This window comes from Glycine max, chromosome 4 (assembly GCF_000004515.6).
Source record: "Glycine max cultivar Williams 82 chromosome 4, Glycine_max_v4.0, whole genome shotgun sequence".
Classification (NCBI taxonomy): Eukaryota; Viridiplantae; Streptophyta; class Magnoliopsida; order Fabales; family Fabaceae; genus Glycine; species Glycine max.
The window spans coordinates 12554185-12626273 of NC_016091.4; the positions used below are offsets into that span (position 1 = coordinate 12554185).

Here is a 72089-nt window from a genome sequence, read left to right on the forward strand (position 1 = left end):
ATTGTTGGATATAGTGTTGCAACTTGTGTTGTTGTCAAACAACCTTTGTTCTCAAAGCCGCTGGCCTCCTAGTACTCTTCTATTTGCGCTCTTTGTCTACCATAAGGAATTAGGGTTGCACTTGTTCTTGGACTTTCACGGCTGATGACACTTAGCATTTATAAGAGAAATTGGTGGGTCTTAGGGTTTCAAGGGAATTGGGCCAATTTTTTTTTTCTTTTTTAAATTTGATTTGTTAGGCCTTAATTAGAGTCCAATTTAGTTTTTTTAAAATGCAAAATATTACATATAATATAATAAATAAAGAAGAAGAGTAATAATGAATATAATAGTATTATAAATGTAATTAACTAACAAAAAAATAAAACATAACAAAGAATATATTAATATGATATAAAAAAATAAAGAAAAATAGAAATAAAAGTTATATATTATATATAAGTATTTTAGGTAGGAAAATGTTGGATCTTATGATCCAAATCACATCCCCACCACCACCTCTTGATCCTAGGTAAGATCTTGATTTCAACAACCATGGTAGCAACAAATACCAAATTGAAGGATAAAATGTAAAAGGTTTAATTGAGTAACACTATAGACACTAGATCTAAAAGAACTCTCCATGTAAAATCAAGGTTGTAGTCCAGATGCATCAAGATCCAACTTTTCTTCGCACAAGAGCAAGGTTGTAGCAAAGATGAGTTGACAAAGACACATTGGGGTTAAGTGAGATCCAACCAATGGCTCTAGGTATTGTCTTTATGTGGCAGAAAAAAGGTCAAGGCAAGAGGGAGAAAAGAGCATCATCTTCAAAAAAAGAGATCCAATCATCTCAAAATTGCTTTATCAATTTTGAATCCTCAAAGAATAAACATTATTATATAGAGCAAACAACTCTTACAATCTCATGGACAAAGTGGGTTTAGAACGTACTGCTATAATATTAGGGGCAAAATGATTTTAGAATGTAAAAAACAATGAGTAATATCATATGCTAAGTTGGACATTGGTTACAACCATGGGTGATAGATATGATCAACTCATACAATAAAATTATAAGATAAATTGTTTTTGTTCGAGGAGGGTTCATATAACATACTAATTGTGAAGTCATTCAACTTAATCTTATAACTTTGTCAATAGACATTCTCTAATATTTTTGAAGAATCCAATATATTGTTCAATAAAGTATTTTACTTATTGACGTTAAATAGATAGTTTTTTTTAAAAAATTGCTATAAAAGCATAGAAATATAAAGTAAATAACAGGATCCTAGGATAATTTTGGATAAAAGAGAAAATTGAAATTTTCATTTGAGGATATTTTGTTATTAGAGTTTTTGTTTTCAAGAAAAATTATATCTTTTCCATTATTTCTTATTTTCTTTTAGAATTAAATTATTTTTATTGATAAATAAAATTTAACATTTCTTTCCTTTTCCTCTTGATGTCTTCACCAAAAGATACCTCACATACTTATTTTTAGATTATTAACAAATATTTTATTTATTCACATTAACTAGTCAATAAATTATTTAAAAGTTTGCTATGAATGAATAGGAACAAAAGGAAAATTATAAGATCCTAGTAATAATTTTGGATAAGAAAGGAAGGAATTGAGATTTTTTATAAAAATTATCATATCACTTTTCGATTTTTCTTGTTTGTTTGTAGAAGAAAATATATTTTGCATTTATAAAAAAATTAACCGCTCCTTTCTTTTCCTCCTAATTTTTTCATGAATAGATACAGAAACATTTTGTTTTTAGATTGTTATAAAATTATTCATTTATTGATATTAACCGTTAAACTTTTCTTATGAAGTTTACTACATGTAAAAGCATAGGAATGAAATAAAGTAATTTGTACAATCCTAGTGATAAATTTAGATAAAAAGGAAAGGTGAAATTTTAATTCAAAGTAAATATTCTATTAATTAACATATATTTTTACAATATTAGATAACTTTTCTCTTATTCCTTATTCTCTCTTAGCAAATAATTTTTTTGGTTGTTAACTAAAATTTTGAACTGTCTTTCATTTTCCTCCTAGATTCTTCATGAAAAGATAGGTCAATTTTTTTTTTTGTATTGTTATAAAATTATTTATTCATTCACATTAATTAGTTAAAAAATTTAAAAGGTTTCTATGAAAGCATAGGAATAAAAAGTAAATAATAAAATCCCAGTGATAATTATAGATAAAATATAAAGGAAGATAAAATAAATATTTTATTATGATTTCTTTCTAAATAAACATATTATATAGCTTTCCCTTTATTTCTTATTTTCTTTAATAAAATATTTTTTTATTTGTAAATAGAAATTTAACATCTATTTTCTCTTCTTCCTAATTTATTCATGATACCTTAAAATTTTTGTTTTTAGATTGTTATAAAATGTTTTTTTTTTCACATTTATTAGTTAAAAAATAATTTGAAAGTTTTTTTTTATTGAAGCATAAGAATAGAAAGTAAATAATCAGATCCTAATACGATAATTTAAGATAAAAAAATAAAGGAATGTAAAATTTTCATTTAAAGTAAATATTCTATTATTTCAGTTTTCAGAATTTCAACGCACAAAATTAAGAAAAAATAAATTATTGCTTTGGAAATAATAGTACCTTTTGAGTTCTCAAAACATGCACTTAATCCGACTAGCACAATTTAGAGTAACTTTGAGATATAAATTATGGTAATAGAATTGTTTTTTGAAAACCAATGTGCAGCATCATATCCGGTGCTTAGTGAAGCAGTACTACTGATTTCTCAAGGCAAAGCCAAACTCATGAGAATGCTTGCTAATAACAAAGTGGAAGGAAATTAAATGCTTCACATGCTAATAAGTCACAGTATCAGATATATAAGGCTGTAATGAGGCAATGAAAAGAGAATAAGAAGAAATACAGTTTTCCTTTCCTTACCTTTTCTCTCTTAGGAGGCCCCTAGTCCTCCAACTCTAGGAATCTGTTTCTGAATCGTAACAATTAATATAGCTTTCATGAATAGCCCAAGTACAGAACCGCCAAAGCAAAGTTGCTTACACATTGCTACTGTTTCTATTATTCCAGAAAATCAGTTAGTCATAGTGTGAGAAGTGTTGGTAATAGTCAATGTGTTTTTCTTTTGGGAATGATGCAGATAGACTAGCTAGCATTTATAGGCTCAGGGAAGCCACGTTAATTACAGTCATGGACCAGATATACTAGTACTATTTAATTTAACAGTCTTAATTAACAAGTTAGATTTCCTTACACTACACTACTTTCTTTTTATATGACAAAATAGTTTAAAATATGCATTCAAACATTCTGTTTTTACCAAATAAGTCAAATGCAAAAGTGAGATGAGGATTAATTTTGACATGTAAATATCGTTTTTGAGAATTTAAGTAACATAGGAGTATACACCCAAAAAATTAAGTAACTTAGGATCGAGTATTGATATGAATCATTAATGGTTGAAAACAAGCACTCGTGGCTATTTAGTAAAGGAATCTTACTGCTTAGAGAGCACTGAAATTTTGAAAGATAAACTATTTAACTAGCTCCAAAATCTCATAAATTCTAATAGTAGCATTTTGAGTTTGCCTAATTATAATAGGCAAAATAAGTGGGCACCGTTTTGTACTGTGAACATGGAAAAAAAGAGTCATAACAAGTTTACTTAGGCTTATAGGGATATTCATATTCTGCGTCACACCAATTCACCCAAGAATGTTGGGAGAACAAAATTAAGAGCACACCCAAAGGAAAATAGACTGTTAAATTACCACCTAATTTTCTTGTTTTTGTTTTTTAAGTTTGGCTGCGTGGGGATCTCTTTGTTGTTTGCCTAAAATTGAAAGGTGTTATACCCAATATTTAATTTTCATATGTCCTAATGTAGTCGTTAATGAAAAAATGATATAGAATATAGTGCTTGTTTACAATGATGAATATAATTTTTTTATTTTTTTTATTAATTAAAAAATTTATTTGATCGTGCGATAAATAAGCTTTTTTAATAATTTTTTAATATTTTTTACAATATTACTTGAAATAACATTTTCAAAAATATTAGTTTTTATTTTTTAATATTTTTTATTTTTATCCTCATTATATTTATTCAATTTTAAAAAAAATAAATCATCATAAATTTATTATTTTTCTATCATTTTATATTTTTAAACTACTTTAATAATTATTTTTTATCAAATATTTATAATTTAACAAATTAGTTTTTCTTTATATGATTAGTAGTTCATAAATAACGAATGAGTTAATTGCATTAACTCATGGGTAGATATGGCTAACATATTTTTGTAATTAGTCTCCTGGAGCACGTCACCTTCACCCATAATTATCTTCATTGGTCTTTTTAATTTTGAAATGCTTAAATGGCGGACATGTATTATATTTAATTTGCAAAATGTTAAGATAGACAAAATTTTGGTGAGATATGAAGGAATTAATAAAACAAGATTGTTTGTTTGTTAATATACGAAAGAAATTAAGTGATTAACAGAGTTGCTAATACAATACAAGTTGCACCATAGTTTGGCACAACTATAGCTTATGTTTAATTTTGCGGCGGGGTCAAGGAAATTCAGTAAATTTTCATGAAGCTATTTTGTATGTCTTTCTACTGTTTTAATAATATCAAGAATTGATTATACTTCTCAAAATTAAGGTAATACCATAAAAAATATTTATTTATTATTTTCCTTTCATCATAAAATAGTAATTGATTATTTCTTATTATAAATCTAATCCAAACCCACTGCTTATCATATGTACTACATGATAGGATGGTAATGATCAACCCTAATAATAAAACCCTATCTTATGATATGTAGAAAAAGATAATAAAGTAAATTTAATAAATATTTTGGAATAAAAATGAAATAAAATATAAGAAGCTGAAAGTTAAAATATTATATTTTACAAAAATAAACTTATTTACCAAAGGTTATTAATGGGATCAAACATACTTTTTTAACTAATAAAAAAACTAAAAAATAACTTAAAATACTTGTTAAACATATTAAAGAAAGAAACTCATAAAAAATACTCATAGTAGTTGCATAAACTTTACCCTTTAATCTCTATACTTAAAAATCATATCATTTAGTTTTATTATAAACTAGTCTTGTTTGGTTAGCGTTTTTTAGTTGTTCATGGACACCAACGTGATAAAGCTGTTTAACAGGGAAATAGAAATTAACACTAAAGCATTAATCTAGTTGTTCATGGATAATTAACAAGAAAATAAAAATATTGTTCGTTGCACCAGCAACATAGCAAAAAAAAAAAAATTGTTTGCTGCACCAGCAACATATTAACAGCAAAATGATAAAGACAGCCTATTCACTGTCATCATCTTCCTAATCTTCCTGCCTCCTGATTATGATATCCCAAATTTTTTCATAATACCTATAATAAATAGAGATTTCATCTCCATCATCAAAATCCATTTCTTGAAGAAAATCATACCAATGTCGCACGGTTGTAAATGAATGTGATATCAATAACTGTGAATTAAGGAAGTACGAAGTAGATGAAGAGTTTTTGTTCGAATTTGAAGCCTAAGACCGTTGGTATTGTAGGGCAGTAACTGTCTAAATTTATCTTGGGCCAAGATATGAGCATTGGGCCAACTTCTAGAATTGATTGTTAACATTTCATTTTTTATGTATTGTAGAGGGGGTATGAACGATTTATTTAAAGGTGATTATGTCATCTTGCATAACTGCATTTTTTAAATGTGGTTTTTTTGTGTAAAATAAGAATGATGTTGGTTTGAAGGAATGCAGTATATGCAGCATGATGTGCTACATTTGGACGATTGGCATGAACGATTTTTTAAAAATATTGTTTCAAGCATAATTATCATATAAGCAGTAACATATGAACGCTAGATATTTCATCATTGAACTTCAGCAATTAAAATTTCTATATTTTGCAGAGAAATAAAGCAAATTTGTTCATGTAAATGTCAAAGCAAATGTTAAGCTGTGATAAACTGCTAAATAATATAATATTAAGTAAATGAAATTATAAATGGAAGATATTAATGTGGTGATTAAGATTGCATACCTGGCAATGTTAAATTTAACATTGTAATATATGATATCATCTTTGGCTGTATGTTAGAATGTATATAAGTAAGATAATAGTTTGGAATTATTGCCAATAGATAGTACAATTTCTTGTTTGAAAATTTAGAGTTACCTTGTAAGATTTTTGAAAACCTCTTTGAAGACTACATTAGTAGTAGAAGTCATATTTTTTTGGTCTTTATCATGAATAATAACTTTTAATCCTTGCCTTGAATTGACCCTCGATAATGCAACGTATAATTGTCCATGGCTAAAAACTGGTTTTGGCAAATAAAGTCCAACCATAGAAAGTGATTGGCCCTGACACTTGTTAATCGTCATTGCATAAGATAGCATGATTGGAAACTGTCTTCTTAAAAGCTTGAAAGGCCATGGTGATTGTGAAGGTGACATTGACATTCTTGGGATGTAAACATTATCACCAACATTTTTGCCAAAAATGATTTCAGCTGCAATGACATGTTTGGCTAGTCTAGTAACTATTAATCTAGTACCATTACAGAGTCCTTGCGTTTGGTCTAAGTTTCTTAGCAACATTATAGGACTACCGATTTTTAGCTTGATACGATATTTGGCAGACCAGATGTGTTTAGTGAATTGAGAAAGTCAGTTGTGATTGATTGAAAATGCCAACTGTCAATGGTTTCTGACTTCTCTATATAATCAGAGCTTAAGTATTCCTTTTGTTCACCTATTAAATTTATTTGAGGTACCATACAAAGTTAAATAGAGAATAAATACTGAGTAGACCTTAGTTTTTGTAAATTTCATATGTGCATAAATACCTGGAATCAAGGAGAGTATATAATCATTGACCTCTTCAACTGTTTCATTGGTGAAAGCTAATATTGCTCTAGATTTGAAGAAATCAGGATTACTGTGATGTTGATATAGATCTAGAATTGTTGATTTGACTATAGCATCAATGGGGTCATTATATTCAGTAATAAGTAGGTACTCAGGAATTTCAATAGTAGCATATCCATCATTTTGATTCCCAATAACTTCATCTCCAATATCTAGAATCCACTTTGCAAATTTATTAGTTTCTTGATCATCAATTAATTGGGCATTGCCTTGTAAACACATGTTTTTGGTGAGTGTTAAGACTTCACAGGAAGGCCACATATATAATGAATTGATTGTTGCATTTATAATGTCTGAACGACTTCCTCTTGGAATGACTGGTAGAATTTTTCGGAAATCTCCACCAAATACAATAACTTTGCCTCCAAAAATTTAATTGGGATTTTTTTTCTTTAATAATGTCTCTTAAAGTTTGATCAAGTGCTTCAAAGCAAAATTTGTGTGCCATGGGTGCTTCATCCCAAATTATCAGATTTGTCTGATTTAACAATTCTACTAGCTGACTTCCTTGAAATATATTGCATATAGAGTCTTCAAAAATTGGCACAGGTATCTTAAATTTGGAATGAGCAGTCCTGCCTCATGGCAATAACAAAGAAGCTGTGCCACTAGAAGCAACCATAATCACAATTTGATTTTTTGCCCTCAGTGAACTTGCTAATGTTCTCCATATGTATGTTTTTCCTGTACCTCCATATCCATATAGAAAAAACATGCCACCTTCATTGTTATTGACAACTTCCATAATTTTGTGATAAATTTTTTTTTTGTTCGTCTAGAATAAAAAATAAGTTGAGATTTGATAGAAATGAAGAATTAGCGGATGTAAAATTAGAAAATACAGATGGAATTTAACTTTGTTAAATGCAATTTAAAATATACGAATTGGTAGATTACCTGTCATCGATAGAAAAAGATTTTCGAATTCTAATCTAGCCTCATCATTGTTGTAATTAAGTTCAGACAATATCAAGCTATTCTCTAGACATGATGCAGGATTTCCACCCTCAGGATATGGCATTGTAGGATAGTCTCTGAGTTATTTTTGGTTTGGATGCATAAGTTTTTCAATTTCCAATAATGTTAAATTTTTAAGTTGCTCATCATCAATGTGTAATTCTAACAAATGATAAAGGAGATAGTTAAACAATGCATATCTGTGATGTTATTCAATATAGAAAGTTACAAACTGATTAAAACTAACTTGTGTTCAAAGTTAATTTTTTTATAATGATATGCAATGTCTTCAGCTAACCAATTCCATGTCTGATTCCAGAGTTCTTCAGGTTTAGTAAGGACACCTGATAATAGTATTAACACAAATAATTTCCTCAAATAATTAGTTGTACCCTGGTCCTTAGCTTCTTTGATTGCTTCCACAAATTCTCTATCATCTTGCAAAAAACCCATTGCAAAGCATGTTTCTCTATATGTAGGGTATAGAACATTTTCAACTGTTCTAATATCTTCAAATGAAGTAGCTCCTTTACATGCAGTAAGCATCATTCTTAGATAAAACAATTCACCAGTGGTTGGTGGAACCCATATTAACCTGCCAATTGTATTGCCTTTCTTTCTAAGGTTCCATGATCTAGCCTTTTGGTTGTAGACAAATTTGGAAACAAATTGTGAATAAGTGAGATTTCTACCCTCTGAAAAACATTTGTTGCTATTCATCCAGGCTAAGAATTTTGATTCTAAAATACTTGGCTTTGACAGGATATCATCTATATCATCATCATCTTCATAAAAAACATTGTGTTGTCCTGGAATATGAAAATGTAATCTCTCCACATCAGGCTTTCTAGCATGTATTGGAAAACAAAAAATTCTCCAAGTAGATTCACATGGAGAAATATATCTGACAAAAAAAATCATAATTAAAAGAATTAATTAAAGAAATATTCAGTAACTTAAGTATACATGTTGAATTAATATTACCTGCAATCCACATATTCTTTAATCTCATCATTTTGACTGATAGCATTCTCAAGTGTACCATTATCATCATGAATAACAACAGCAGTGACTCTGTCATAACCTTTGTTTATATATTTAAATAGATATTTAATGGAAGTATTTTGATTACACCATTCAACATTTATATGTGCTTGGTATTTCCTCAGCAATTTTGCATTGTAAGGTACTATATATATATTATCAATAATAACTCCATTCTTTGAAATGGTATGGTCATCATTTCTTCTACGATAGATTGGATAGCCATTTGAATCTAAAACAGTTTGAGGGTGAAACATTTTTGGGTAAAAACAACTACACTTGCCTTCTTTCATACATGGAGACTTAGGTTGGAGAATTCCACATGGTCCATGTATCATATGATTTTGGACTAATGTATAAAGTTTAGGGTCATTTTCATGCGAAGGAATTTCTGCTGATATTATGTGGTCAATGTCATCTGAAGATGGATATTTATTATCTGGATGTAAGAATAGCAATAAATGCACATGAGGAAGTCCTCTTTTTTTGAAATTCAATTGTGTGCATATCTGCAATTGTTAGCTAATTGTATTAATAGTGGAACATTAATATAGAAATTCTGTATAATTGTATTATATCAAGGAAAAATTAAAAAGAATAAACAAATGTGTAACTTTATAAAGCATATTAATGGCAAACTCACATGCGACAACTTTTCCAAGCAAGTGTTTTTTTGTTAAGTCAAAAAGCATCTGCTCATACTTCAATATGAAAACACGTGAGATAAGATCCGGTTTATCTGTTGGTTTTAGATTCAAAGGTGCAAACACACTTCGGATTTTAGGCCAATTTGGGTTACAGGTTAAAGTAATAAAAAGATTTGGAAAATCCACATGGCTGCATATTGCCATACCATCAAAATAAAGTTGGTCCATATAGCGTGGACTGCCAACAAAGGTTGACGGCAAAATCACTCTTTTTCCTTTAGAAGAGCCTTTACTGCTTCCAGCATCTAATGATGTTTGTAAACTGCAATACTTGTCAACTCTAAGTTTTTTTTATTGTTCCTAATGTAGCTAAGTCTTTCAGACTCAACCATCGTGTATGCTTCAACAATGAATTGTTGGAATATTTTTCTAGAATGCAACAAAGTTTGTGCTTCCTTTGATCTGGACTGTAGTCTATAAGCAAATCATTCTCTCAGCGTTAGACGATTTCTCTTCCTTTTTCTGCTGCTAGGTGTACAACGGTGAAGTATATCAGGTCTATATCCATATTCACCATAAGGGAAGAGTAAAGGGTATTGGAGTCCTAGATAGCTAGAGTGTAATTCATGGATTCTTTGTAATTCTCCATTTTGAGGTTTAACAATAATATTCCTTCTTGAGTCTAGATCAAAATCACAAACAATTAGAGCAGCAACTTCAGAAACATTTAGGAGATTGTATGTACGACCATCTTTCTCACGTGTAGCTATCAATCTCAATTTTACATTATCGACTTGAGTATTTGCCAATCTATCCCTGGCCATTCTAAAATTTTTTGCATGAACATTGTACTCATCCAGCATTTGACTTAAAGTTGAAACAATCTCTGGTTGAATTCCAACATGTTGACTGCAAAAAACAATATAAAAACAGATCCATTGGTGTGACAAAAAATGTTTTTGCAATTGGAATACTTCATATTTGATAATAAAAGAAACAAAAGAAGTACTACCTCATTGTATTAACTCTATTTTCAATTTCATTCTGCGTATCAAAGATATACAATTGTGAAAATTTTGGTTGCTTTCCAGGCATTGGTAATAAGCTGCCTATTCGATGGCATGGTTGACCCTGAATTCTAATTGTAGGAGGTCCTCTACTTTCATTAATTGATTTGTCTAGCTTAATACCAGCAGACGTAAAGGCAAATATCATGTTGTATGTCCGTATGTTACACTGATAATTTTTACTATCACTCGCTTTACCATCAAACAGAAGTCGTTCAAGATATTTTGGTGGACTTTGTAATAATGGAAGCTCAACTTTCCCATCTCCACAACATAAGCTGAATTTTTGACTTGTTGTATTTCTACCTTTTGAAATTCTTTCATCATACCACATTTTTGCATTGCAATTTGTACATTGCATGGCCTGATCACCCAAGTCAGAATAGCCTGAAATTGTCTAATGAGATAGTGGAATTTAATTTAAAGGATATCTGTTGATATCCTTAACGTTATATCAAAGCTACAATTATAACCTTCAGTATCGATTGCAGCTTCATTAGTATTGGATTCACAATTTTCATCGTCAGAGACAGAATTAGAATCAGATGTTGTGACAATTTACGTTAGATATCATAGATATAATTAAAATTTGGGCAAAAAAGTGAGTAAGGATTTTCTATCATCATACCTTGTGGAGATTCAGAATTCATATCTTCTAATAAATTAGTTGTCATGACTTAAAAAATAGAGACAAATTAAGTCAAGTTGAACAGATTAATGTATTTATAAAAGAAAACATCTTATTTATAATTTCTCATCATGACATTGTATATCTTTTAGAGTGGAATCTATACTTGTCTCATGTGATCTGTCAGGCGAAGCCTTTTTTTTTTGCAAGATACCTTTTCTATACATTTTGGCTTTACCTGAGGTACATGCATTTGCATGTGCATTCTTTTGCATGTTTGCGGTTGATATCAATGAAGCTCTTTGGTATATCAATTCACCACAACAAAGATTTGAAATACACAGAGACCAAATTATAGATCAAAGTAATTCCAAATGTTCAATTCTGTAATAAAAACAAAATTAAACATGCAAGTTGAATTTAAGTAGTTTCGAAAATCAGTCATGGATGAATGATCAGACTGAGCTGTAAAGATATATTATATATAGAGGAGTAAGTTCTGGATATAGAATCCACTATGTGATTGATCTGCATTTTTAGAGGTAAAAAATTTAGAACGCAATTTACAACAAAGGATGGAATATTTTGTAAATTAATAAACAAATGTTAATTGACATCAACCAAGAGATGCCAAATATAAAATGCCGGTTTGGGGGATTAAATGTGATTTGACATTTTTATATAATGGATTTCATAATTAATAAGCAGATTTATCTTGGCATCCAAAATTACAGCTGAAGATTCATACGTAAATTTTAATAAACAAATCTTAATTGACATAAAGCAAGAGATGCCAAATATCAAATCTGTGTTTGCTAGATTAAATGTGATTAGACATTTTGACAGTTATCATTATAATAAAAAAAAATCGAGCATCAAATTGAAATCACAACACAAAACTATAACTAAAGATGCAGGGTAGAGAAAACTTTGATATTGAATGCTGTCCAATCTCTCTTTAATTGATCAATGTGTCATATTTGCAATTCTCATCTCTAATAGAATCGAAATAATACTTGCCTTGAATCTGACCTCACTTAGCACTGATTATACTAAATTTCCAAATTAGCTGTGCAATACCAATCCTTGCCTTGAATCTGTCCTCACTTAGCACTGATTATACTAAATTTCCAAATTAGTTGTGCAATAACAATTTCGTATTTTACTGATTCTAATGACTTACCAATAATATTTGACTAGTCAAAAAACTGAGTTTTTAATTAGTAAATGTCAACTTATATTTTAGTTCATGTGCAATTCCCTCCAAAAAAACCTTAATTCGTGAGTTAGCTGGACTTGGCAACATTTATCAGCATTCTTGTATTGAACCGAAATAATCCTTGCATTCAGTCTATCTTTATCAATTATCTTAACTCGTTAACATTCATAAGCTAACTTGAATTGATTACATACATTAAGATTTTGACAACAACAATGCACAGATTGGAATTGCATCACAAGGTTAACAAATAGAGTAATGCAAAGTCCCAAAAAACTACTGTTTCATTTAATGAAAGAGGGGAAAACCAGTTTTGTGTACAACTACAAAATCAATTTAACAAAAATTAATGTTCCAACAACGTCCTCCATGCAAAGCGTTCAAAAACCACAAAAATTGCGACGGGGCAAATATTACAATTTGACCATATGGTCATAAAAAAACATCCAAGGCAACATTTCAACAACATAATTCATTCAGGCTGAGAATGCTTGGCTAATTTGTTCGAGGAAACTTCAGCAGGTGAGATCTCAAAGTTTTTTCGCTCATTATCCAACTCATCAGAAGATACGCGCTTAGTTGGTGTCAATGGAATCCTGAGAAGAGGGTCATGATCCCCGGTAACAGACACAGATTGCTGCATAAAATATTAATTGACCGGTAAGCTAAATTCTGTTGACATCATCCAAAAATGCACCAGCAAAAACACACAACGATAACCCCAACTTACAAATTCAAACTCTGTAGGCTCACTTAAGGCAAGCATCGACCGATCATGATCAGTTGTAATAGACAGAGATTGCTGCATCAAATATTGATTGATGAGTCAGCTAAATTTTATTGCCATCATTGCAACATACACCAAGAAAAATAGAGAAAGACAATGTTAGCTCACAGATTCAAGCACTGTAGGATCGGTCGACTCAAGTATTGAATTCTCGATCTTGCAACATGGCTAGATGATATATCAATTGACAGTTAAAAAACAAATGGAATATATGCATACACTCATAATAACTAAAATAGATTTGACAAAATACAACCTCATTATCGGGAATGTTGGACATTTTAGTGTAATTGATCTCTTTATTATGTTAAAATAAGAGTGCACCCTTGTTTTAATGTAATAACGAGATGTTCGGTTTAGGCAAATTTTAGAAGTTACATGGAAGTTACTAAAACTTTCATCAATGGTTGGAAGTTACATGGAAGTTACTAAAACTTCCATCAACGGCAGTTTTTAAAAAAGAAAAAACTTCCATCAACCGCCAAAAACCACCTGTTCTTTGATCATAAATAATCATTCTGGTTCAGAAAGCATAACGGGTGACAAAACATACAAGACCAAAACAAAACTCTTGAATTATAATCTTCTGATTTTATCCGATTGAACAATTTTGGTTGAACCCCGAAATTTGATTCAATCTGAAAGTGTTATACACGACTTCAGATTTATCCAGTATTATCTCGATTTTCAAATTAACCAACAGGGAATCATATCTAGTACAACATTGATCAAGTCTAATTCATCTGAATATTTAAGAACAACAGAATTCCTGAACCTTGCTTGCACCTTCACTTTGAATGCAAGGAAACAACCCAATAGCCTATCTAGTGCTTGAGGATAGGCATTTAAATCAACACCCCCATCCTTGCGTAGAAAAAGAAGAATCAAAATCGATAGCAAGGTAACAAATGCTCAGTGTAAATTAAACAAACATTGCATGAAAATACAATAACATACTTCTATTTTGAGCCTGTTGACTTCATCCGCTGACTGACCAATTAATTGTGCACATTCACGATCCCAGATAAAAAAATTTGGTTTGTTCACCCTTGTGAGTAACCATCAACTCAACCCGATACCTGCCAATATAGATACCAGCATAAGAAAAAGTACTTGATGAACCTCATACTAATTAAACAGTGAATCAATCACCTCAGTACAGGTTGATCATTCTCTTTGCCACACGGACATGTGAACGACACAGTTTGCATGTCAGCTTTTTTATAACATTGACCACAAGCCGGATAGCACCATGAATAGTTGTCCATCACTATGGTTGTAATCTTGGCGACAGTAACACAAACAAACTCCTGTTTGAAGAAACTGACATTAGATTTTCTACAAAGAAAAGCTACAAATGAATACGAACATCACCTCTAAACTGACATTAATCTCAGAGATATTTTTTACTTCAGTCTTTGACAGAAACGCATCTTTTGATGATAATTGAGATGAGCCTGAAACCTGTGAACTCCCTTGTCCAATAGGCACCAAAATTGCTCTAACCTCGATCCCTAAATCTAAAAGACTAAAACAATACAACAAATGCAAAAACCCAGCAAACATTACTTATATTTTTTACAATTTGAAAATACAATCACATAAGCACCACATTGCCAAAATACCTCTCTCTAAATTCTTGAATTTCCAGCACGAGGTCATTGATCATGAGTTTGGACGCCTTGAAAGAATTACTGACCGATGCCGGATATGATCCTACAGATTAGACCAAAAAAAAAATATAATCTAGCAATCATGGAAATTGAGAAATCTAACATTACACTGACCCTGTGCTTCCTTAATCCTAGCATGAGTCAAGAGAATAACGATCGGCCTTTCATCTTCAATATCATTCAAATAAGACAAAAACTGTAAGCAGTAATTTTCCCAGAGTGTACAGGATAGTACCTGGCCACTATCAGAAGGAAACAACAATTAATGTATCAGTATATCAGCAACTAATCATCATCAGTTACAAACAACAATCATACACACTCAAATTAAATTGTCAAAGATAACCTCAAATCCTTTAAATTCAAAACAACCCTCGTATTTTTGGATGACACATATCGGAATACCACTTCATCAACCACGCCAATAACATCTAAAACAACCACAAGGTTAATGTATCTTACTTAAAAAGGCATAAGCAAGCCAATTAAAATCAATCCACAAATTGTAATCAACAATCTTACCAACCAAGAGTCCAATTTTAAAATCACCAGCAATGACACTGGAAAAAGAAACAAATCTGAATTTCCTAAAAGGTAACTGTTCCATATCACATTGCGTAACAACAATAACTTCAGTAAAACATAATTTATATTCATGATCACAAACTCTGAATTTCCCATCATTCTTGATAACTTTAAAATTATGCATCACATAAGTAAAATTCTCTTTCAAATCAGCCATGCGAGACTTCAGCTGATCCTGCTTGCAAGCAAAATGGATTTCATCTCCCTACAATATAGAAAGGATATAAATACTTCATTGAATGACCAATAATATAATAACATAATTTATAATCCCAAAAAACCGCCAAAAACATACATCAGAATCAACAACTTCCATTTCGGCTTGTTCAGTCTTTCTGGGAATCCCAATGAACCAAAGATCAGTGATCCTTACAGAAAGCTTAAGAGCTTCCCTTGATCCATCTATCAATTTTATTTTATCAGCAACATGTGCCATAACTTTATAATCAGAAACCCTGAACAACAACTCCAAGAAAAATAGAACATCAGTTAAAAACCAAGCATATAGTCAAACGGGCACAAAAATAAACTACCACCTCAACCACTGCAAACCAAAGCTAACAGCCTGTCACCAACAAAACAAAGAAGAAAATTCATAAAACACACAAAAGACCACAATAAACTCCATATAAATTAGTAAAAATAAACATATGGACAAAACATCTGCACATGTGACTAAACAGAATTAACATATAAAAATCCATTAACATCAAAATTAACAAACCATACAAAAACAATCATCCTCAACTCAAACCTCAACTTTTCTCAGCCAAACCCAAACTTGGGTACAAAAGTATAATTTCCATTTGCCACACTCAAAACTAACAGCCAAACTGTAAAACAAACTACTCAATCAAAGAATCCACAACATGAATATCACCTTAGGTTCTCTAGATCAAACTCAACAAAACTAAACTGCAAAACAAAATTGGCAATTAAAAAAAACTGCAAAATCACAGCCATGCACAATACAAAAATTAGATAAAGACATTCAACAAAAAAAAATTACCTCTTGTTCTCACAACCAACCAAACACTAGAGCCAAACCAAACTGGGAAACAAAAAGGAAAATCACAACCATGCACAACATAAAAGTTAGAAAACAAATGACGAAACAAACAAACAGTTTTCCTCATAAACTTGAAAATTAAACAAACTGTAAAGCAAACCTGTCAAGCAAAGAATGTACAACATGAACAATTACCTTGGCTTCTCCCAATCAACCTTAGCAAAACTAAACTGCAAAACAAACTTCTCAACCAAAGGAAAAATGTAAAATCACAGCCATGCACAATAGAAAAATTAGACGAACACATTCAACAAAAAAAACATTACCTTTTGTTCTCACAACCAACCGAACAACAAAGCTAAACCAAACTGGGAAAGAAACGAAAATGACACAACAACAAACAACGGCATTGCACAAAACCCCCAAACCACGTGCCTAATCAAAGAGTAGAAGCTAGCTTAGCCATTAAACACATGGGACAAAAATTCCTTGTTGATCAAAAAGTTAACACGTAAACCACTTGCTGATTAAAAAATCAACACGTAAACCACTTGCTGATAAAAAAATAACACGTATCATATAGGAGCCATGCACAACATAAAAGTTAGAAAACAAACGACCAATCAAACAAACACTTTTGCTCTCAAACTGAAAATGAAACAAACGAAAATAACACAACAACGACCAACGTCATTCTACAAAACACCCAAACCACCTGTCCAATCAAACAATGCAAGCTAGCTTATATCCATCAGACACATGGGACAACAATTTTTTTTTAGGAAAAAAACAAACACGTAAACCACAGACGTGTTGCACCCGAAGAAGAATACAAAAGGACAACAAAATCAGAACAAACCCAGCAAAAGCCAAACGAAAGCTAAAAAGTACATGCACAACATAAACATTACCTTTTCTTCTCAAAGTCAAACCCAGCAACGGAGGAAAAGCAAACCCCAAAAGAAACTTGTCAACCAAAGAAAAACTGTAAAATCACAGCATGCACAATATAAAAGTTAGTAAACAAAGCACCAAAGAAAAAAAAACAGCGAAAAAGACTAACACACATACAAACTGAAACCAAACCGAACACAAAGACATTAAATAAAAAAACTAAACAACCCCAACAACAAAACAAAACCAAACTGGAAAACAAAAACGAAAATCACAGTCATGCACATAAAAGTTAGTAAAGAAACAACCAGAGCCGAGCCTCACACCTTCACATCCAGTTTTGCTTTCAAACTTGAAAAAGAAACAAACCAAAATGACACAACAACAACTAACGGGATTGCATAAAACCCCCAAACCACGTGCCCAATCAAAGAGTGGAAGCTACCTTAGCCATCAGACACATGGCACAAAAATTCCTTGCTGATCAAAACAATTAACACATAAACCATTGCAGATAAAAAAATCAACACGTAAACCACCCATGTGTAAAAGCTGAGGACAAACAAAAAACACATCAAAATGATAATAAACCCAGCAAAAGGGACAGGTGGCAATTTCCTAAGAAAGGTCACACCAGTAATTTAACACATCAAAATGACAAAAAAAACCAGCAAAACGGACAGGTGGCAATTTTCTAAGAAGGAGCACACCAGTAATTTTCCTGGGGTTCTCTTTTATAATATAGTAGATTAGATACTTTAATTTCAAATATTGTTTGGTTCCCGTTACTATATAAACTTTATCTTTTAGTCATTGTTATTTGTAACGACTGAAGTATAAAAATACTTATACAAAGGTTAAAAATATTGAGTTTAAATATAGAAACTAAAAGTTAAAGTTTTTACAATTATATAGATAAAATGAATAATTTTTTCAAAAATAAATATAAAATTAATGAGCCTTGCACTGAATTAAAATGAATTTTTATCTGATAAAAATATGAGCCTTTTTAAATCAATATCTATGTCCTATTAATTAATAACATGTTGTATGGATTTATACAAATTCAAGAAAGTCTACCATTTCTCTTAACTTCAATGCTGTCATTAGACAAGATGTTGGTTTCGTGCATGTTCAGGGAATTTAATCAATCAATCAAATGAGGCCTTCATTCAATAAAGTAACAGCAACGAAAACATATGTTAGCACAGAGATCGTCCACCTATGGATGGTGAAGCTATGCGTTTATTCATTTTCACGTATCAACTGCCAAAACAGAAAGAAGGAGAGGGTTACTGACTTTTAATCTTAATTAGCCAATCATTGATTTGGAATAAGAATATTGACAATTGTTATAAATTGAAAATGAGAGTAAGGAATAGAAAGACCTACGACTATTAGGGAGAATGGGAGTGGGAGATGAAAACATAGAGTTTAGCTTTATTTCCCCCCATTAATTTAGTTTTAAAACTAGTTATTTATTTCTTACATATTTAATTTACTTATTTATTATTGATGTGACATCATATATTCACTGTTGGTCTATTTCTGTGTTAAAAAATCAGTTTAATTGTGATATTGTTTGAAAAGCAACTTCGTTTAGAAAGAAAATCTAGCCATAAATTATTATTCCATCCATCATCTAATTCAAAAAATCTGCACTAAGTTGTGAGTAGTTTGTACATGATTTGAGTTTTAATATATTTCCGAAACCTTAAAGTACAATTTTTTTTTTAAATACTTAAAGTACAGTTATTATGTGAAGTAAATGTTTACATATTTATGAAACAAACATACGTGAGGCACCGATAGAGTTCTGTAAAACGTGAATTCGGGTGTCCCCAGAACCACTTTCCAATCTTAGAGACAGGTCCCTCCTCCCTCTCAAAGCAAGCATGCCTAAGATTCAATGAAATTAAAATGTGTTACTACTATTGCGTTTTGATCATCAAAATTACTGTCCCAGCTGAAATTTGTTATCAGTCTTTTCATACCTTACATAAAATGTGTTTAGGTTGCTTAAAAGATGGTTTTGGGCCTTTTTTGGGTACACAACTGAAATTTTAAGGAGTGTTGCTAGGTGCACCCAACATTGCTAGTGCATCCAACATTCTAAAAAAATGGTAAAATTGCCCTTATTTGATTTTTCTCTTACGGATCAAGTTGATCCGGAATCTCTTCCGGATCAACTTGATTTGTAAGAGGAAAACCAAGCAAGGGTAATTTTGTCATTTTTTTAGAATGTTGGGTGCACCTAGCAACACTCAAAAGTAAATGAAGTTTCACTAAAACACAATGGGATATGCTAGGTGCACCCAACAATATTGCTGGTGCACCCACTAATTTTAGTGAATGGGTCATTTTGCCCTTTAAGTAAAAATTTAAAAAAGCGCCCCTCCTCCTAGAAGCACTCACTTCCTGCCTGCTGCTTCTTTTCTTCTTCCGCGAGACCAGCGCCCCCTTCTTCTTCTCCGCGAGACCAGAGTGCTTCTTCTTCTCCTCGAACCACTTGCTGTTTGCCTTCGAGGTAGGTGTCCCTAACTTGGCATTGCTTTTATTATGCAGTTTAGTTGTAGCATTTAGGGTAGGATAGTGGAACCTTAGGGTAGAAGACGTCGAAAAAAATGGGGAAAGGAGGTTACGGTGACGTCTTCCGGAAGAACCGTGACGGCTTCTTCCGGAACTTCTGGAATAAGGTGTTCCGGAAACTTTCCGGAAGAAGGATTCTTCCGGAAATAACCAAAGGTCATCCGAAAGAACACTTCTTCCGGAAGGCTTCCGGAACAGAAGTAGTTCTTTTGGAAAATTTTCGGAAGAAGGGTTCTTCTGGATGACCTTTGAGTGTTCCGGAAGAACTTTTCGGAAGAACCACTTCTTCCGGAAAGTTTTCGGAAGAACCACTTCTTCCGGAAGTTTTTTTTTTTTTTAAATATTGTTTCTTTAAAATGAATGATTATTTTATTTTTATGAATTAAGTAGGTGTATGTTTTTGAAATTTTATAAAAAAATGAGGTTTGGCTTTTTCATGACAAATGAAGTTGTTTTTTTTATAATTTAAATTGTGTATGTTTACTAAATATTTATTTCTAAATTATTTGTGTTTTGTTTATAAATGAAGTTGTTTATTGTTATAAATTAAGTTGTGTGTGTTTTTGTTTTTTTTTTTTTTAAATTAGTGTATTTTAATTATAAATAAAGTTGGTTATTTGTATAAATTAAGTTGGTTATTTTTGTTAATTGGTTTTGTTTATTTTTTATATGATTTTAGTTGAGTATTTTACCAATTATTTAATTTTAAATTAGTTATGTTTTTTGTTTATAAATGAAGTTGTTTATTTTTATAAATAAAGTTGTGTGTGTTTTGGAATTTTTTTAAATAGTATTTTTTTTATAAATGATATAAATTAAGTTGTGTATGTTTTGAAATTTTTTTTCCAATTTTTGTTTTATTTTTATATATAATTTTAGTTGTGTGGTTTTTTTATATAAATAAAGTTGTTTTTTTATTAAAAATGAAGTTGTTTTTTTTTTATAAATTAATTTGTGGATGTTTACTAATTAATTATTTTTACATTAGTTGTGTTTTTCTTATAAATGAAGTTGTACATTTTTTTTAAATTAAGTTTTGGATGTTTACTAATTAATTATTTTTACATTAGTTGTGTTTTTTTTATAAATGAAGTTGTTTATTTTTTTTAAATTAACTTGTGGATAATTAATTATTTTTACATTAGTTGTGTTTTTTTTATAAATGAAGTTGTTTATTTTTTTTAATTAAGTTGTGGATAATTAATTATTTTTACATTAGTTAAGTTTTTTTTATAAATGAAATTTTTTATTTTTTTTAAATTAAGTTGTGGATAATTAATTATTTTTACATTAGCTGCGTTTTTTTATAAATGAAGTTGTTTATTTTTAAAAAAAAATTTGTTGTGTGTGTTTTCATATAATTTTATTTAAATTAGTCTTATTTTTTTTATAAATAAACTTGTTTTATTTTTATAAAGAAAGTTGTGTATGTTTTGACCGAAAAAAATACGTGTTCCACATGATTTGCAGATCATGGCTAGAACACGAGGTTTAGGTCGCGCTCTAGGTAGACTTATAGGCAGACATAGGCAGGATGATCATGATGCAGTTGATGTTCCCGAGAGACGTAGGCCTACTGCATCAACCCGTAAGCAACGGGTTCATCAGATGACTGCGGATGCACCTGATATGGCTGAGGATGTTCCTGACATAACTGAGGATGTCCCTGATATGGCTGAGGATGCACCTGAGATGACTGTGGACGTACAGGGTGATGATGATGCTGCTGAGGGATTTCCAGGTGGGCCACGTGACCCATCAGTGCTGACATCATTTGCGGACCATGTTGCACACACCGTTTGGAGTGGATAGGTATTTTAATTTGTTAATTATTTATCATTGTTGATTTGTTTGTCATTAATTATTTTTTTATAATTGTATAATTTGTACTTCAAATCACGAATGTTCATATTTGAAGTTGGTGTCACATGGGAGGAAGGTGACATTGATTGGGAGGCCAGTGCCTGAGATTGAAGGACTGGTTGGTGCCACAGGATTAAGTCCACTAATCGATTGTTCAGTTGTTACTGGCGATCCTGGACTTATATCTACATTTGTGGAGAGGTGGCACAGCGATACCAGCACCTTCCACCTTCCGGTAGTAGAGTTGACGATCACATTGGATGATGTGTCGTCACTCCTCCATTTGTTTATCACTGGCGCGTTGCATAGTTTTCATGCTCTTTCTACGGAGGAGGCAATATTTTTGTTGACCGAGTTGCTTGAGGTGTCTGCTGAGGAGGCTAGAGCCGAAACAACATGATCACGTGGGGCATACGTACAGTTCGGATGGGTTCGAGACATTTATGAGATGAGATGTCAAGCCCGGCGGTGGATTGTAGCAGCTCGTGCTTATCTGCTGCACCTGGTCGGTTGCACTCTTTTTGCTAATAAGAGTGCAACATATGTTCATGTGGTGCACCTAGACGCTTTTCGCGACCTAGGTCAGAGTGCTGGTTATGCTTGGGGAGTTGCCACGCTGGTTCATATGTATGACCAGTTAGATGAGGCTTCTAGGACCACCACATGACAGATTGCGGGGTACCTGACTCTATTACAGGTAAATTTTGTGTTTTTAAATATGTTACGTTCGATTATGATTTAAACATGTTTTTATGTTATGTTAACCTCATTGTTTTTGTAGTGCTGGATCTATGAGCACTTTCTAGTGTGCATCAGTGCATCACAAATGATGCATACCAGGAGACGTCCCCACGTGCTTCCCGGTGCTGACGTCGAAGGTGCATATGAAGGGAATCACAGGAGCACTATACAGGGCACGTTGTGATGCTTTGACCGTCACAGATGTGTCCTGGTTGCCTTACACTGAGCATCGGGGGGTTAGGGCCTTTGAGCTGATTTCATCATTCCAGGGTCAGCTAAGATGGGGTCCTATGGTGGTCACAGCTTGACCGGAGAGGGTGCTACAACAGTTTGGTTACATTTAGAGCATCCCTCTGCCGCTTGTTAGTGCTCGATTGTCACATGATGATATAGATGACAGGTGGATGCATTTCGTGGACAACGTACTTGCTGTGGATGAGCTTTGTCTAGTGCCTGGGCAGGTATCTGCGGATTACATGGAGTGGTTTTTCTGGATATCTCACCCATTCATGATACCGACCCAGGCAGGTGACCAGCCTAGAGATGCACCTGCCGCAGACCCTGAGGAGTACATGCAGCCGCCCAGCCCCTAGGTTCCAGTGGCATTTGACCCCCCTCCACATGCAGTGGTAAGATTTTTTGCGCGTTTAATGTTTGATGAGTTGTTATTTATTTTAATTTTATAATAAATGTTTTTAATGACTATTACAGGATGATTACGACGGCTATGAGGCGATTGCACAGAGGTTGGAGCGTGTGCTCAACCTTAGGATGGTCACTGTAGGCACAAAGTTATATGATATTATGCAGGATTTCCTGACGATCGCCAGAGGGGGAGCCAGTGCTGATGGAAGTGTCAGGGCTAGACAGAGACGGCGCACAGAGCATTGATTATCGTATTTATTTTTTGTTTTGTAGTTGACATGATTTTTTGTATTTGTTACACTTTTTAGTTTAATATAGTTGACTTATTTTGCACAGTTTATTATTTTATGATATTAACTGACGTATCGATTCTGATTCTGATCGTGGTCCTTAAGCGAAGTTTTGGACTGTTTTAATTTTTTTTTAAATGAAGCTAAAATCATTAGTTTTGATCGTAAGAATTACATTAAAAATAAATTTATTTAGAAAAGAGGCAGAAAATCCAAAAAAATAGGAATCAGATCCTTTTTTTGATGTTTAAGTACCCATGTTTGGGGTTTTTTCCGTGGATGTGCAAGTAGCGTAAGACATTGGAGGGGCGCTATTTGTCATGTTTGGACATCAAAGAACCCAAAAAAATTATTTCCGTTCCCTGGTTCCATCAAATAACACCTCAAAAAAGAGGTAGAAAATTCAAAAAAATAGAAATCAGACCCTTTTTATGTTTAAGTACCCATGTTTGGGGTTTTTTTTCGTGGGTGTGCGAGTGGCGTAAGACATTGGAGGGGCACTATTTGTCATTTTTGGACATCAAAGAACCCAAAAAAATTATTGTCGTTCCCTGGTTCCATCAAATAACACCTAAAAAAAGAGGCAGAAAATCCAAAAAAATAGAAATCGGACCCTTTTTTATATTTAAGTACCCATGTTTTGGGGTTTTTTTCGTGGGTGTGCGAGTGGCTTAAGACATTGGAGGGGCGCTATTTGTCATGTTTGGACGTCAAAGAACCCAAAAAAATTATTGTTGTTCCCTGGTTCCATCAAATAACACCTAAAAAAAGAGGCAGAAAATCCAAAAAAATAGGAATCAGACCCTTTTTTATGTTTAAGTACCCATGTTTGGGGTTTTTTTTCGTGGGTGTGCGAGTGCCGTAAGACATTGAAGGGAAGCTATTTGTCATGTTTGGACGTCAAAGAACCCAAAAAAATTATTGTTGTTCCCTGGTTCCATCAAATAACACCTAAAAAAAGAGGCAGAAAATCCAAAAAAATAAGAATCAGACCCTTTTTTTATATTTAAGTACCCATGTTTTGGGGTTTTTTTCGTGGGTGTGCGAGTGGCTTAAGACATTGGAGGGGCGCTATTTGTCATGTTTGGACGTCAAAGAACCCAAAAAAATTATTTCCATTCCCTGGTTCCATCAAATAACACCTAAAAAAAGAGGCAGAAAATCCAAAAAAATAGAAATCGGACCCTTCTCAGTATGCGTAAGGTTTGAAGGTCAAACAATTAAAATAAATTATCTTTGGACCATTGAAATAACACAATGAACTTTATTATGGGATTTAAACATGCTGTAAACAGATAAAGGTTACATCAACGAAAAAGCAAAAAAATAAACATTGCATTCAATTGTTTAGCGATGTGGCAGTGACCTCGTCTTCGAATTTCACAACATATTTAGTAAAGACAGCTAAAATTTCTATTGGTCCATATTTTTTCCAGTAGTTAGATTGTACTAACACCTTCAGCAGTTCTTCGTTGGTCTTCATCTCATTAATTTCATATTTTATAAGCGTATATGAATACTCAAAGCGACCTGGTTGACGGAAAAACAATCGTCTTACCGTTTGTGATTCGTGAATTCCAAGAGGGAGAATCATTTTAGGTGCAACTTGCTTTATTAAATCCTTCAGTTCATCGATGGTACATGTTGAAGGAATTTGAAATTTCTTAGGATTTTTTCCTGTGAACGCGCATCCAACAAATTTGTTCTGCGGTGGCATGTTCCATTTCCCGTTGTAATACAGGATCACGTCATGAGTATGGGGCATAATGCGTTGAAGTAAGTTTATTATTCCATCTGGTGTTCTTCCAACGGTGCATAATAACTCAATCGGACCAACACAAGAAAATTGATCATTACACATTAACATTGTGTTGACATCATCATCATTTATCAATTTCATACACTGAAAGCGAATTTGGTTACCTATATGGGTGTAGCTAAATTTCATCCAAAAATTGTTTGTCGGATAGCTGAAGGGTATTGTGTATTTTGATTTTTAAGCTTGCAAAATCACAGCTGTTTGGTACTCGAATGCGCACCGGAGTAGAAGTTTGGAAGTAAACCCCAGTATCATTGTGAATAATCGATCCATTTGGAAAAATGAAAGTCAACCTTGAGTTGACAATCGTCTGACTGCTAGTTTCTCCTAAAAATGTTATACTTTGTGTATCAATTGGGAGACTATGTGAAAGCAAGATAATGTGTGATTTATTAGCCGTGTCTGCTATATATATTGATGGTTGTGACCGACAGATTGCTTCACTTTGTTTACAAAAAAATAGACACGCGTGAACATGTTTCGTGTTTATGTTTCCTTCAGAATGCGTAGTCAAGTCAGTCAATGTGTTGTTGCGCTCAAACTTTAATACGCATGCATGTCATTATGTGTTGTCAATTATGACAATGATGTATGCTACACGCGTAAATGATTTTTGTTGGACCAACAATTTTTTTGCTTAACGAAATGAGTACTTAATAATATTAATTGGTTATTAATAGCTTACAACAAATTATATCGCATAATGAATACAATTACATAAACAATGCATTTTTAGTCTTCATTTAGGTCGACATAGTGTCATTTGAATGACATCAAGCTTGTGTATTGCTGCATTCTACTAATATATGGAGTTGTCCACTGCTTTGCCTGAGAATAACAATTGCTTGACCACAACAACGCTCGAGGCGGTAAGGGACAATAGTCTTTCAAATAAACCTGTTGTACATGAACAAAGATTATATCATGCGGTGACCGACTCAAATGAACCAACGAAGTCATTGCATAATTGTTATACTAACTATATTCAATGTACCTGAACAAAATGATTTCCAAACACGTGACTGACACATATCATGATGCGGTGTGCAAAAGAATCAGGTGGTGGTTGACTTCTAAGAGGAAAAAATGTCATGCTTTGTTGTCGGGACAATGATACAAGGATTACGTTATACCGTGATGCAATCACATATCCCATCTCCGTTATATCCATCCACTTGTCCACACTAACCTGAATCAACCAAACATACACATGTAAGTAATTTAAAGTTTGTTATTTAAAAAATTAACCTAAAAACATACCTTCGAAAACCCATCAACAAGTAGGGACAACTTTAATTGTTCAAATCTCTCTGTGCCACCGAAGAGGTTCATGTACTCATGCGACCACCTGCCAAGTTCTTTAATCAATTCATTACGCACTAACGGCCACAAATCTTCCCCCATACCTAATAAAGCGGCAATGGACCGATATCCACAGTTACCGTCCGCTTTCACATCCACAACGTCACGAATGAAACCTTGAATGAATGGCGCAAATTGATCCAACATCGGGATGATCCTTGTTGGCTGAGGCGGTTCAGAGCATGATGCACTATGTTTGACTGGAGAGTTGCTGCTTTGAACAGAATGAAAAGCATCAACATACTCCCAGTAAGACGAATCACGCTTTGTGGATCTTTGACTTCTTTTCATCGGTTTCTTCGATGCACCTTTAGTGTTGACCTTTGACGGAGGAGGGCACATAGAGTTGTCATCAGGGTATGCAATTTCTCGAAGTTTACTCTTCAGATTTACTCTTCAGATTTACTTTGCCAGACACATCAAGTTCGTCAAACCTTTTAGATATGGTCTCAATCTCTTCCTTGATGCTGACTTCCGCCTCACATAACCCTTGGTCTGAAAAGCAAAGTCTCCTCCAGAAAATATGGACTGACTCCACTGGGATGTTGCCAGCAGTATACCTAGAAAGCTCACATGCACAAGAAAGACCGTGTATGCTTCTCATCACACAACCACAATAAGAGAGATTGTTGTCGAGATAACGTAGACGGTCAACCTCAGAAGTAATATGATTTAAATCGTCCCTTGAAACCATTCCAAGAAGCCTCTTGTATAAGGTTTTTTTAAATACATGCCCAACCACATGCGTACTGGTTTCAAAGGATGCTTTAATTTCAATGTGTTGCAGCGTGATCATGTTGTTCATGGCATCCCAAACACTACATAGGTCTCCAAGGCTATTTTGTAATAGTCTTTTTAGAGCCCAATGAGCTTATTCAACCCTACATTTAAAATACACAACAAACATGAAAAATATACAACAATTAAATACCATTTATTAATAATCGTTACTAACAAATAAAATCAGTTCTTAATACATGTTTGTTGTTGTGTTGCCTAGGTGCATGACCTTTTTCGTCCATGCTGTAATAAATTTTTCCTTGTGGGGGATAATCCATGTGTCGTTAACATAGTCAATGAACATCAGCCAAGGCGAACAAGCAACTTGAAACTTCTGAAGTGACTCAGCGAACTGTTGTTCGGATGGACAATCAACCAAAGTACTCCAGTTATCCATTACATAGTCCCAGGCATTTTTTTCACTGATTAAAGATTTTCACTTTGCCTTCACATTCTTATCGATATGAAACCTGCACAACAAATTTGTACACTCTGGGAATATAGTTTTCACTGCATTCATAAGTGCTAGGTCTCTGTCAGTGACAATAACAACAGGGAGTTGATCGTTTCTTAAAAATAGGCCTCGAAATCGTTCCAAAGCCCATACAATATTATTAACACGCTCAACCTCCAGATATGCAAACCCAGCAGAGAATGTCATCGTCGTTGGTGTCACCCCAATAAAGTCAAGTAGTGGGAGTCTGTACCTGTTTGTTTTGTAGGTACTGTCTATAAAAAACACCAGATGACATGCATTGCATAACTTTACTGCATCTGGGTGACACCAAAACAGATCACACACCACAACTTCATCCTTCAATCTATGCCAATGAATGTATTGATCACGTTCGAGAAGTTTCATCAGATGTTGCATTTCGGTATCAACTCTTCTTATTGAAGAACGATATGCACTTCTTGCATTGTAAATTTGCTTTATCGTGGTGCAACTGTTGGCATTGTGTTCCTTCAACGTTAGCAAGATGTTTTTTGGTTTCACCATCGACTTTGTCATATCAGCAATAATTTTCTTTTCATCCTTAGTCAATCGCCCACGTATGGATGTCCAACTAAGAACTTGGCCAATTCATGATTGTGAATCCCACAGATCAACTTCACCATCCAACCTTCCCCTTCATGCACTGGTTTCCCACGAAGCTTGAAGGGACAACCAAATTTCCTACTCCCAGTGTCTTTTCTAACGGATTCTTTATTCCTACACTTGTACGTACCACTCCTTTCACACCCAATTAAGACAAATGAACTTTTTTCTTTGCTACTGGTATTTGTGTCAGACCTCATAATCACTGCAGCAAATCCATTTTCATGGGCAATTGTTCGAGCCCACTGTAAAACATCATCTCGAGTACCAAATACCTACGACGCAACCCCAATATATTAATTTTTATACAAAACATCAATTCAACCAAATGAGTCAAACTAATCAACATGATTACTTGAGACGTATTAAAAGCATTTGAACAATCGACATGTGGTTCATTCACACCACATTCTTCTTCATTATCATAATCATAATCCATATCAACTTCTTGTGACATCGCATAGTCATACGTCCATTGATCTTCGTCCATCTTAAGGACATATGCTTCATACACAAGTACATACAAATTATCATATAACCACATCCAAAAATTTACTACATATTAACTAACAAACATATTAACAGGACATATGCATCATACAGAAGTATATTCAAATTATCATATAACCACATCCACAAATTGACTAGATATTAAATAACAAACATATTAACAACTAATACAAATACATTCTAAATTTATAACTACATTATTTACTTAAACTAAACTTAACACTATAATAAAAAACTAATAAAACAATTTTCTACTGCAACAAAATACAATTATGTTACCTAAATCATTTAATATTATACCAAAATCATTATACCTAATTAAACCAATTATCCACAATTGAAAATATAGATATTATAAATGATAATATTCATATATATATATATATATATATATATATATATATATATATATATATATATATATATATATATATATAAATTTTAAAACAAAATTAAAAAAATTTGTTAAGAAACTAACATTCCGGAAGAAGTACTTCTTCCAGAAATTCAACATTCTCATTCCGGAACTACTTCCTCCTGTAGTTAAAAGTTCTTCCGGAATAGCTTTTTACTGTTCATCTTCTCTAAACAACTACCCAGAAAACGCAAAAAAAAAACAATAAATGCGTACCTCCGACGAAATAGGAACAACAATGACTAACACGACTTCAAATACGGAACAGCTGCTTCACGGGACCACCAAATCTTCAAATACGGAACAACTACTTCATGGGACCACCAAATCTTCAAAGCTTTACGGAAAAGGATAGCAATAGTAAGAAGACAGGAATGAAGGTGAAATGGAAGGGTGTAGAACAAAAAGGCAGCGCGGTAAATTTAAAGAAAACAACACAGAGGCAAAATCGTCATTACATATGCATTAAATATTATTTTATTTTTAGTTATTATTATAAAATGAAATTTATTTTTACTTCACGTTGTTATAAAATTATAATTATTTTTTTATTATATATTAAGTTTTGTAATACAAATTAAATGTTATCATAATAAATATTTTATATTTTATATAAAATATACGAAATAATTAATTTTTATGATTTAAATTATACTAAAGTGTCACACAAATTATTATTTACATTTACATGCGTGTAAAAAAGGAATTACAAATATTACTCATAATTATGTTCACTAATAATTTATGTACAATAATATTATTTATTTTATAACGTAATTTTGTTATTAAAATTAAATAATTTGAAAAATAAAAAGCTAACAAAATAGCTTCCGGAAGAACCTTCTTCCGGAAGAAGAAAGTGGTATTCCGAAAGACCCTTTTTCCGGAAAAATTTCGGAACACATCCTTCCGGAACGTATTCCGAAGTTCTTCCGGAAGCCCACCTTCTTCTTCTGGAAGAAGGTTCTTCCGAATGTTTTCCAGAGTGACATCTTTCAGAAATTCTTTCGGAAGAAGGGTCTTCCGGAACAGGCTTCGTAGAAGGGCAATATTGCCCATTCACTGTTTGCTGGGTGCCCCAGCAATATTGCTGGGTGTACGTAACAACTCCCATAACTGAAACGTTAGATAATCCAACAACCACTATCACGGCTGGAGAGGGTTGGAGGAAAAAATTGAAGATGATCGAAATCCATTTTAGTGTCCTTAATAAGACAAAGGAAAAAGTCATTTTTAATAAAATCCAACAAACCGCAAAAAAAAGGATTCATGACAAACTTGGAAGTTTAACTTGTATTGACAAGAGTTTGAAGAGTTCAATCAATTATTTAAATGAAAATTGGAAAGTCGGAACATATTTTACCACTTCATAAATATTAAATATATTTTATATGCACAATTTTGAAACAAAACATAAACTATAAAATTGAAATTACTAGAGAAATATGAAAGCCAAGTTAGACAGAAAAATACAATTTTATCATCCATGAACCTGAGCATGAAAAAATAATAATTATGAATTTAAATTAAAAAGATAACCACGATAAGAAAAGAATTATGAGAAATTAACGATTTTAATTCATACACAATTTAGTTACATAACAACGCTTAGTATATATTAACAATATATAGGCTAATATTAGTTATAAAGCTGTCTAAACGGGCTGGTCCGGTTTGGTGGGTTGGGCCCACCTCGACCCATCCTTTAAACGGGTCAGTCCAATTCAGCCCACTTCCAGAAAAAGTGATCTGGCTCGACCCATCATGGACTGTAATGCTTCTGATTGTCAACTTTTTGGCTGCTTTCACGTTACGACACTTACACGATGACACTTCATTCAATGCGACTAACACAAGACTTTTCAACTCACAGGGAAACTTCCTAGAAGGTTACCCTTCCCATAATTAATTCCTTTAAATCATTTTCAATCATACAATCTTATACCTACATAACTTTCAGATCCCTTTGTTTTTGGTGTGATTCATCGGGGTGTTACATGGGTTGTGGGTTAAACGGGTTTGCCCATCAACCCACCTAAAATAAAATAAAAAATATTTTTTTAAAAAAGAAAATTCAACAAAAAGAAAATCATTTCTTTTAGAAAAATAAATTTGGATAAATTTTAAAAGTATTCGTTAAATTATATTTTTCACTATCCACACACCACAACAAGACTTATTTTCACAAACTAGAAGTCTAGAACTATAATAACAAAAATTTTAAAAATAGTCTAGAACAAAACACTAAATAAAATAATGTTGAACAATGTTACAAAATACTAAAAACATATTTTAGGTGAGTTTTATTCTAGTTCTAGTTAAATGAACAAAACACTTTAAAGTCTTAAAAAATATTACAAAATACTAATGGGTTATTTTTTTAGGTAAGTTAGGTGGGCTAACTTGGCTCACCATGGGTGCAACCTGAGTGGGTTGGGTCAAGTTTTACAACCAACTGTAAAATTTCCCCTCTTTTCTGGGCCCAATTTGGACCGTTGTGTTGCAGCAATTGACGAGAGTGTGAGCATTGCTTTAGCGATAATTGGACTTTCTAGCTTTTGCTTTCGTGTGAGAGTGAGACGAATGGAAGATTGAAGAAGACAATGGGGGCAGGTGGCCGGTGTGAGAGCTAAGAGGCGAGTCAGTGAGAGAGAGGCGGCAATGGGGAGTGTGGACCATGGATGATTGGTCAGAGTGACATGAAGGGAAGATTGAAGAAGACAGTGGGGGGTGGTGGCTGGTGTGAAAGGTAAGTCGGTGATAGGCGCCAATGTTAGTGGGGAGTGGGGAAGATTGAAGAATGAGAGAGAGAGAGAGAGAGAGAGAGTCAAGATCAAGAACCAAAAACCCTAGTTTCAGTAGTTTCTAACTTTCTATTTAAGATATTTCTTATTTCTTATTAATAATATTAATTTAATTATTATATATGACCAGATCAGGTTGGGTCATAGGCTAACAATTCATAACCCGTTGCCCAACTCGAACATAATCGGGTTTACATTAGGTCAAGTTGGGTTTGACCTAAACACTTTTAAAACCCAACCCAATATAATTGGGTCGGGTTAGGTCATGGATTGACCTGGACCCGTGAACACCCTTAGGTTCCTCTGATGAAGATAACATGATATGACAATGTAGATAGCTCAACTCCACATATCCAAACACATTACCACAATACAAGTTATTTTGAAGTAACATACTTTAACATAGGTAACATGTGAAGGTTATTGTTGTGTTGTCTTAGTGTTCTATCCTTGATGAAGACTTCACAAATTCTCTATAGTCTTCATTCTAATGTTGCACACTAAATCTTCTTAAGGCATTCTCAACTTTCCACTTGTGCATCTTCTAATATAGTTAGCATTTACTTTCTAATGTGTCCTTAATGTGTGTGGCAACATATGAAAATTGATATGCTTTCAACCCCAATCTTCTAATGTGCCCTCTATATGTGTGGCAACATATGGAAGAATTGATGTTGTCTTTTAGGTGCATTCTAAGCCTTATTCTGAAGTTTAGTTTTCAAAGTCAAGTTCTTCATCATTCTAATGTAGATTGTGATGCAGTTTCATTTTGATATGTAGATACTGCATGATCTTGACTTCAATACATCATTTTGATGTAGTCATCTCAGACTCTATCTTGTCTTGATCCTAGACTGTCATCAGAGTATCATTTAGATGTTCTCATTCTTAGAGTCCTCAAGTACACCATTCAGATGTTGACTTTGAAACAGCTTCATTCTGATGTTGTCTACTCAATGTAGCCTTTGATAGTTCTTTTGAGTAAGGCCTTCTTGATGTCTTTGCAACATGGTAAAATTAAGATTTATAGAGGGAGGGAAGCACTAAATTCATCACTTTCAAATATTCTAAAACTTCTCACTTGAAAGCATAGTTAGGACATCCATTCTGAGCTTGTTCTGAACTCATCAAAACACTTGCTATGTTTTGCTCTTTGTATATCTTTCATTTTCATATATGTTGGCTTGCATAGCTTTCTTGCATTTGATGTTGTGCTTTGAGATAGTTCTCTGATGTAGATGACAAGACACTAAATGTTCTTCTTATAGGAATGCGTGGATGAGATGACATGACATACTTGTATTCCAAACATTCTGGTGTGAGCTTGATGTAGCATGTTATGCTTGCTACTATTTTTTTTATTTCTTTGACCCTTTCAATGGACAAAATACATTTTGATGTCTTCATAAAATCTAAAGAGAATTCCATCCTTGACATTCAAGCATTGGTTTCATGTCATTTGGACTGCTACAACATAAGCAATCTTCAAATCATTGCAGCTGTGTTATATTCTGAGGACAGAATGACATTTCTATCTTCATAATCAATTTCTTCCAAGATCTAAGCCTTATTAGCCCATGAATTATTCATGAAAGATGTATATCTTTCTCTTATATTTCCACATCCATTGAGATCATCTAAAATGGACTTCTATAGCTCAAGTAGTTTTCAAATTACTGCACACATATCAAGCTTTCCAAGCAAACCAGAGTCTACAACTTTAGGCTCAATTTTGTCCATGATCCAGGTTGTATCAGACCACAACTTGTTCATGAAAGTTAAAGAGACTTCTAAGCTTTCCACAACCACCAATAACTACTCAATTGCATTTCTAGAACTATACATACAATGTCTAAAATGAACTCATTCTATTGATGAAATTCTATTATGAGTGTGTTGCAACAATATTGTTCTTCATGTCATGTTTATTATGCAGATCTTCATGTCTGTAACATTTTTCTTGTCTTTTAGTTGCTGATTACTTCTCATGGCTAGAAGTTTTTCTCTTCATTCAGTGAGCATGATGAGTTCTTCATTGTAGTACATAGCCAATGACACTTTGAGTATTCATTTTGAGTGACTTATGACAACCTTGAGTTTGCTTTAATTGTCTTTCTTTACAAAAAATTTCTTCTAAATACACTTAAGCAAACTCATCAGTAGGCATAAACTTAGAATGCTTATGATTTGTGTTCAGAAGGTTTGTCATAATTAAAACACCAAGGGTTTTGGACTCAACGCAATGATTGTCCTCATAAACTAACACGAGACTTTTCAATGTGCTTTGCCTTCATTCACATGCTTTTCGGAAAGCTTCCTAGAAGGTCACCCATCTTATAAATACGCTAAACCAACACATGCTTAATTGTGAAATTCTTGAGTGATGGATTACCAAAAAGTATATGCATCTTATTAGTATAGGTAGTACCGATTAATTCCTTTAAGTCATCCTTAACTGTACAGCCTCATACCTCATAGGCTTGGATCCCTCTTATTTGGGTGTGATTTGATTAGGGTGTTACAAGCCCACCAACTTCCGCCTAGTTCATCCTCAAACCACACCGTACTAGGAGAAAGGTCTACTTAGATACCATTTGTAACGCTCTTGATTGTTGACTTCTCGGCGGCTCACACATTACAAAACTTCACATGATAATGCTTCACTCAACATCCTTGTTGTCAGAAACTTCCACCGATCATAACCCCCTCTGTAGGTAGCCCTTTTTCGAGACCTCGACAATTTGCTTCGACTATTTTCAAGATCAATGATTATGCCCACAAAGCAACATAAGACTTTTCAGCATGCTTTGTTCTCACTTACATGTTTTCCAGTAAACTTCCTATAAGGTCACACATCCCATCCCTGAAGTCACTTCCCAACCTATTCCTGAAGATGCACTTACAACAATCATCGCTTCCAATACTCCACGAGAAATAACCCCCTTGACCACAGTTTCTCTAATTGGTGTGTTTGAAGAGCGCCTTTAAGAGCTATTATGCCTTCAAGAGGCCAACAAGGAAGAAACTATCGAGAAAAGTTTCCTTGCTGAATGCATGGAAACCAATTTGCTGATAAAGAATACTTTGGAGTCATCCCTCAAGTCTTTCAACGACTCGGTGCTATTTAACATGAACTTGTTAATGCAACAATGACTGCCTCAAACCATCCAACCACCTCAACCTCCTCCAACTACTATTCCTTTACTTGCAACCACTAAAAATCCTATGCCTGCACCTTCGCCTTCACCAATGAAATCACCACGATCAAACCCTCCACCTCCGTCCACTGAGGGTTGACAATGATGTCCCAAGTTATTTTCCTTTTTCTCTTCAAACTCATGTTTTTTTATAGTGAAAAAGGGAGAGAAAGTAGAATATGAATTTTGATTTATAAAGCATTTGTACTATTTTTCAAGTTTAATAAAACAAGTGTTCTGGTGGTCACATATGTGCGCTTTCATGTTTTTTAATTTCCTACACATATACCGTGTATGTTTTGATTAATACATATTCTATGCTACATGCATAAGATAATGAACTCAAGGAGAGTCTCATTTATCTTCATATAATCTGCTTAATCATTTTGATAACATAATTGCTCTAATTCTGCAATACCTGCTCTGATTATGTTTTTGAAAATCTCTTTATACTCTGATAATTAAAAAGTTTGTTGAGTGTCAAAGATATATTCTTCAGAGACACAAACCAAGAGTAAGTGGTGTGCAATAGTACATCCTAAACTTCTCTGATACTCTGATCTTAATTTCCTTATCTTATCCTTTTGATATTAAAATTTATATTGCTTGTCATCATCACAAAGGGGGAGATTGTTAAGTTTGGTTGCGTCAAAGTCACATTGGACAGTACCAAACAATTAAATTCCTAAGGTTTTGAGGTTAACAAAGTATAAATTTTATATATTAAACTTTCGTTCTTAAGCTACATGTTCATATATTAAACTTTATACTGCTTCAACATCCAATAATGAGAAAACAAGTGTTGCTTTAGCACTTGACTCACAGTACAAAAACAATGAAACCATTACTTGATTCTTAAGTACTAAAAACAATCATCAGAAAGTAACATCCATATGCTTAGTAAGAAACTCGTGCCATAGCGCACAAAAGAAAATATTTAAATTGTCTTGTCTTGAAATTCTTAATTCCTTTTATCTTATATTGTTAACATTTCTTTCGGTCCATACAATAAAAGTCAGCTCTGAGCATTGGGTGACACTGATAGATTGTACTTCTCTGAAGATATGTTGCAGAAAGTGTTTGTGGTCCCTACTCTCTCTTTGCATAGTAATGACCTCGTGTCAAGCACCAAAGCTATTAGACAACGGCTAGCTGAGATCTCTCAACGATCGAAGCTCTGAAGTCTATATAAAGCTTGAAGACGTTTGTGTTAAGTTAGTTCAATCATAAGAAAATAATCTGAGACCGTCAGACCCTAATTCCGTCCAAGTGAAAAATAAAAAAATATAAAAAAATAATCCTAATAATAATAAAAATAAATATATATGAAAAAAATAATGATAGTAAAAAAAAGAAAAAAAATATCCCAAAAGGACCTAATGGACTCTCTTAGGTAAAAAAGGATAGAAAGAGGAGTAGTAAAAATGGAGAGGGGGGAGGGGGAGTCTATGTTTTTTCACAGAAGAGAAGCACGGATACCGGGGTGCAAAAAGTGACCAATCTAGTAGTGCCATTTGGCTTCGTGGCCAAAGAAGGAAGAGAGCTTTCTCAGGTATCCCTTTATTCCTTCCCTCTCCTTTGCTCCTCTTTCCTATTTTCTCTTTCATTTTCTTAATTCTTTCTTATTCATTTCATCTCATCCGTGAGCACCTTGGCCCCTGGTGAGATCCGTATAGGTTATTTTTGTTGTTTGTTGCTTATCATTTCATTTTGTTGTTAGTTTATTCAAGCATTTCGTCATCATCTTCCTCATTTGTGGTGTTTTGTTTTTTTTACTAGCTCTGACAAGGCATATGCGTTGCCTTTCCCGTGACCCCGCCGTGGCGGTGAGTCTCCCTCGTACCACTGCCGTGACCTCTAGCCTTGTCATGGTGGCTCAAGGTCATGCGAGTTGGTTCTTTCTCACGTCTCTTGCTGTTTGACTGGGGTTTTTGCAATCATTTGCGACCTCCAGTGTCGTGGCTCCGCGTCGCATCGCCGTTGGCCTGGTGGTCGTCTCGTGCCATCGTGCCTTGCGCCCGATGGCATCAATGCCCAGACCACTCTCCATGGTGGTGCACACCTTCAGTGCCGTTAGGGTGCTGCCGTTGCACCTAGGGTTTTCCAACCATTTCCTTGCTTGCAGGTTGGGTCGAGTCGCCCTGATCCGGTCACAACCGTAGCCCAATCAATATAAAAAGAAATGGGCAGGTGGACCTAGTTTGTAAAAAAGAAAATAAAAGTAATACTACTAGTTACACCCCCTCCTTTACACACATACCCTTTTTTATTTTAGGCCTAGCTTATTTTCGATAAGTCTGAAATAAAATAAATACTACTAGTTACAACTCCCTCATTTACACATACACCCCTTTGCATTTTGGGCCCAATAGATTTTTGTTAAGTCAGAAGTTAAACAAATATTGCTAGCTACTCCCCCTTTATCCATGTATGCATCCCTGTCACCTAGGCTGATAACCAGGCCCGCGATGTCAACACTCCATCAGTGTTTACTATGTCAAATTCAACCCTTTGACTTTGACCCCCCAAAAGTAATATAATAATAATAATAATATTAAATAAGTATACTAATAGTTAGCTCTTTATTTTAGTCATTGTTTGTCTCTATTATTTGTTTTATTCTTCAGGTTGATTGTCTTATTATTATCATTGCTTAATTAGTTAGTTTAATTAATAATGAGTCGTAATATTTTCCGTTACTTATTTATTTTATCTTCTCCCACGTTTCAACCACATACCCTTAATTACTAAGTATAATCCCCGCTTCTATTCTATCCCTTTTCATTCCCATTTGATTTATTTGTGCACTCCTTGCCCATTTAATTAATTACATAGGGCCATGTCAATTATTTTATTTATTTTTGCAATTCCGAATTAGTATTTGCACTTTCATTTCGTGCACTCCATGCTAGGTCTCCGACTTGCTTGGTGGTGTTTCATTAACGTGTGAGTAAATTTTTGAGTCTCTGATTTGCTTGACTTCACAAAATTTACCACAAAATTAAATTCTTTTCTAAAATGGTAAAAATACTCAAGTAAATGATCACTCAATTCTCCTTTTTCTTAACAAAAATTATACATTACTCGAGATCGTTTCAAGGTCCAATGCCTTAAGTGATTCTCTCTATTGTTTTCTTAAAGTTCAACGCCTTTTCAAGGTCCAATGCCTTAACAACTCTTTTTCATGCAATTAAAACAAATCTTTCAAAAGGATAGAATCAACCCAACACGCAAGCTGTTTTCTTCCCAAAGAAGTACGTAAGTCTGATTTTCTTGTTGCACTTGGGGATACGTAAGAGCAAGGGTAGATAAAATCCTTTCTTTTCAAAAAATTAAAAAAAAAACTTGTTTTCTTTTTCTAAATAAAAATATATAACAAATACAACTCATGTTCTCAAGGAAAGATAACTAAATAAAATGTCACTTTATTTTTGGCATACTCGATTAAAGGGTGTGGTCTTCATGATGGACGCGTGGGGTGCTAACACCTTCCCCGTACGTAAACAACTTCTAAACTCTTTTTCTCAAATTGTAGACCATTCCTTATCTCTTTTGGTTTTCCTTACGTTTTCCTTAAATAAATATTGGTGACGACTCTCCAGTTTTCTTTTTTTTTTAAAAAAAACCTCTCTATCTTTTTATCGTCGTCCTATCGTGACCCAGGTTGCGACAAATAAACAAATAAGTGTTGTAACACTATCAGTTTATTGGACAAATGAAACTTGAACAAATCGAGTGAATCTTAGCTTTGCTAAGTTAGCAAGTTTCATTGTATTTGAGATTATTGAGTAAACACTCTTTGAGTGATTAAGAACACATTTTCTATCAAACATATATTGTTTGTGACTTAATGACAAAGAATACCTGAGTCTTAATCTTAGGGGGAGACTAAGTATAGTGCCAGGAGTGGCCTAGAGAGTACTCACTGTAGCCAGAAGTGACATAGAGAATACTTGGTTGTAATCAAAGAATTGATTAGTGAAACCCTTCAAGGTTTGAAGGAGAACTAGACTTAGCCCAAGAGTTGGGGTGAACCAGCATAAAACCTTTGTATTTTCTTTATTGCTTCTATATAACTAGTCCATTTCTATAAATTAGTACAATGCTGTATCCAAGTTTTGTGAACTGGTTTTCTAAGCACAAAGTAATTTCAAGCCCCTTGGACAAAGTCCATTGTCCATTGATAATTGTTTGAGAAAAACTTTTAAAAGTTTTCGAAAGATTAAGTTTTTATTCATTACACTATTCAGCCCCCCTTCTAGTGTGTTTCAGGTATTTCAGTGCATCTGAAGCTGATATTTGAGTGTTGGTTAGTTGATTTATGTCATGAATTTGTTTCTTGGACACAACATATATGCTTCTTCACAGGCATTTGATGATATACCTATCTTTGTCTATTATGCCCCATCAATCAGGTTATTTCTGCTCATAAGGGAGAATTTAAAACTGGATATGAGAGACGTGGACAAACTCATGAACATGTCCAGCTTGCGAAAACGCTAGGTGTGGCTAAGCTTTTTGTTGTTGTCAATAAAATGGATGAGGATATTGTGTAGTGGTCAAAAGAAAGGTTCTCTCACTTTCTTGCTACACACACACTCCTTCTATGCTTATATGCCATTTTAATGAGATTTCTTGTTGCTGATGTACCACTAGGTATGATGAAATTCAGTCAAAGATGGTTCCATTTCTAAAGTAGTCTAGGTATAATGTAAAGAAAAGTATCTGCCTTTTATTTGTTTGAGAAAATGTTGGGATTTATGTTTCCTGTTTTTTAATTCATCTGTTTTTTAATCGTTGGATGTTGGTGTGAATGTGTGATTTATAATGAGCAGGCTATTTAGCTTTTACATGGAGAACATGCATTATATCATATACTAAAAAATGTAATTTGGAGGGACTGTTTGTCATTTTCACTCTTTAAGCTTGTTGTCTTCTTGAGTGGGAAATGTTTTGTCTTGCTTAAAACTGCTAAAGTTTGGGACAAGTTGAATATGATTAGTAGTTTATTTGCACAAAACGTTGAGCAGGTTTGAGATCCTATATATTAAGTTCCATAAGGATGGGGGATGATGTTGAACCTAGTGTACAAAATGAACAACTTGTTTTTTGATTTACAAAAGTAAGAATTGAGATTCAATGGCCTTTAGGTTGTGTGAAGGTTATTCTCTTTCTGCTCCACATGTTATCTCTATGGCGTAGGATTTGAAAAGCTTGTGAAAATGGACATGGAAAGCCCTGTGTTTCGAAAGCATTTCTTAGCAAGAATTTATTTTATGTATATATCTTGACCAGTTTAGTTGATCACTTAATTGTGTAAATGAAATTATTTACTAATTATTTATTTAACAGATAGATGTCTTGTTTTTATCGATATCTGGTCAAAAGAGTACAAACATGAAAACAAGAGTGGATAGTGTTTGTCCATGATGGAATGGGGCTTGCTTTTTTGAGGTCCTTGATGCTATTGAAGTTCCACCATGACCTAGCGGTCCTTTCAGGTATTGTCTTTCTGACCATCTTGTTCCCACTTTCGAGGTCCTTGTTGTTTTATTTCAACATCTTTGCTAAGATGGAGGTTCTAAATTTTTCAGGATACCAATTATTTACAGAGTCAAAGACACGGGGGCTGTTGTTATGGGAAAGGTTAAATCTGGTACTGTTAGTGTGGGAGATTCCTTGTTGCGCATGCCAAATAAGGTAGTTTATTTATTTATTCTTTAGGTTGTTGTAAGCTTGTTTAACACGAAATGGGTGAAAATTGCCTATGAACTTGCAAGATAAAGTAAAAGATGTTGCCATATTTATTGATGAGGATCGTGTTAAATGTGTTAGAGTTAGGTGAAAATTTACGGATTAAATTATCGAAGAAGAATAGATATAATTTGGGTTTGTCATGTCTAGTGTTGGTAAGGATTTTTTCCCCTCTATTCATTTAAAATTTTGCTAGACATAACTAGTAAATTTTGGAAGAAGATAATTTTTAAGGGTGTTGTTAACTAATGTTTTTAAGACATTGGTTAAGGAGTTAAAAGGAGAACATAGGAAAATCCAAAAAAAATCATGAGGTATAGAATTTTACACATCTTAAAAAAAACTTTTCTCTTTTAGTTTTTTAATCAATGTCTCAAAAGCACACTGATTAGCATTTACCATTTTTCTTAATCATAGCAATTAATTCCGGAAAGCGGTGCCAAGGGGTTGGCAATAGATGGTGGATAGCAATATGACTGCTATGCTAACATTATACATATGTGCTCTATGGGGTTTCCCTTTTGCAGCTAATCCAATACCAACACTCACTGAGTTTGTTACTCAGTTGGTGATCCTTGAATTGTTAGACAATGTATGCATTTTTTTCTCCCTCATCTTCGACATTTGGATGTTAGCTTTTTAGTTTTTATATTAATTAATTAATCTAGGACATTAAAATCTTTATATATAATCTATAGGCTATTTTTACTGTTGGGTAAAAGGCTATTTTGCACATGCACTCTGCGGTTGAGGAATGTGAGATTGTTGAACTTTTACAGCAAATTGATACAAAGACACATAAGCCTTTGAAAAAGAAAGTTCTCTTTGTGAAGACTGGAGCTGCTGTATTGTAGCGTGTTCGATCAAGTGCATTTTTTATTTTTTATTTTTTTGCATTGTGAATCTAGAATCTAATTTGTCCTTTTTTCCTTTTTATTAAAAAAATGCAATGGTTGGAGTTGTCATAGGTTTGAGTTGTGGAATTACCTTCTTACCATACAAGATGAGACTCCTTGATATAGATGAACATGTGACTTTCATATTATTAACATAACATTTTAATCAATTGAACTAATAGACCAATTATATTAAAATAATTAATGTCATTATATGTAACACTAAAATTTTAAATGTATATTTAATGCACATGTAAATTTACATAATAAATTTTATGACAAACAATTTTTATCTAATAATTAATTTGTTTACATATATAAATTGTAAATAAAAATCATAGATTTAATAAAAATTTAATAAATTTACTAATGTATTTCTTAACCTTATTACAGTTAATTTTGATCTAATAATGTATTTGTTTACATATATAAATATCTAAATACATCATTCAATTAAATACCAAATTTGTTTAATTTTCAATCACTATGATAAATATCTAAATACATCATTCAATTAAATACCAACTTTGTTTAATTATCAATTGTTCTAATAAACATCTAAATACATCATTCAATTAAATACCATATTTTTTTTAATCTTCAATCATTCTAATAAACATCTAAATACATCATTCAATTAAATACCAAACTTGTTTAACTATTAATTACTGTAATAAACATCTAAATACAACATTTAGTTAAATATCAAATTTTGTAAATAAATTAAATGTATAAAAAAATTCTAAATAAATTATATATATATATATATATTTAAAATATGCACATCTTCTTCTCCGGCGACGAAAAATCACTGAACTTCACCGTATATCCGTAAACAACGCACGTACACTCCCGACGACAATAAACGCTCACAAAAGAACACAAACAGAAGCAAGTTACACTATGGGAGTGCGATTTTACAAAAAAAAAAGCGTTATAGAAATGAAAAAACAATATGTTATTTATAACCGAAAATACTCATAAGGACATTTTTGATATTTTGGAAAACTGTTGGGTGTACCAACAAAAATGATGGGTGCCCCAAGCAGTTTCCAATGTTTTTTTTTTACTGATTTTCATAGTCTCAAATCGAGAGGATCAATTTGTTATTGATGGTAGTTTGATTTCTCTGTATTTAGTTTCATTCTATTATTATTATTGTTGTTGTTGCTAATATCGGTTTTGCCAAAAATTGATGCTATATAGCACTTTTAACATTTGTTTTTTCAGAACCAATGTAGAAAATACTTTAGAATACACACTTTTTGTCACATTTCTACATCGATTTTAGCCAGAACCGATGTAAATAATGATTTTCAATATCAATTTTATGTTGAAAAAAATGTCTACTTTCAATGATGATAGTTTCAACATCGGTTCTAAAGCCCTTTTATGTAGTAATGTAAAGAGTCTTAAAGACCTCACTAATTGACTGACTACAATGTATTTAACATTTTTTTCTCTCAAAGTTGTTTTCTTTTTGGCAGGGCATGCTCTATTTCTATTTTTTTTTTAATTTTTTCATTTTCTAGAATTGGATTGAATGATTGTGCTTCTTATGGGCTTTCTTGATGTATTCCATGTGGACTTTTGGTTTTATGTTCCACACTTGTGGTGTTTTTGGTTTAAAATAATATCATATCTTAAAGGTTCTTGGTATAATTTATTGAGGGATAGGTAATAATGGGTAGCCGAGGTTTTATGTTTTTATTACTGGTGAGGCAAGGGGCACTGATTGTATTGATATATTTTCTATTATTTTATTTATTAGAAAATGCCTTTAAAACAAGGTACCTGAACTAATAATACGAAACATAAAGAAGACTCTGAATGTGTTTTCTTGTGTTCAACTTGATCCTAAAAATGGAAAAGCTTAGAGTACAATAGAATTTGCTTGTATAGAATTATTTCTTTATTGTATTGAAAATACGAAACCACTTAGTTTCTTTTAGTGTATTTATTGTTTTTATTTTGAATCCTCACACATTTAATTATTTAAAGTCTCCTTTTCTATTTTGGTTCCATTCCATCTTTATTTGTCAATTATATACGTGTTAGTTTTTAATTGTGAAAACTACAACTTAGAATTTTACTCATTATAATAATTTATGATATTTTATTTTCAACAACAATATTTTCATTTGTGTTTAAATAATATATAAATATCATTAAAATAAAAATATTTTTTTTATTAAATTTTGCAATGATATAGATAGTTAACAAATGATTGTTAATGGCATCAACTTTTTATTATTAAGAAAATATAACAATAATTAATCTTGGTAACAAAAGACTTTATTGTAACAACTTTAGTTGTTGCGAAAATGTATCATATCATAGCGTGATATTAATTGTTAAGAAAAAATATCTAATCGTAGTGACTATAATTGATGACATATAATGTTTTTGCAATAAGAGAAGGATTAGGAGTTGAAACCCTATTAACTCACACAAACCCTTGATAACCCTAACCTATACCAGAATCTATAAAGAAATCAAAATTTGATTGAATACACCTTGATGTGCAGATCACAACATCTTCAAGCTCTTCCTTTGATTATCAACTCATGATGAAAAATGAATGAATCTTGATCAACTTGAATCACTTAAAAAAATGCAGAGTAATTCCCTTAGATGACTCTTAGAATGTGTTTTCTAAAAGATAAGATTGTATCATGAGTCACTAATTAGAAACAATAAGTGAGGGCATTTATAATTTTAACAACTAAAACTGATTCAATTGATTATAAAATATGATAATCGATTAATTCGTTCCAAACCCTCTTTGTTTTGCATTTTCAGAAACATGGTAATTGATTACAGAATGTGGTAATCGATTAAGGGATTGATTAAGGGACTGAGGGTCTCTTAAGTTGTAAGGATTCCTGAGCACAAGGGATGGGTTGTCCCTATGTGGTTCAAACTTTGTAAACAGATTTTTACAAAGGGAGTGGAAATCTCAAGTGGGTTGCTTGAGTACTGGATGTAGGCACGGGCTTTGCCGAACCAGTATAAAAATTGTGTTTGCATTATCTCTTCCCTTATCTCATTTATTTTGTTGTAATCAATTTTGTCTTTCATGTTTAAAGAACATTATTAAATTGATTGTTGCTTCTTCTGCATTCTGAACCTATCTCTTTTAGAAGGGGGTTAAAAGTTTGTTAGTGGGAAATTAATTCACCCCTTCTTAAGATTTCTGAGGCCACATGTCCAACACCAACTATACACCACCCAATGTTGCACAGGCTCCCGATGAGAATGTTGATAACTCCGCTCTCATACCCATTGAGAGCCAACAACCCCAATCTGGTCATGTACAGGTCCCTCAACCCATGGGAAAGACACATGAAGTACCCTGAGACCACACTCTAGTCGACTTCGAGTCTCACCTCGGATATGCCACTGAGGGGCAGACATTTTGTGGCGTACCCCTGCCAAACACTTTGGGAGGCCTCAATATCGCCCACAACCCCAACCCTTACATTTTGCAATGGGAGGAGGGCCTTCTGCTATGGTGGAAAGGGAGAAATTTGATCATATAGAGGAAAGACTGAAGGTCATTGAAGGAGGCGAAAATTATGCCTTTGCTAATATGGCAGAGTTGTGCCTAGTGCCTGACGTGGTCATTCCTCCGAAGTATAAGGGGACTACTTGCCCCAAGAATCACCTGAGGATGTACTGCAAGAAAATGGGGGAATACGCGAAAGATGAAAAGTTGTTGATGTATTTCTTCCAAGAAAGTCTTACAGGGGCAGCCGTCACCTGATATACTAATCTGGAACCTTTCTGGGTTCATTCCTGGAAGGACCTAATGATTGCGTTTATTAGGCAGTATCAGTACAATTTTGATATGGCTCCGGATAGAATGCAACTACATAACATGTGTAAGAAGGAACATGAATCTTTCAAAGAATACGCCCAAAAGTGGAGGGATCTGGAAGCTCAAGTAGCGCCCCTAATGATGGAGAGGAAGATGATAACAATGATAGTAGACACGTTACCGGTGTTCTACTATCAGAAGATGGTGGGCTACATCATTTCAAGCTTTGCAGATTTAGTGTTTGCTGACGAGAGGATTGAAGTGGGTCTGAGAAGAGGCAAGTTTGATTATGCTGCTTCAATGAATAGGAAGCCTGGGGCAAACGGAGAGAATAAGAAGGAGTGAGAAACCCATGTTGTGACTGCCGTTCCTATAGGGCCAAATTTCCACTAGCTCAACAATATCAATACTCAGCCAACATTAGTCCTTCTTATTACCCACCATTCTACTAGCCAAGAACACCCAATCATCCATAAGGGCCACCCCTAAATTGGCCACAAAACCCGCCTGCTGCACATTTGAGGCCAAACACCACCCTTAATATGAACCAAAACACCAACCAGGGAAGGAATTTTCCAAAAAATAAGCCTGTAGAATTCACCCCAATTTCGGTGTCATATGCTAACTTACTCCCATACCTACTCAATAATGAAATGGTAGCCATAATCCCAACAAAGATTCTTCAACCTCCAATTTCTCGAGGATACAACTCGAATGCAACATGTGCTTATCATGGAGGAGTTCCGAGGCATTCCATTGAGCATTGTATGACCCTGAAACATAAGGTGCAAAGTCTAATTGATGCACGCTGGCTAATATTCGAGGAGGACAATTGCTTTTGAATTCTGATGTTGTCGAGTGATACTGCACATGATACTTGGGGCAATTTGAAGGTTGTTGTTAGATGTCTCTAATGAATCATTAGGATTTTCAAGTTTATGTCATTACTCTAAACAACAGTCACAATGCTAATAATATGGATAAATTTGATGTCCTTGCCTCTCATTCTCTCACAATTACATTTTTGCATATTTATTTAACATTCACTGGAATGTGAATGTACGTCGTTGGCTTATTTGCTCAAGTGACTTATGTTCCTAAGTTGATCTCCAAGTCTGTTCAATCAAAAATTACTCGTTTTACACGTTTGGTGGGGGTGTTGTAAACGACGAGTAAAGTTAATCACCAAAAAAAAAAGAAAAAGAAAAATGTTTGATTGACTGTGTTTCAAATAAAAAATAAGAAACACAGACATTCATGTGACCTCATTTTATCATTCTTAAAAGTTGTCTTTTGAGAGAAAAGTGAGTTCTCAAGAACAAGAGTCATTCGACTTAATTTGTCAATTGAAAATCTTCTAAATATTTCTCGTCCTTGAAAATGCATTTTCGAGAACCTGCACAGTTTCTTTCATTTTTCCTTGCTACAAGGTCATTACAAAAGACATCCATAGATACCTCAGAGCCCTACACTGGGGAAATGAGAGGCACTATGCATGAGCCTCAAGCAAACCTAGGGGCAGATCAGAAGTTTTCACCTGATAGGTTGAAAACCCGAAAGGGCAGCCTAGGCAAAAATTAGGGAAGAAAGAAGAAGGAGCGTGTTTATCAGAGGTTTGGTCCCAAAATCCAAACTGCAAAAGTATCCTAGTGAAGATTTGAAATGACACATGACCATGTTTCTTCATCCCAAACACTGATTTATCCCTTGCTACCCCTTCCAAGCCAAAGCATATTTGAAAGTGTTTACAAACTCTTTTGAATTAGCTTTTGCTTTAGCCTAGAGAGTTTTGGTTGAGATTTCTTATAAGGGATATTCTTGAATTGATTCTACTTTGATCTTTCCTTCTTGGTTCGACATTTCTTTCTTGCACTTTGCTGGTTCGAATTTACTTCCTTATATAAGCCTTGGAGCTAGTCATTTTTGGATGTTGGAGGTAGAATTTTAAAATCCAAATGTTGTATAAGTTGTCCAAGTTCACATGGTTGGTAGTTAATGTTTGTCTTCTCTTCAATGTCTTCTATAGCTTGTAACTCTCTGAAAGTTACTTCTTTGTCCATGATCTTTTCTTCCACTGTCAACTGCATGCACATTTTAAACTTGAAAAGTATATGTTGGTGCTTATTTTTGGTCTTAGTGGTTTCTCATGAATTCTTGAGATTTGTCATAGAAATTCTTCTAAAGATTGTCCTACAACATGTCTTCTGGATACACTTGATTATTGTAGTGCTTGTGCTTCAACATTTAGTCTTTTGGTTGCTTATTTTGGTCAATACTTGATGATGTCTTTGAGAGACTTCTAGAGAACTTTTAGCTTCCAAAAATGCTTCAGGACATTTATGCATGCATTCTGACTTGTAACCTTTAGTGTGTGTTTTTGGATAGTGTAGACTCTTCTATCTTCATCCAACTATTTTGCAACGCATCTTGTGATGATCTTTGAGTCATGTGTAGCTTCTAATATCTATCCATTGTATAAAGATACCCCCAAACTCATGCCTCTAATCATACATAGCTTCAAATATCTACATTTTGATCAAGAAAACACAACTTTCTTTTTAGGTTCTTATTAACTCTCCTTCTGCTAGCACTTCTTTTAAATTAATAGAATCTATGTCTGGAGTGCTCTTGTTGTAGGCCAATGCTTTACAACTTTCTTCATGCTTTTGAATTAAGTCTTGTCTTTTAAGGAACATCTCAAAGCAACCATGAGTAGCTAAGTTCAAAAAACTTATGATTTACTTCTTGAAAGTTTTTTGTCGTTAAAACTTAATCTTTAGGAGGGACTTTTTTTCAACACTTCTATTAAAGGTGCTTACTAAGGGAGGAAGCTTAAGTCATTTGAATAGGGTCTTCAGTTCTTGTATGTAAATGGATTCTAGTATGACATTATGCTTGATATTGTGTTGTAGAATCATGAAGCCCAATTTTCCATAAATCCTCCCTTTTAATCTTGTCTAATGATCTTAAACACTTTCTTCACTTTTTGCTATATAAAAAATGTTGACCGGTTAGTTTGAATTGACTAGCCCTTCAATAGTCATATTATCTCCATGTCTCCCAAGATGTTGAAATATATTTTCAAGAAAAGAAATATGAACATTATTTCAGTTCAAAAGTGTAACCTTGAATGCTTGTGCTATTAATAGATGTTCTTTTTTTATCTTTTGTCTTGGTGTAGTTTAATGAATGAACTGGTGGACAAATTTAATATTGCATATGACTGGCAATGCAAAAGGTGTGGTGATGTGCTTTTATGTGAGAGTTGCTTGGTTACTCATTTATGGTGGACATCCTCAAAGCACTTTTCCAACTTTGTAGGCAAATATGTTTTTTAACCACTTTTTGCTAGTTAGGCACACATTATTGAAGCTTTGTATTGCTTTGGTTTAAAGAGAAGATCAATAGGGGGAAACAAAAAAAGGAATAACGACACTCTCTTTATGTTTGACAAAAAATTATTGGAAATTATAAATTTGGGTGAGGTCCATTTCTCATTTAATGACTCTTTTCTGATTTAGAAATAAGAGCCACCAAAATTGATGATTTCCAATAAGTTTCACTCTCATAAAGAGAGGATTAGAGAAAGTGTCACTAGCATTCCTCTAGGTGATCATTTCATTGTTAGTCGATCGTTACATCCACCAATGTATCAGTGATTAGCATGACATACTCAACCTTTGTTGTGGCCTAGCTCAAATTATGAAAATCAAAGCAGACACTTACTTGCCCATACTTTTTGTTAACTGACATAATATTGGACAACGAGTATGTGTGCTTTGTCTTCTTGAAAAAGCCTATTACCAACAACTACTCAATTTCTTCTTTGATGTAACATGAGATCCAAATTGAAGTTCCTTGGCAGTTGTTTGTGCAACTTAAATCCATCTTTAATAGGGCTATGTGTTCCATTAGGGACCTTTCCAATCTTGACATTTCATGATAATCCTAAGGAAATCAATCAATATATTCAAAAACTAGTTGCAACAATTTTGATTACCTCTCTTCGTTAAGAAAGACACTTTGGTCATTTTGGGGATACCAATTGTCCTCAAGTTAACATCCATCATAGAAGAGGTAGGGGGTGTTCATCAGATTGGATTTAAGGAATGAACCCGATAATCCAAACCAAATAAATGAAATTGTTTCAAATTAGTTTGGTTATATGTCTTTTCACTCCAAATTCGAACCAAACCAATAATAATTCGTTCAATTATTGGATATTTTTTTAAACCCAAAATAGTCCAAGAAAATTTTTATGTTTTAAATTAATATGTTTCAAACTTATAACTTAAATATGAGCTTAAACTATTCACATGGTCCCTTACCTTTATTTTAGGTTTTAATTTGATCTCTTATTTTTTTAAAGTTGCAAAATGGTCTCTTATTTATTAAAAGTTGTCAAATGATCCCTTAAATAATTTTTTTAAAGCATGTTTATCCCAAACAAAAATTAAAAAAGATATTACTTTTGGGGTAAAACATGTTGTTGGAATACAAGTATGAGGTGACGTCTCACATTAGGTAGGAATGAGCAGGTTGGGAACCATATTAGTGAGGATAAGACCCATAAATCTGAGCCTTAAGGTTTTGGGTTAAAGTGTAGTGTCAAGTTCAATTATGTGATTGTTCATGGCTCATTGGTGAAAATCTCCTTGGTGTTTATCCCCCTCGATTGCACAACAATTGGTATCAGAGTCGATGGTTCGACTTGGTGACCGACCCAAACGAGTAAGATAGTGGTGGTGGATCCTTGGCCTGGGGATCCCTTGTATCAAAAATCTTCCTAGCGATAGATCTAGACATCGTGTTCCATGGGTGGAGCAAAGGTGCAAGTATCTAGAGCATGTGGGCTTTAATGGCTACCATGGAAATACCCATGAATGAAAATGACTTCTGCTTTAGGGGAGACTATCATGTGGAAGAGACTCACACTTGAGGGGGAGATTGTTGGAATACAAGTGTGAGGTAAAGTCCCGCATTGGGCAGGAATGAAAAGGTTGACAATCATATAAGTGAGGATAAGACCCGTAAACCTAAGCCTTAAGGTTTTGGATTAAAGTGTGGTATCAAATTAACTTATGTGATTGCTCATAGCCCATTGATGAAAGTCTCCTCGGTGTTTATCCCTTTCGGTTGCACAACACATGTTATAAATAAAATAATTGTTGCAACCAGGGTCGTGACAAGACGATGAAAAAATAATTATTTGAAAATAAAGGAGTCGCCTCAATAATTTATTTGGAGGAAAACTACGGAAAATCCTTAAGAAAATAATAATCTTTGGAACTAGATTTGATTTTGGAAGTCCATTACGCGCAGGGAAGACACTAACACCTTATGACATCCATCATCAAGATGGTTACTTTTAATTAAATGTGCAAAATTATTTATAACTTTAAAGTTATTTATTTTACCCCTAAAAAAACTATTTTAGATATTTTGTTTATTGTGGTTATTTTTACAAAACACGACAATTTAAGAGAGAAAAGAGAGGAATTTTGGTTTTTTTTAATAATCTTTTTTCATTGTCTTGTAGCAATTTAATCTTGATTCACTACTAGAAAAATCGGGATTAGGCATTGAAATTAGTGACTAAACATTTTTTGTCACAAACTACAACTGATTTAGTATGATAACAAAAAATGTTTTACACAAAACATCAACCACTTTTGCAACCAAACATTTTAGTGGATGAATGGTAGTCGTTATTTCGGTCGCATAGTAGTTTATTTTAAAAAAAAAAGTCTAGAAAATTTAGCGACTGATTTGGTGATTGGATATTTTTCCTCAACAACCGAGTACTTTTTGGTTGCTGACAGAGTTAATGATTGAAGAAAACACAATTGATTTAATTTTGGTACTTGAATAACAACTGCATTATTCTATGGCGATAAAATTTTTAGTCGCTAATTTGATATTTTGCTAATATTTGATTATTTTTTTTTTGGAAAGAACTAACATTTTATTATTAACATTAATAATTTTGTAAACATTCTGAATATTTGATATAATTCAAAATATAAATAATAATCATAAAATAATTTAGGATGTAATTTTTTTATAATTTTTGACATGTTTTTATATAAAAAACTAATATAAATAAGTGTTACAAGATTTATTTTTGTTATAAATATAAAGGTACTTTTACATGTTAGAACATTAATAATGGTTAAAAAATGCTATTTAAACCCCTTTGAGGACCAAAAGGTTGTGCATTTTCAAATTAGAATGACTAAAATATAGGAATATTTTTTTGGGACTAAAGTCAAACATTAAAATTTTTAAACAAACCAAAATTAACCAGAATTTATTCTATAATATAAATACAAATATATCAATATTAATATCATAATAAATATTATACATAATTAAAATTATAAATATAATAGATCTATAACATTTTTTGGTGCAAAATAAACCAAAAAATATAATAAATATTTAACATATATTACAAAAAAATAAATAAAAATAAGAATATAGAATTAGAAATACAATATGAACTTTTATGTTGGTGTGTGATTAAATCTAGTAAAACCCACTTGTAAAACTAATTATTGTCTAAGGCCTAATAAGGTCGGTGTGAAATGTTGATGATTGACCAAGGTCTAGTAAGATACAAGTGAAATACTAATGACTGACAAATACTCAATAAGGTTTGAGTTTAAAACTAATGATTGTCCAAGGTCCAATAAGATCCAATTGTAATAATAATGATTAACTAAGATCCAATAAGACTTAGTGTAATACTAATGATTGACCTAGGCCTAATAAGGCTTAAGTTCAACCTTGATGATTGATTAAGACATAATAAGGCCCAGGTGTAGTATTGAGGATTGACCAAAACCCAATAAGGCTTAGGTGTAATATTGATGATTGACCAAGATTCAACAAAGTTCAAGTGTAATACTGATTATTGACTATGGTCCAATAAGACCCTATTGTAAAATTGATAATTGATTATGACTCAATAAGGTTTAGGTGTAATATTGATGATTGACCAAGACTCAACAAAGTCCAAGTGTAATACACTAATACTGATTATTGACTACGGTCCAATAAGATCCTACTGTAAAATTGATGATTGATTATGACTCAATAAGGCTTAGGTGTAGTACTAATGATTGACCAAGATCCAATAAGACTTAGGTATAGTAGTGATGATTGACTAAGGTCTAATAAGACCCAAGTGTAATACTGCTTATTGATTATTAAGGTTATTATTTATTATAATTATAAATTATATAAAATGAAATAAATATATCTAGTGATAAAATTAAATAAGTATAAATAAATTATTGTGATTCAATGTCACGTCTAATCATCCCCATCAATATCAATGTGATCTAAATAAATTAATTAATATGTTAATAATATTGATTCTTAAAATTAGAATCAACCATTGAAATCATAATTAATAGATAATAAATGAAATAAAATTTTCAAATTAGATAAGAGGGGAATGATGTACCATAGAAAAAGGTAGCATTTTGTTTTGTCTATGATGTGTGCAAATCTTGCACCGTTGCATATTTGTATTCATGTTATGTCCTTAGCATCCCAATTTCAAAAAGCACACTATTTTATTTTATTTTCCAAAAACTTTTGTGAAGATGAAGGGAATGTGTCAAACCTTTTGATTTGCTTTTGTGTTACGAAACATAACCTTATTCTTGTGCCCCCTTCGCCGCGGTTCTCCGCTGCTGTGATTTGTGGGAGTGCTATTGTGTTTTAATTTTACTAATGTGTTGTGTAGTACAATGTTTAATGTATGTTAACTATTTTATATAATGAATTAGCAATAATTTCATATTTTATATTTCAGTTTGTTAATTGTATAATGTGATGTTTGACTATAAAATGCCTAGATGTAGAAATCTACAAGCATGGATTTGGTCAGAATCGGTATATAGATTTTCTTACTAAAATTTTAATGTAGTGTTCATAGTTATCAATGAGAGACTCACTATTGTTGGATCTAGAACATTAATCTAGCACACATCAAGCAATGAAACTTGAATCACACACTCGAACTCACCAAGAAAAATGGAGAAGATGAGCAAGAAAGAGATGGAGGAAAAACAGAATAACGGAAATTGCGTATTTTGCGGAAACAGAAAAGTGTTTATCTCATAACAAATGCTCCTCTATATTGTGAAATTACACTTATTCCCCTACTTATACTGATAAACAGAATTACCCCTTTCTCTAATAACTATCACATTAGGCTATTCTTTGAAGGTGATCTGTACCATTTTTAATACCCTGCTAGTCAACTGGTTTCTGTTGGTGGTTTTGCCATGGGTCAAGAATTTGGGTTTGTTTATGTTCGAAAAAGTAATTAGGCTATTCTTTGAAGCTAATCTATACCATTTTTAATATTGCTTTCTATATTTTTCTAATGTGCATGGTTCTGAATTTATGTAAACCATGAGATAAATATAGCAATATTTGGCATCAATATGAGAGAATGATCGTGCATGTTAAAAAGGTTAATATTATATTTACCGGACACTAAGTGCAGACCAATTAATTATCTTTTTTCCTTAGTCGTCAATTTGGGAGTGTAGTAAGGATTTTATGGTAGAATTCCTTGTTTGCAGCTAGCATGTGGATTAGCGCAAAATGGGGAAGTTTACATGTGAAAGTTTATTTGCTATTGGAAATATCTTTCATAAGTTTTGGTTTGATGCGGCCACACCTTATGGTCCAACTGGATTCTTTGCTACTTTAATAGTAATTAGAGGTGTTCATGGGTCACATTGGATTATGTTTGACAAAACCCATTATTCAATTTGATCAAAATTTTATGGGTTGGATCAGATTGGGTTCATCAGAACATTTGAAAAAAAATTAGAACAATAATATATTTTTGCTTGAAGTTTTGTAAGTAATAATGACTAAATGCACTCAAAAGAGACTAAGATGTGACAATATTTGACTAATAAAATTAATTATTTCAATGCTAATATGATTAATTTATTTTAGATAGAAATAAAGTATTGTATTATCATGAGAAAACATAAATAAAATCAAGACAGAGATAAAAATAACTTAGAAAAAAGAGAAAAAAATCATGGGTAATTTAATAAACTATGTGAGCTAAAATTTGATGTGTTTTATATTTAATAATTAATTTGTATATAATAATAAATGTAATTATATGGTATGAGTGGGGTCGGGTTCAAAAAATAAAACCTGTTATCCAACCCGTTTATGATTGGATCTTAATTGAGTTGGGTCGGATTTAACTCGAATACTTTAAAAACTTAACCCAATATAATTGGGTTGAGTTGGAATCATGAATAGACCCATACTCGTGAATACCCTTAATAATATTCATTTGACCTTTTAAGAAGAAGGATATTACAATTTTTAACACATGTCTAAATTGATATAGTCTAAAGAGCATGGGCGACCACCAACGACTGGGAGGTGATGGAGAAAACGAAGAAATTGAAATCGGGAGAATGAGTCAATGACAAGTGCAGAAACCTTATTGTCTTATTGTAAGTTTAACATTTCTACATTTGGATTCTACTTTAAAGTTTATTATATGTTAATTTGGTGAAGGATAAAAATATGTTGTTTTGCCTTACTCTAAGACATTTATGCTGAATTTGCATTTAATCATAGCATGTGAATATTTTGTTTTGACTACATTATTCCTATTGAAAAAATGTTAATCATGAATATATCTTAGCATGTGGCCAGGATATTGTGAAAAGAAAGGAAAAGAATTGTATTTTATTTCTTTGAATTTTTTTCTAGAGTGGTTTTATTGTCCCTAATACTAACTACTAGTGCTTGGCTGGCTACCTAGTTTAAAAGTATTATTGAGTTTGCTTTGGTTGTTTTTCCCTATCTTGGTGAGGAACTTAATCTACACTTTCTATTTTTTGTGAGGGACTAAGTGTATTCTGATGTTCTTTATTTGACTTTATTTTTCTTGTGAAAATTCAACAAGATCGAGATGAGGCCTTGCAGCATGCCACACAGGATGGCTCATTTACCCCTTTTGCCTCTGTCAATGATAAGGACATATATTTAGTTGATGTCTATAGAAATGAGAATGGAAATGTGTATGGGCTAGGTGCATTGAGCAACTAAAAATCTACCCAATCTACTATCATTCATCCTCATGTGGTAGATCAAATAGCGGGGATGCATGGGACAATAAAAAAATTGAATGTTGAGCTTATGTCAAAACAAGATAAGGAGAGGACACTTGAGATGCAGGTTATGCAACCAAGGCAGAATCATGACCAGAGAATTGAGTAGCTGTAGTGAGAGATTCAAAAACAAAACTATTAAATTTGGAAGCAAAGTGAACAAATTTAGCAACAAAATGGTTGGATGCAACTTATATTACAACACATTAACTTAAATCTCTCAAGCCAGGTCCTACTACCTCCACAAATGACACTGAGAACCATGTTGATGATACTACACTTGATTGACTTCATCGCATATTAGAGTATTGTTCACTTTTATTTTGCTTTTATTCACTATGATGTGTTTTTTGTGGGTACCTATTTATTCTATTTGGTGCGTTTAATAGTAAGATTACTATAGTTGTATTTTTTGTTAGTACTTTGACTTGTGAATATGTACTTTTATTAGTATTATGAATATGTACTTTTTACTAGTATTGAAATTGAAATTTATCATATATTTTAACGGAGATATTATAAATCTTTTTTAGATCTGACTCTAATAAAAACATAATTTATTAAGTAGGTTACAAATTTATTAATTATCAAAATGGCAAACATAATGTATGCTATTTAGTGAACAAATATTTTGGTTGCTAATATGTATAGAGAGAAGTTACAATTTGCGACCGAAATGACAACTACCTTGTTATTAATAATTGGTCACTAAGTTGCTACCGAAATCGTGACTATAGGTTATTTTAATTATTTGTTTTTCTGAACGACCATTGTTTGGTGGTTATATTGCCACTGACACAACAACTAAACGCATTATCTAAAATTATAAATTTAACATAAATTTAGCGACCGAAATAGACGTGGATTCCATCCCTGGGTCAGTCTAAAACAATAAAAGCAACTAGACTAAATAATTTTAGCGACTGATTATTTCAATTGCATAACACTGACCTTAAAAAACTCGGCCGCTGACAATTTAGCAACTTGAATTTTACCACCGATTTGATTTTACGCTGACTCAACAACAACAAATTTTCCTAGTTTAGTGACCGATTTTCTTAGTTAGCGACCAATTACTTCAATGGCTAATCCACAATTTTCTATTAGTAATTCAACACTTTATTTAAGACAAGAGTTTCAAGACATCCAACATGCACTCAAAGTCTCAGAATTAAGAAGATGTCGCATCTAATTTATCTTTTCCATTAAAGTTTCATCTTATAACTATTAGTTATTATCTTATTATTATTCTTTTCAATATGATGGAAAAGGTTCATGTGGCAAATTACATAAAACAAAATATCACCCTGTATCAACTATTTTTGCACAAAATATTTTATTTTATTAGTTGTTTTTTTGTACAAAATTAGTTATTTGTTATTATTTAATTAAACTAAACTTTAACCTAGTACAAGAACTAGCATGCGCACTCCTGTAGCATATTTGGGTGTTGCTATTGGCACTACGATAATTGCTAATGGCACTATCTATGTGGGTTCCTTTTAGTTGTATTCCAAAATTATCCTTTGGACGAAAACACAAAAAAATTATGTTTCTATTGCCTATATGAGAGATGGAAAAAAAATAATGAAACCCGATTTTGTTGTACAAGTGTACAATAGAATCAGTTTGTTATTATTTGGGAGGTAAAAAATATAAAGCAAAAGAAATATGATTCCATTGTACACTATACAATGGAATTGTATTTCTGTTGCACACACAACAAAGTTTTATTCCTGTTGCGTTCATTTATTCACCCCTTTATTTCAACAACGCAAACATGATTTCGTTGTAATCCAATAAACGGAATCACATTTCCGTTGAGTCCATTGTCGCCTTCCACACCTTTCTACTCTTCCTTCTTCCTCCCTTAACTAGCACATCTCATCCCCACTTCTTTCATAATCGGCCTCCCTTAACTTGCACATATACACACCCATCACCAAAGAAAGGGCCAGCCAATGATGCCTCATCCTAGCAGCACTCACTATCGTCACTGTGGTGTCACTTGTCCTCACCCATGCAACACAAATGGCCCAAATGAACACACAACAAAAAAAATTGCAACTGGAATCATATAAACCCAAATTCAATCTTCCAAAGATGCAATCATACAACAAAAACAAAAGAAGAATCGAAAAACCTCTGATCAGGAGAAATCCTTTTTGCAGTGAAAAGCCTCGTTCTAGCAAGGGGATCAAAAATTGATCATCGAAAAACCTACTTTTGCCATTTCTTGATCGGGTCCCAGATCTCTGCCATTCATGGTGCAACATGATGTGATCTCTACCCAAGATGGGGTTGGCCGACACAATCTAACTCGAAGGAAAATACAAAATATTGTATAATAATAATGAAAATGCAGTATTATATAATGAATATATGATGAAGATAGTTTAAAATTAGGGTTTAAAGAATAATAAAGATAAGATGAAAATAAGATTTTAGATAGGTTTTAAAGAACACTAATCATAGGATGAAAATAAGACTAACAAACATGGGTATAAGATAATCGTTTATCTTCTCTTTTTTTTAAAAAAAAATTCTTATCAGTCATCTTAGTTCTTAAGTGATATTTTATTGAAAAATATATACATATTCTGAAAGTATATCTCTGAAACTATGAATCATAGTTCTTGAGATACATTTTTGGAATATGTATATGTAATTTTGGAAAGACATTTCTGGAAAGCATAAAGGGTGTACTTCTTTAAGAAAAAGAGTATAATGGGTAACTTAGAGGTAGAAAGGGGCTACAAGGGTGTAAATAGCAAGAACCTTATTGGACACTTGAAATTGGGTTTCTAGCCCAAAATATTGTTTCAAGGCTTTGCTTTGTTTTTTTTTTTTCCACAAGCAGACACCGACATCGGGATAGGCTAGGATGGAAAACCTTAGTCGATATGATAGGACTAGTTTCTTTGAAAAGCAAGGCCTAAGTCGAGAGCCCATTTCATATTATCCAATTCCATTCCAGATCGAGCCAACCAATTGGAAAAATAAGAAAACATGAATAGTGATTGGATTGATGATAAAATAGAGTCCTGGATCTTGAATAGTATTTCCCCCCTTCTCTAATGTGGAAGGACTCAAATTGAGAAATTAGAACAATTATAATAGAATAAAAGATAAAGTGAAACATAATTGAAATAAGAAATAAAAATGCAATAATAAATTAAGGAGGACAAATAGGGTGTTGACAATTACTTAAAAGATCATTTTACAACTTTTAATAAATAAGAGATCATTTGTAACTTTTAATAAATAAGAGATCATTTTGTAACTTTAATTTTAATAAATAAGGGACAAAATTGCAACCTAAAATAAAGATAAGTGACCAGTGGAGTAAGTTAGCCTAGATTTTGTTTCAATTTTTTTTTTACTTTTATTTCAACTTTTGTTCTTTCTTTGTTTTTTCATTTATTTTAATTTTCTTATGATCTTATCTCATATTATCAAATGTCTTAACTTGGTCATGTTTATCATGTAATTTTTTAATATACTTAAGTTAAAGAATTATTTTAAATATAGAAAAATAATTATTATAAATAAAGCTAATAATTAGTTATTAAAAATAAGGAACATTTTTGTCTTTCATTAATTTAAAATTAAATATTTATATCAAATAAATAATAAGTGTAAATAAAAACTTTTAAAATATAATGTTATATCTTTTTCATCATAATCCGATGACCCAAACCAAAATAACCCAATTTTAATTGGTTTGATTTTGTTCATATTGGTAGGAATAAAACTCACAATTTAAACGAGAGCAATCAAATCAAATATAATTGGTTTGGATTTAATTTTATCTTAGAATTGAACAAATCACTACTACAAAAAAAGGTATTTAAAGATGGTTATTTTTTCACTTTCCACAATGGCTATGAACCGTCTTTGAATCCGCCATCGTGACAGGACGGTTTTGCAAACCGTCTTAGAATATTGCTTTTTACATCGGTTCTTCATGAAACTCTCTTAGAATTTTTTTAAAATAATGTTAAAAAAATTTCATTTAAGAGGATTTTTCAAAAAAACTCATCTTAGAAAATAAACTTTCTAAGATGGTTGTTTAAAAAACCGTCTTAGAAAGTCTATTTTCTAAGACGGCTTTTTTAACAACGGTGTTAACAAGGGTGTTTTTTTAAGGTCAGTTTGATGACTGAAAAAATAGGAATCTGATATAACTATGCTTTTATCATCTCTTTACTCTTAGTGAAAATGATGGTAAAATGATCTTTTGTAGCTAAAATAATGGTTGCATTAATTAACCCAATGATGAGGGACTTAATAATTGTGACAATGACTGAATATTTTTCTGCTCTTGGGGGTCCTGATCCAAGCTCATTGGAAACCCTCACACCGAGAAAATGAAAAAAAAAATATATCATTCCTAGAAGTTGTAAAATAACCATTACACTAAGGTGGGAAAAAAATTAGCCATAAATTAAGAATTTACCTAATTGCTGCATTGATCCCTATAAATAACATGCCTTCAAATCCATTGATAGTCATGCTGAAAGAGGAGAAACATAACAAGTATCAAATCAGTGCCAAGACTATTTCGGGTTCTTGTCCAAGGAGTAGCAAGATTGGTTCAGGATAAATGTAAATTGGTGTGAGGTAGATGCATGCACCCAATAAGATTAATCAAGAACGTTGCATGTAGACCCCATCATTTCTACATGTCCAGCAACAAATGCTTTCCCACATAAAGTCTCTAATGCACTTTCCATACCAAGCTGCAGATTTGATGAAAAATTCAATGCCCCATTCTTTTAAACTTGAGAGAAAAAGATGTTAAAATAGACAATTTTCTCCTAGAAATGGACAAATTGTGTTACTTTGGACCTCAAAAGTGCATGTCTATACAAATGAAATTATTGACAAGTATATAACTTGGTAAAATGAACTTGTTAATGTTTCCAAGGATCAAATTGTATATGAGAGCAGAAAATGCAACAGAAACCATGACCCTCCAACACATGGGGAATTGGTTGATGAGGAATGATAAAATGTCGACTCCAAACTGGGGTGGATTTTAGTTATAGTGATAGAAAGAGAAAAATAAAAGGAAGAGAAAGAAAGTGATAGATACGATAATTAGCATTTTTGAACACCTCAACTTTGACTTCATTAGGGTCTTCAATGTATTCTCTTTCCTCCCAGTCTGCAAGCTGTAATTTGGACGATGTTTTAATTTCAAAATACAAGTTATTATAAAAAACAATAAAGATATCTTAACAATAAAATCTGATTAAGATTAGTTAATTATCTTTATGGTACTCTAGGAAATCTAAACTGAGTTACAATATTGTTATAAGATATTTAGAAGACCAAAAGCATCATAATATGCAAAAGGACAACATCAAAATTCAGAAGTTAACTACAGAGTAAAACAACTCAAAATGAAACCTTTTTGGCCTTGACATCTTTGAAGGCTCGTGGAGGAAGAATATCCCAATCTGTATACATACTTCTAGAATCTCTCTTTCTATTATCAACCAGGACACTATATGTGGCATCTGGATTGAGAATGAATGTGTAGAAATGAGTTAACCTGGCAATTTCACATTGCAGGACCTTCTATATGGGGTAATTTTAACCGTGGTAGGAGAGTATCACATGGAACTTCTTTGTATATGTGCCACATAAATTTGTTCCAAACATTAAAATAAAGAGAGTGTGTCAGCAAGACATTCTTTCTTTCTGTTTTTTAAGGTAAAACTAGAAAACATGGATCAAGAAAATAACATCACATTACATATGCTTGCCTAAAATAACTTTTTTGTTTTATTATTAATATAAATGATATTTTATATTAGTAGTCAAGTCGCAAATGAACCATTTATATTGAGTAATCAAGTAGCAGCTTGTTCATCTAATATAATGGGAAAAAATAGAATAAGTTGAAAATAATCTAGCTAGGGAGTAAATTAAAGTAGAAAAGGGTAGAGTATAAGATAGATAACATAATAAATACCAGTGAGAATTTGTAAGGTATTTTCGATATCACGGCAAGTCGTGACAGCCTATATGGCAAAGATGGCAAAGTGTTTTATAAGGACCAATGTTCTATTATTGTTTGTGAATTTTGGTATTTTTGTAGAGATGCCAAAGTGTTTGGCATCATTGGATGTTTGAATACCTACAATATCCACAAAATGGTAACATGTTACAATAATAAGCACATATGATGAGTATGATAATGTGTTGGTTTTTGTACATATTAACAAAGGAAACAAATACAAATTCCTTAGAATATAAAGTGTATTCAATAATTGAAATTTTGTGGTAGTAAAACAGGTTATGTTTATGTGATGAAATAGGGCGCGTTGAGAACCTATCTAACATTTTAATTAAACTATACCGAAACATTTTATTTCATTGGAAGTTATATATTGCTGTCAATCTATGTGTATGCAAAGATTAATCAACTTTGATGTTATATACAACTAGCATGATTGTATATATATATATATATATATAATTAACCCCATCAACTTTGATTGTATTTATCAAACTATACAATTATCATGGTAAATATACAATCAGAAACAAAATTGGACAACTCACTAACTGCAATACAATAACAGAAGGATCTAATTCCCAAATCAAAACATATTATCATTATTAAGATCCATATTATAAATATGACGAATCATATGGCTTTAGGTTAAGTTTCTATATGGTAATTAATAATGCAATATACCAGTGAAAACAAATATATCTCTTCAAATTTCCAGTTACTCGACCATCATCGGAATGATTAATTGATTAATTGCTCACTCACCATTTCACCTTAATTCGTCTAAGATTCATCACCTTCCTTATAGGAAATTATGTTACAAGGATTAAAAAATGGCAAAAGGGGGAAGAAGAAAAAGAATGGAAGCTAGGGGAAAAGAAGAATATATAGAAAGCCTGGAATCTGGATACATATAACATTCTAAAACACAAACTCTGAAGCTTAACTAAAATTTTCTTTTACAAGAATAATTCTTTGTTGATAATTTTTCGCTAGTTCCGGCAAGTGCACCGGATCGCACAAGTAGTATAAAACGGTAAGAACCGAGTATCGAACACTCGGGGAACTTGTGTTATTTGGTAAGCTATTTCAGCAAATAGGTGTCTGGTGTGTAAAGATAAGTGCGAATATGAACAGGTGTATAAACTATCTGTGCAAAAAAAAAAATCACGCGAGAGAAATGATGTGTAAAAACAAGTAGAGAACACGTTGGTCTTCCTAATAGGTGTCTGATGCTAAAAAGATATTCTCTATCTAACAATGCTCATGTGTTCTTATGGTGTCTCCTGAGATACTAAACCTCGATTCCTCATGATAGTTTAGCCTAATCCTGATCAAGCATCATCCGCAAATTCCTCTTGTAAGACTAAACTCAACCAGGACTGCATTAAGACACACATACTCAACTAAATTATTGCACCCCGATTCCTCGTGAAAGCACGATAACTCAGCCCTGCACTATCAAAGACTTTAGAGTCAGACCAGTTTCCACTGTTGAATGACCCTAACAAAGCATGCATCTACGTGATCAAGGTAAAGACATACTGGAATGAAAAGCATATAGCACAGAGAACACAAAAAACATCATTAAATAGATAGAAATATATTTACATCAGGTACCTACAGGGAAGATCCAACAGAGGATTTAGCTTTCTATACCAGGAAGCCTTCTTACAAACAAATAGAAGAACAAGATGAAATATTGCAAAAATACAAGTGGTGAGGATGTCTCCTTCACCTCTAGGATCTCACAATCACTCACAAACTCATCTCAAGCTCTCAAACCGGCTCCTGTTTCAAGCTTTGGTCTCTGCAGATCTTCACACAGCAAAATCTCTCAAAACTCTCTGGAACTTGGACCTTTCTCTCTCTAGAAACCCTAGACATGCAAAGCTCTGAATCCCAGTCCAAACTCACTTTCTAAAATCTGATTTCAGGCTTAAATAGGTGGCCTTGTTCGTGCTCATGCGCTTAGCACACTTATGGACCGCTTAGCGCATGTTAGTGATTTTTGGCTTAGCGTGCCTTTCTCGCTTAGCGGATGAACTGAAGCGGTGCGCTTAGTGAGATGAAGCGGTGCGCTTAGCGAACCTGTACAACTCATCTTCTTCCAGAGTCTTCCTCGCGCTTAGCCTAGGAGTGTTGTGCTTAGCAAATGCTCGCTAAGCCAGCAGATTGGCTTAGCGAGAAAGTGAAAAACAACACTTTCCAAAGCTTGCCTAATTAACCTAAAATTGAGAGAAAATGATTATTAAACACACAAAATGAAAATACTAAGTATTTATTACCTATACTTAACAGAAAATACTTATAACATTACAAAATAACCATAAATTGGGAGAGTTTGATACAATTTATACAAGTTTTATACACAAAAGTTAGTCATTTCCATCGACTAACAATAATCAATCATTGATCCTTGCACGCTTACAAGAACACAAATGAAACAAATTAAATATGGAAAGAAAAATTCAATTATCAATTAATTAATTTGATAATATATAAACTCTTCTCACTCTATTTTTTGCTTCCCTTTTTTTCTTTAGTGACTAGAATTAGGAGGAAAGTACTCACAAACTACCTCAAGTAACAGAAAATTTGAAAATATAAAATTAATTGAGTGATTAAACAAGGGAGAAATGTCACTAAATCGATCTCCCTTGCCATGTTGTGCTGCAACCTGTGAGAGAAGTCAACGACCCTGTACTCGTCGTAGCCCTAGCAAAAACTTGCTGGCCCACTTTACTGTTGGTGACAAAGAGCGCGAACATGGTGAAGAACACCAGCCCCACAATCACCATGAACGTCACCAACGGTATACGTAGAGCACCCTATTCACGTGGCACAACGACCCTACAATTCCGAAGGCCGAGACCAGCACCATGAAGATTCCATCCACGAGGAGCGACACTTGCAACACCTTCTGGCAGTCGGAGCCGCCATGAACGTGGATGTACACAGAGGAGCCCACGGTGCTGATGCCCAATAGAAGGGACATGTTAAGGGCTCCGACCATAGAGTTGCTTATGCAGAACATGCTCGTGACATACAGTGAGTGACTGAAGGCACAAGGGTGTGTGAGTGAGTGAAAGTGTTTGTTAAATGACCGTGCAAACCACGACGGTTTTACCAAAAATGATGTGGAATGTTGAGTTCAATGACGGTTATATAATTAATCATCGCTGAACACATCATTCAAAGATAGTTTTTATAAAACAATCTTCATTGAAAAACCTCATATTTATAAAATTGTCATTGCCTTATTTATTAAGACAATTATTGGGGGTTGTCGTCGAAGGTGCATCGTAAAAACTTATTTTTTTAGTAGTGAATCCAATATGTGAATAACACTAAGTGGTGGCCTCCAAATTTGCTAGACATGATTAGGGTCCATGACCCGCTTTGCCCCCCAAGCATTAATTTCTCTTAATATTTCAACAACTACAATACTTGGGAAGTTTTAGTTCAACCTACGCATTAAGTCTTCAATCACCTCCATGGACTAATCCTCTAATGGCGCACCAAGGTTGTACGTCTATTATTTATTCTATTATATTTTTCCTTTTTAACCAAGTGGCCTTAATAACTTGAGTTAATTTAAAATTGTTTCACACTCAACCTCTAATCCTAAGCGAATTAGTTATCTTCAAATATATTTCATTGTATTAGATTTAGTGAGAAAGCTAAAAATTAACTTAAACCCTAACCCCGCATATATCTCATATGAATTAATAAAGCAATTTATCGAAGCGGTACAGACAATATAAAAGAGTAAGGGTTAGAAGAAACTGTAGTAGTGATTTTTATACTAGTTTGGCCAACTCAATCCTATATGAAGTACTCAAGCCACAACTTGAGATTTTCCACTAAGAATAGCAATTACAGAGACAAAGTCGATTATGTTTATACGTTGACAACCTCTAAGGGACACCCCTCTTAAACCCTACATTTACACTTGATCAGTCAACAAATATAGAGACCAAGCTTATTATGTCTACATGTTGACCACCTTTGAGAGATACCCTTCTCTAGACCCTAGACCCAAACCTTGGGGATCACACACCCTAGTGAATCTAACAAAGAAGCAATGAGCTAATTATGCCACTGTCTATGACAACCTGTAAGGGATACTTCTCTTCTTCTCAAACAACAACCCCTTAAGGTTTAAACACCTCAAGTAATAACTTGCTAACAATCACTCTCAACAGTGGGAATAATAACTAACTTGATAGAGATGATAAAGTTGGCATTGATGCACCAACACTTGATGTCGATGAGGATCAATGGAATAAAGTTGACGCATATGAGGCCTAAGAATAGATCAAGGTTATGGAGGTCCACATCAACGTCGATGGCGACGATGTTGAAGTCATGATTGTGGCAAAGTTGTTCTGATTGTGGGGGTAAGCTCAAAAGGTGAAGGGGGCGACAAGTCTGTGAGACGTGCTTATGAGCCATTCCTGCTGAACCAAATGTGAATATCAGATTCTACCTTGGTTTCAGAGGACATTGAATCTTGGAATGGCTAACCTACAACAAAGTCTAGAGAAACAAGGTAGATATTGGGACTCAGGTCCTTGATCCTGAAATGCAAAAGTTAAAGCCAAAAAAGCTAAATCTACTTAAGCTCTAGAAGGAAGGTTTCTCAGGGATTGATATGTTCTCATATCCATGTTGGGACACCTCACCTGAAGAGGAGCATCATGCTTTTGATTTCTATGGTGCAGACGAACCAGTCCTTCAAACACTTTCTCCTCGATAGATTGTTGCTCCCAATCCCAATAGTATTATCTTTGAGCATCTGCGAATAGAGCACAAGGTTTATCCTCCTGGTGTGGTCATCTGGAATAATAGAGAAGCTGCATCTACTTCTACACCTTTCTCTACTCCCATGGATTTACAATAGTTGATGGGTCTTCTGTGCACACTTAATGTTGGTCTTCCCTAGGATCACTCTCAATCAGACGTGACCTTCCAGACTGAAGATATTTTGTTGGCTAATCCTGAAGCTAGTTCAAATTTCTCTAACTAGGATTTATCATATCATGGGCCAAAACTCATAATGAAGCTATCTACCTATAAAAAGGAGATTTGATCCACACAAGCCTCTTTAGGCAAAATTCAATGACTCAACACTCGCCAACCCTTTATGTTGGGAACCCAGTTCTCGTGCTTGGTCACATCAGAAACTAGCTTTTAAATTGTTGTTGACAAGCATGTACTCTATCAAAAGGTCAAATGCTACAAGGGCAAAGAAGTAATTCTTGATGATGAAGAAGAGGTTGTCTTTGTGTGCTTTGTTAAAGCTTGTCCAGGGAGTTTGTTTAAACATGAGTTTGAGGTGCTCAAACACAAGTTTGGGCTCACGTCTCTAGATGGCCATGTCATACAAAGGTTTTACAGATTGCAAGAATATTCCTCTGGCTTAGAACCTGAAGAGAAGCCACTTGTTGATGCTTATCATCATGAAGTTGGACAATGTTATCAGACTCTGAATCACTCCTGCTTCACTCAAGAAACTCCTTTCAACATGATCTGCTCATGGCAAATGGACTTTTATGCAACATCTGATCGCACATTCTCTTTTCTGGTGATATTGCTCTTCTCTCGCTTCTTCTTTATTCATCATGTAGACCTCAAAATTAAAGAAGTTGACTTAGATATTGATGTTGCATCTGGCTCCATGGTTGTTCAAGTGTATGACCCTCCACCTTCTCACTCCTATGTTCAACTGCTTGAGAAAGAGCTTATCAAAACCTGAGAGGCACTTGCTCAAGCCTTGAAGGATTGTGCCCTTACTAAGAAGAAGCCTCGTAAATGGTCTTTAATTGGAGACTTCTTTTACAAGAAAGCATCTGGATGGAAGCCTCCTCACTCTCCTACACCTCTTGGTAGCCCCCTTACCATCTCCTCTGATTTTGAGGACTTTGGTGATAAGTTCCTAAGGAAGCTTAATGAAGAAGTTGCCAAACAAAGAGGGAGAAAAATGTAAAACTTGAAGTGCTTGGCAAGAAAATGTCAAAGTCTAAAGGAAGCACAATCTTAGGGGGAGCTCCTATGGTGCATTTTGTCCTATCTGTTTATTATGTACTCCAAAACACATCTCCTTGATGTGAAATTTTTACATGAATAAAAGAGAAATGCTTTATGTTACCTGTTCAGACTTTGTCTTGAAGTCTTATAATGCTTTAAGTTTTCTTTTTTGTCTTATACTCTCTTGCATTCGATAAGACTGTTATTATGTTTTTCAACGAAATACTTTATGTTTGCATTCATCTTCTACATTTGTAATTGTTTGACATCATAAAAAAAAGGGATATTGTTGAGGCAAAGGACGTTTGCGCCCGAAAGATGAATCAAGATCCTTAATTATTTTGATTAGATGAAAACAAATACATATGGAAAATGTTGTGTAATATCTAATTTCTTTATAATATCTAGGTCTGATGTTTTTCAAACGATAGGCAAATAAAGTCATGATCTGCTACTGCATGTGGTATAATCTTTAATACTTCATTTATTACTGTGTCTGAGATTCTATTTGCAAAAACATTCTTCTAGGATCTATCGAATTCTATGAAGAATAAATGAAGTCAAGATTTGATATGGCATATTCACTATCAAAAGAAGAGCTCTGCTAAGCAAGACCTACTCTGACACAAAGATGTGACTACCTAATGCAATTTCTCGTACATGCAAGTCTTAAACAAAGAGCTCTCTGCATGAGGAAAGAACGTGCATTAAGTGGACCCAACGACCCTCTTTTATTAGACAAGATCAAATAAAGATCTACCTGTTATGAGACAATGAATACTTGAAGATGAGGCCTATATAAGCTAGAAGCTTTGAAGACTGAAGTAGTTGGTCTTGCACAAATATTGCTTACTCTTCTCCTTCAACAAGACTTTTTGTATATTCTTGTAAGGTTAGAAAAAGCTCTCAAAACACCTTGAAAACCCTAAGAGAAAAGGACTAAGTGCTAAGTTTGTTTACGCGTCTGTAAGAAAATTTTGTGTTAGTCTTTAAGCAATCCTCAACCAAAAATCTTGTCTGACTTGTTCAGAGCCAATAATGGCTTGGTAGAACAAAGAATACTAAGTGTTGATCGAACTTGGGGTTGACTTTGATTTGTAAGTGCCAAAAGTGGTTGTAACATAATACTTGTAACTTGTGAAAAGTTAGTGGAACTTGATGGTTTACCAAGAATTGGACGTAGTTGCAGTGGAAGGGACAAACCTGTATAACCCTTTGTGTTTATTTATCTTTTGTTTTCTCTCTGATTTTTAACTGACCTTGGGTTTGAATTGTGTTTCAGTCATCTTAAGATATACTACATTTTTGCGAACTCGTTTCTCTCATTATTTGAAGTGCTCTTATAATAAAGGTTGTTACACTTTTTTACAAAGTTATCTTCACAGACGAAAAAATTTGTTTGTTTGAAAATTTTTTCAATAATTATGTTAAATTACAATTTAATCCCTCCCCTTCTTGTGATATTTGCCTTTATAGTTTGGTATCAGATCTTGACCTTACATTCTTTGTGTGGCAATTGTGTTGTTTCTGCCATTGTTCGAGATGCTTTTGATAGATACATAGGGATCGTGTTGGTGATAGTGTGATAGGTTCAAGGGTAAATATCTATTTTGGTCTCTAAAAGTGTGAGGCATCAACAATTGATCCGTGTAAGATAGAAAACTAAAATTTAGTCCTCAAAGGTCCAAAAATACGACAGACTGGTCCTGTCATTAACTCTCATCCGTTATCCTTAATTTGCATACCTACGTGGCACCCTAGTGATGAAGTGACAGTTGATGATTGTCTTGTGTCTAAAATATGGCTTTTCAATTTAGTTTTTGGACTGAACAACTTGTCATTTTAGTCCCTAAACTTAAGCACTTACTAATATTTTAGTCTCTAAACTTAACCACTTATTGACATTTTGGTCCCTAAACTTAACCATTTACTGTCATTTTGGTCCCTAAAAGTACTTTTGAAATTTAAATTAAGTATCATGCTACATGTAAATTATTAGCATAGACATCATATCCCTTACTTCCATTTTGTATTCCTCATATTTTCCACCTTCCTCTTCCACACTTTGTAGTTCATCTTGACTTTCACATCCACTATTTGCATGTGAAGTTCTCCATTTATTTAACTCTAACATCAATTCTAATAGGAAAACAAAAAAAAAACATCTTTAAAAACTATTTTTTTTTCTTAATAAAAATTGTCTAGCTTCTTTAAGAAGTCACATTTCATTCAAAAAATTAAAAAAAAAAAAAATCAAAGCTTTTTTAACACTCTCAAGTAACAATTACATTTAGATTATTTGATGTCTATATATACCTTGCAGTAGTAGTTCATGAAAACAACTTTCATTGTTTACATTTTCTAATGTTCCTCATGCTTTCACTTTGATCATCGATCATGTGTCAATTGATTGCATGGATCCCACATCACCCTACACCTCTTTCTTCCTTAAAAATTTCCACTTTGCACTCCAAATGTGATCAAAAGAATGAAAAAAGACATGTGCTTCACATGCTACTTGAGGATCATGTCCTCCAATACTCAACCCTTGAGCAATGATGTGAAAAACTGAAAAGATTGAAAAAAAAGGAACAAGATGTACTACAGATGCCCCATCGAAAGGGTATATAAGGAAATTATTCTAACACTTTCATTTTTCTCCCTTTTGTGATTCTCAAGTTTTTTTTAACTGTCTTTTCAATAAGTAATGTTATTCTATAAAATAGATTAATTAATTAATTTATCATTCTACACATATTAATAGCATATAAGATAATAAGCTGATTTGGGTAGAAAATCTGATTTGGAACCTTATAGAATCTTGTTAGCAATGTACTGGATTTAGCTGCTAACTACTGCTATATAATCACTCATAAATTGATTCATATTTTGTATAATTTAAATGGCAAAATTGGTAACAGAAAGGTGAAAAATATGAGGGATAAAGCATATAACTGAGGAAATATGATAATGTCTATGTTAATAATTTTGCATGCAACATGATACTTAATTAAAAATTTGAAAGTGTTTTTGGGACCAAAATGACAGTATGTGGTTAAGTTCAAGGGCTAAAATGTCAGTAAGTGAATAAGTTTAAGAACTAAAATAATAATGAAAAGTTAACTTTTAGACACATGGATGACACGTGAGAACCATGTGGATGACACATAGCAACCGTCGACTGCTATGTCATCACCAGGGTACCACATAGATGCACACATTAAAGATAATGGATGAAAGTTAACAGCAAGACTAATATGTCACACTTTTGACACATTCGGGGATTAAATTTGAATTTTTCATCTTTCAGCAATCAATTTGTTAGTGTCTTACACCTTTAAGGATGAAAATGGACATTTATCCTACGTTCAATTTTCTCATAACATTAAGGCATGTATCTGATGTTACCAAATTGAGCATCATCGTTCATTCCTATAATGAAGAGGTGGGCTTTTTCATTTTTTTTTTTTTTGGGTTTTCATCAAGTTTGGATTTTGAGATTGGGAACTTGTGTTGTAGCTTCAACTTGGAGTTGATGAAAGCTATAATTCATTGTAGGGTATGGGATTGATGGCACAGCGGCTTCAAATGCCTTTTCTTTATGATTTGAATCCTACACCTCCCATATTGAATTCTACACCTCCCAAATTTTTTAAAATTCCAAATTATCCTTCTCATATTATACCATTTTGGAATAGATGTTCCACAACAGTAAAAAGTAGTTTCCGAAATAGGTGTTCTATAACAATAAAATATTGATTTGCCTTCCAGAATAAGTGTTCCACAATAGTAAA

General features: G+C 33.1%; 2 pseudogenes; one reads left to right on the forward strand and one right to left on the reverse strand.

Moving 5' to 3' along the window:
- Positions 1-6209: 6209 nt before the first annotated feature.
- On the reverse strand, positions 6210-7190 carry LOC106798486 (ATP-dependent DNA helicase PIF1-like; annotated as a pseudogene).
- A 25082-nt stretch (positions 7191-32272) lies between these two features.
- On the forward strand, positions 32273-45601 carry LOC100788293 (eukaryotic peptide chain release factor GTP-binding subunit-like; annotated as a pseudogene).
- The last annotated feature ends 26488 nt before the right edge of the window (positions 45602-72089 follow it).